Consider the following 71,595-nt stretch of genomic DNA (forward strand, 5'->3'; position numbering starts at 1 on the left):
CTGTTTTTTCTTAAGATTATTATTTTTTTTTTTTATTTCCACAGGACAGATAAGACATGAAAGGGGAGAGAGAAGGGGAATGACATGCGGCAAAGGCTTGTAGGTCAGAGTCGAACCCGTGGCCGCTGCGTCAAGGAGTAAACCTCTATATATGTGTGCCTGCTCTACCAACTGAGCTAACCCGGCCACGACCTTGGGCTTTCTTTGTGTTGGTGTTCTAAACTCCGGTGGATTTCTGAGGACTGTGGTTAACTGCTCCTCAGATCTCTGCAGGGTAAATCCAGACAGCTAGCTAGACTATCTGTCCAATCTGAGTTTTCTGTTGCACGACTAAAACAACTTTTGAACGTACACATATTCCACCAAAACAAGTTCCTTCCTGAGGCTATTTTGCAGAGGCGTCGTTGCTCCGTTCAGGAAGTGTGATTGGTTTCAAGAAATGCCAATAAACCAGAGCATGTTTTTCTCCCATCTTGGAATGCTGTGTGGACTAGCCAGACCCTCATCCGCAGCGCTGTGGAGGAAGGTCTGGCAAAGCGAGACTATGCTAGCTGAAGCTCATCTTCTTCACTCTTTCCTCTGTGTTTACTCCGATGTTTACATTTGAAAACCGGCTAGCTAGCCCATGCTAGGAGACTAGCAAGATGATTTTTCCGATCCTGATGAGGGACTCATAGCCACATGCCATCACTTTCCAACGTCAACCACATAAAGCACAACTAATATTTGTGAAATAGACAATGCAGCATACATTTTGTGGAGCATGACGGAGAGGTGACTGGAGAGGTCCATCTAGAACAACTAATGAGGGAGGGGCAAGTGTAAGGCTACATTTACATTGCTACGAGAGTTCCAGCCAAAAGTGATCAACGTGTTTTTAGCTCCAGTAGAATAATGAGACGTCATGACCGATAAGACCCAATCAGGCGGCGAAACATTGGCGTCAGTGTCGGTGTTGCCAAAGGTCTCTGTTTGCGGCCGTTGAGACTGCAACCCAACCCCGGAGATTCCAAACCAAAACTGGGTCAGAAGTGTTTTTAAATGTCTCTGGTTTAGGGGCTCTGCAGCGCCAGAGCAGTGTGAATGCGAGGTGTAAACGTAGCAAAACCAAACGTAGCAATGTAAATGTAGCCTAATTCAGATTTATCTTTCCGGCTGAATCCTGTTTGTTGTCCATTTAATCTGTAACCTGTCTGGACGCTCTCTTAAAAGGTGCTCTAAGTGATGTTGGGTGACGGCACTTCTTGTTGACGTTCGAAGTATATTCAAACAAAACGAGGCCAGCTCACCCCTTCCTCCTCCTCATCCCATCCCCTCTCCCTCCCTTCCGTGCTTCCGCGCGCTAACCCCCCAACCCCCACCCCCAAATCCTTCTTGTCGGTTATTGGCTGGAATGCTGGAACACTGTTTGTTATGTTTGGTGGTGCAGGTTGGCACACTTTGTTTTTGTTGGCATTTGTGGAGCCTGGGCTGTCTACAGAGACCGTGTTTTTTTTACAGTGTGTTCAGGGGACAGGCAGCTAGCGGATAGTGAGGACATGTTTGCTGTATGTGACAAAAAATGTAGCCTAAAAAACGCGCGACATCGCTTAGAGCACCTTTAAAAGTCAGTAAAATCCACACTGTGTGATGCCAACAGGTTGACAATGACTGAAGGATGCAGAGAAGATCTGGTGTTTGTACGTTTTGGGCCATGATGAAGAACATTGAAGGCAGAGTTTGGTTTCTAGTAGGACAACAAACTGTCTGTTGTCTTCTTGTTGAGGCCAAAATGCAAATGGTGCGTTTGATCTGCATGTAGACGAACGCCTCATGTCCATCTGAAGCCTCTGTGGAAGACGAATGGTGTTTACCAGTCTGAAATCACACAGGACGCCGTCTAATTACCTTTTTTTTCTTAAAGGTTGTATTTATTAGTATCCATCATCGCTGTTGTTATATCAATTAATGCTGTTGACGGGCTGAGGAATTGTCACCCCCCCCTCCCCCCCTCTCCTCCTCACCCCCCACCCCCCTCCATCCTTCACAGGCAGAAGAACCTCCTCTCCTCTCTTTGGCATTAAAGGCCTGTCATCCCAGCATGCCGCGGGGCCCCCGGCCCCAGCCCAGCGGTGTCAATTAAATTTGATTGACTGAGTAAAAGAAGCACACAAATAAGCCAAAACAACAGACACAAAAATCTATACATGCCCCCACCCCCCCCCCCCCCCCTCCCCACCCCACCGCCCCGGCTGTCAAATCAAGCGCTTGTCTCGTCCATTTTCGTGGCGTGTGCCGCGGACGTCCGCCGCCAAACAACCGCCTCTGTGTGTGTGTGTGTGAGCATCAGCGCTGGCCAAACGCACCTCTCGTCTCTCGTGCCCCGCCCGCCTCGCAAGCCCCCTTAAACAACACCCCCCCTCACCAAACACCACCTCCATCCACACACAGAGAACCAATTAGTGGCTCTGGAGTCTTGTCCACGCTGCAGAGCAGAGGCCCCTGGGTATCGACTCAAACTGTTGTCCAATAAATGAGGTCTAATTTATCAGTTTAACTTCACCCCCCCCCTCCACCCCCCTGAAAGAAAGGGAGGAAATAGGAAGAGAGAGGGTAGAAAGAAAAAAAAAAAAAATAGCTCGTTTTTTGTTACATGAACTGGCGAGGAGCGTTGCCGATAAATCCCGCTCTCTTCACATTTCTTGCCTCGTTTCTCTCTGTGTCGTTTTGCTAATTGTGAGCCGGTGAGTTCATGTTTCATATTCGCGGCGATGATTGAGGGACGCTATTAGAGCAAACCCCATTAGTCTCCGTGGGGAAGCAGCCGATCCTGCGTGGGAACCATCAAAGGCCAATTTGCTACACAAACACCATAAATCCTGCCCCGTTAAGTGACTGTTTTTGATGCCGTTGAAGCGCGCGGAAATAAATATACGCTCCTTTATGTATCGTCCATTAAATTACCAGAGAGCACAATTCACACACGACATCGATCTCGATCAACTGTGGTCAAAAGTGGGGTCCAGGGACCTGCAGAGGGCCTCTGATAGTGTCGGAGGAGGTCTCAGTGAGTTTACCCAACTAGTAAAGGTGTTGGATATGCAAACAAGTCTTTAACAGCAACTCATCAAGCTGAACTGAGGTTAAAGCGTAACTCTCGCCAAAATGCAACCTAGGGTCTTTTTGTGAATGTACCCGAGTCAAACTTTCGTTTAAAAGCATATTTAGGACGGAATAGTCACTTTTAAGATTTACCGTATTTTTGTTTTTCGGTCAAATGGCCTTTTGAATGGGAGTGCTAGGGGCACTTTTATGCTAGCCTCAAACTAGCTATTTTTAAAACACTAAGAAGGCTCAACACAACATGAAACTTTGCTGGAAGTATCACCAGGGGCTCTACACATGAACTTGAGCATTGAGAACAGTGTTTGTGTACACCGAGTTTAAAAAAAAAAAAAAAAAAAAGGTTTTAACAACTCACTGTAGCTGTTGTTTTTCCAGTCGCTGTCCATCTCGCAAGTCAAAAATAGTCGAGGGAGGAGAGTAAAAATGGAAAGCTCCTAAAGCTTAGTTCCATATAAATGCACGGATAATTTATTGTTTTGTCGTCAGTAAAAAACAATATTGACCTTGTAGTTGAAAAAGGAGCCTCATATAAGAATGACATTTCCTCCTATGGAGTCCGTTCATTCGCATTCGGAGATCGCCTATTTTTGACTGAGAAAATGGCGGACAGCGTAAACAACAACTGCTAACGTGAGTTGCTCAAAACCTATCTTTTTAGTAAACTCTGGGTACACAAACAATGTTCTCAATGCTGGAGTTCATGTGTAGAGCCCCTGGTGATACTTGGAGCAAAGTTTCATTTTGCGTCGAGCCTTCTTAGTGTTTTAAAAATAGCTATTTTGAGGCTAGCATAAAAGTACCCCTAGCACTCCCATTCAAAAGGCCATTTGACCGAAAACAATAATACGTTAAATCTTAAAAGTGGCGTTTCTGTCCTAAATATGCTTTTAAACTAAAGTCTGACTCAGGTACATTCACAAAAAGACCCTAGGGTGCATTTTGGCGAGAGTTATGCTTTAAAGTTGCTGAATGTTTAACAGGTGTCATGGTCAGGTGTTCTCAGCTGAGCTCCAAAGCTAATTAGCTTTTAGCTTCGGAGCTGGCCAACGTGGTGACTGAACGCACTGCTGTCAATTCAAATGTAGTCTCGCATTGCCAGACCTTCGTCCACAGCGCCGCGAAGGAGGGTCTGGCAAGTACACACAGCATTCCGGGATGGGAGAAAAACGTGCTCTGGTTTATTGGCATTTCTTTAAACCGATCACAATCGTCAAGGGTGGGGCTAAGCGCCGGACGGAGCCACGGTGCCGCTGCAAAATAGCCTCGGGAAAGAACTTGTTTTGGTGGAACGTGTACGTTCAAAAGTTGTTTTAGTCATGCAACAGAAAACTCAGATTGGACAGATAGTCTAGCTAGCTGTCTGGATTTACCCTGCAGAGATCTGAGGAGCAGTTAACCATAGTCCTCAGAAATCCACCGGAGTTTAAAATTCCAACACAAAGAAAGCGGAAGGTGACGGGACATCCGGCCGAAAAGAAGGACATCCAGCGGAATTAAGGTGGCAACGGAGCAATCTTGGAAGCGGAAAGTCATGGATATAGACTAGCTAAGATGTAATACACAGGAAGTTACATTTTGGTTACAAGACTACTGAAAGACATACGTGATGTGATAATTCTGTAGCAGGTGGGTGTTTTGCTGAGCGAGTAATCTTTTAAACACTGAGTTTTGGACTTAACTGAACAAAACGGCAGACTGAACTTCAGACAGTCGGGAGCAGCAACATAACATCACCACTCCTCCTTCACACATAGTTCCTGATAAAATTACTGGGATAACATTTCAGGCACCGCTAGCGGTTTTCACTATACACACATGCACTACATTAAGGAACATTTTCGTTTTGCACCTTCGCACACAATGGGCAATGCTGAAATAGCAACACTTATGGATACCAACCGCCAAAAGAAGATGGGGCAAGGCCGGACGTACGCGGACGGGACGGAAGACGTCTCTGCCGAAAAGCCTTTGCGTAAATGCTAAATTCTAAAAGTTGATTGGAGTGGATTCAAATACGTCATCAGTGGAGTCTTGTGATTGGTTCGCTCACTCAAAGTGAAAGCTTCTTTCCTCAGGCGGACGTAACCTTTGCGTGCTCGTCCCTGCCGCGTTACTGCTTTTATTCACAACACAGCCGTACGTACGATCATGAGGTGAGAAATTGGCGGAATAGATTCCCCTAAATATCGATCCCTGCTCCCATTCACACAGGGACCCATGCAGGGATATACTGCATGTTGTGTAAAGGGGCTTAACGTAAAAGTTCACCGTAGTGACTATAAATCTTTGAACTGAACGAAACAATTCGAATCAGCAGCGCGATTCATAACACCTGCATCAGGCAGATCTGCTGTGTTTTGACTCAAAATACTACTACTAAGTAAAAGTACTGTCTGATACTACAGATACATTTTCAAGTCTTTGCTAGTTGTAAACTGAAGACCAATGGCTTCTTGGAGTAAGGAAAAATGCATTGAAAGCATGGTACGTTTTTGAAATTGGTCAAAAATGTAAAGTATAAAATGATTTTAGGTACACAGGTTAAAGTGAATATTGTGTAATGAACATGTGGTAGACAGGAGAGTAGGAGAATGAAGTCATGCAAAAGAAGTTTTCCACTGAAAATGAGTTAAAACATGCAAAAACACCTGTAAGGTGCTTTAATGTCAAATAACAAAAGAAAGCCACTATGTACAAAAAAGGTCTGTGGGTGTTCAAGAAAAGTCAATGTGATTAAAAATCTTGATTGCAATATTTATGAAATATTGCCCCGATCATGAAGCTCTTTTTCAACAATCTTCAGTTTAAAAAACAGTTTATTTGAGTTTGTCTTCAATAACAGAAGAACAGACGTCTGTCTCTGCACACGCTGGTTAGTAAAAAAAAAAACATTAACCCTACATTAAATTCAGATCAGACAGTTTCCTCCAACATTCACGGATATTGCGTCTCATTTTATTTGTTTTGTTTGCATTGAGAGTAAACATCTGAGTCGATGCAGCCACACCGTCCATCCGAAGAGGTTATTAAAAAGACAACAAACAGAAAGAGTTCAGTCCACGTCAACGACGCAGAGCTCTTTTCCTTCGTCCTGAAGGAACGATGAAGACACTTCAAATAAAATAAACTGCATTTACAAAACAATCTCATCAACACAATCACACAATGACGTTTTCATGAAACAAGACGGCCCTTTTGCAAAGTAGTGCATGTGTACTGGACGCAAAGAGATGCAATTTCTAATCTCCTCCTCTTTAACAAAAGACTGGATGCAGGTAAATCCTCCCAACATCCACTGCCTCAAAAACATCCACCATCAAGAATCACAATGGCCAGAGTGTGTAAAACAAAACAAAAAATAAGTCTTTGTAAACCAGATGAGTAAACGGCACAGCAGAATCTCACTGATCCAAATGACAGATGTGTACAACATTCAGGAATGTGACAGAACAACTCTACAGACTGATGTCCAACAATAATCCGATTGGATTAGAAATATTCTGCTGCATCAGAACAGTATTTGTATCAAAGTAAACGTGCATCAAAAACATGACGGGTGTGATCCCCTTTGTGCCAAAGCTACAAAGTAGAGAGCCGAGGCTGAAATCGCTGTTTCTGTCAGGAGTGTTTTTTAGACACCACCGACACACAATTAAAGCAAAACAGCAAGTAGAAGGATGATTTTTGGCTTCATAAAAACGAAACAAAGACATGAAACCGATGATATGAATAAATCATCTTATCAAATTTCCCAAAAAATTCAGAGTTTTCTTTTAAAGGCGCTGACACACCAACCCGATTATCGGCCGTCGGACAGTCTGGCGAGGTCGGTGACTCCAGTCTGTTTGGTGTGTTCCGTGCCGTCAGTCGTTGGCTTTAATTTGGGCCAATTTCACTTGTTGAATCGGCCAGTGGGCAGTCGGACTCAATGACCAATCTGATTGGTGGAGTGCTAGCCGGAAATGACAAGCAGGATGAGCGTGACAAAAGCCTTTCAAAATCTGACGGAAATCTTTCAAACTGACCTTTGTCGATCAAAAAAAACCAGACAGATTCAGCAACTGTACGGCCTATTTCTCGCTTAAAATGTTTACAGAAACACGTTTCTATTCCGAACGAGCCGCCATTATGGTCGTGACGCGTTCGTCATTTCCGGTTTTCATTTTTTGGGCGACAATACAGATTAGCGCCGCCTGCTGTATTACATCTGTATTACGCCTCGCGCATGCGCAGAACGTACGCTCAAGTCGGCGTCGCTTCGGTGTGTTTTGAGGCACTTTTTGGACCGACGGGAGCCGAATGATCAGTCCGACTGCCTTTTCTGCCGACGGTCGGCCGTCAGGTTGGTGAGTCAGAGCCTTAAGAATGGCAATAGCAGTCGGCCAACACTAGGGACCAAAGAGATGTGCGGCCAGATGTTTTTATGTTAGATGTGGATATTTCCTAGTGATTTCATCCAGCTGGTATCTCCACTTCTAACATGATTCCAAGGGATTTTGTTGAACCCCTTGACCTTCCCTCTAGCGCCACCCTCAGGAAGAAAAAAAAAAAAACACATTACATTTGTATCTGCAATACTGTGAAGTTTTACAATGTCCTTAACTGTGCGGTGAAATTAACACTGCAGCCTCTTGGGGCTGCTAGTGAGGCTTCAGTGTCTGAATTCACCATCCAAAGTCCAGAAAAGTTCTCTGTCAAGTACTCTTCAAACTTATCACTTGATTTAAACTGATCCACATCCATGTGGAAGCTAAAATGATATTAAATGATATAAGAAATGTGATCATAGAATAAGAATTTCCTGTCACTCCGTGCACTTATTTGACTTTATCTTACGTGTGGCTAATTGGATCAGTGATTCTGAATAACAAGCTGTAAACATGTACCACCGAGCCACAAAGAGTAGTAAGACAGCCTAATCAAGTCTATTTCCCCTCATTAGTGACACCAACCATGGTTCTGACACATTGAACTTGAATTACACTCACCTAAAGGATAATTAGGAACAGCTGTTAAATTTCTTCTTAATGCAATTAACAATCTCCTGAACTCTCCTGAACTCCAAACTGAATGTCAGAATGGGAAAGAAAGGTGATCTAAGCAACTTTGAGCGTTGCATGGTTGTTGGTGCCAGACGGGCTGGTCTGAGCATTTCACAATCTGCTCAGTTACTGGGATTTTCCCGCACAACCATTTCTAGGGTTTACAAAGAATGGTCTGAAAAAGGAAAAACATCCAGTATGTGGCGGTCCTGTGGGCGAAAATGCCTTGTTGATGCTAGCGGTCAGAGGAGAATGGGTGGTGTAATGGTGTGGGGGGTGTTTTCTTGGCACACTTTAGGCCACTTACCACCAATTGGGCATCGTTTAAATGCCACAGCCTACCTGAGCATTGTTTCTGACCATGTCCATCCCTTTATGACCACCGTGTACCCATCCTCTGATGGCTACTTCCAGCAGGATAATGCACCATGTCACAAAGCTCGAATCATTTCAAATTGGTATCCTGAACATGACAATGAGTTCACTGTACTAAAATGGCCCCCACAGTCACCACATCTGGGATGTGGTGGAATGGGAGCTCCGTGCCCTGATGTGCATCCCACAAATCTACAACATTTCTAAAGAATGCTTCCAGCACCTTGTTGAATCAATGCCGCGAAGAATTAAGGCAGTTCTGAAGGAGAAAGGGGGTCAAACACGGTATTAGTAGGGTGTTCCTAATAATCCTTTAGGCGAGTGTAAATGCTTGAACCTACGGAGAGTTCCTCTGTAAACAGGTCATGAGGCAAAGCAAACAACTATAAAAACATTCTGCTGTATGTTTTTGTTAGATTTCAATGCATAACCTTATTCCCACTACCAAATGTTGCCACATTGAAATGTAACCACTGGATAAGAGCATCAGATATCAGCCTCAGTCATCGAATTTCAAGTTTTGAGACAGTTAGTCAGAAGTTTAAAATCTCTGGAGTTTAAAACTTCTTTCTCTTAAAGTTCATACGGTGGGCCGGTTTGTCAGCCGCTGTAGAAGGTGCATTCTTAAACCTCCCCGTCTCAAACACATCACACAACTAAAGTCTACTTCATGCCAAAAATACTGCATAGATAACCATGGAAATAAAAATTAAAAAAATGTGTGGAATATTATGTAAAAAGAAAAAAATAATAATTAAATACTACTATATATACAGTGGTTTTTAAAACTATTTGTTGTGCTGGTGCACGTTAACCACGTGCATGATTATAACCACTATTTTTTTTTTTTAAATTTCAAATCATTTAACTGTGTGCATAAACATAAATACTTCATCTTTAGTGTTTAGTTCAGTAACAGAGTGGCAGAGAACCAGAACCCGTGCTTCATTTAGAAGACACGTTTTCGTTTAACAGACCAGTGAACTCTGTGTAATCTGACATTAAACTAAATGTGACAAAACAAAAAGAAAAAATACGAAAAGTAGCATTATGGACATGTGAGGTTTCTGCAGGATGCTGATTAATACGCAAATGCACTTCCTTCAGTTGGTCAATATAAACAATTGCTTCAATATCAGTAAACACATTAAACACACAGGTTCTTCTCATTCACTCTGAAGGGATTCCTGTCTCTGGATAACGCCCTCAAATACACGTGAACATGATCTTTTAACAGAGTTTCTGTTTTTGTCTTTCAGTCCTTCATCTGTAGAAAAACCACCAAAAGTCAAACGTCTGAGGAAACAACGGTTAAATATTAAACTGGTCACTGGAGCGTTAAAGATCAAACTTGAATTTGGGAATGGTAGTTTGACAAAATAATGTGAACTCACAGTCTGTTCACTGTCTTTTTTTTTTTGGAGCCGACACACTCTCAAACTCCATCCACTGATAAAAAAAAAAAAGAAGCCATGAGATACTGTTTAAAGCTCCAGAAAAAAAGCTGCTAAATGGACATTGAGTAAAGATTATTTTGTGAAAAAATAATAGACTTTGACTGGAACTTTTATTTTACGGACTAATTCAGTACGTAACCATATTGTGGTAGTAATGTGAACTAGGGATTATGGGAAAAAAGAGAACAGATGTTAACTTTTCTCACCCAGAGTCAGACAGACTTTTTATTGTCCCTGTCTGAAAGTAATTTTTACCATTTTACTATGAACCGACACATGAAGACTCCTGTATTTAAGAGGGCAAACTGGCAGGATGACAGGTATGTTAACAAGTCCAGATCCGCTTGTAAGCAGCTGGTATGCCCTAAAATAAAGCAAAGTCAGCTTTTCCCCCACTGTGGTTTGGACCAAACAATCTGTAGCTGAAGATACAACTTTAGTCTTATCTTGAGTGACAAAATCGCACTTTTGATTTGGTCACTTGAAGTCCAATTTTATATTAACTATGAAGTGTCTGGTGTTTTTCGTATGCTGTTGTAATTTACTGTCATTTAAAAAATCCGCGTTAACCCTTTGAACCCTTGGCAAGTTTGCTTGCGTGTGGCATAGTTACTTGAGATGTCATAAATTATTTTTTCAGGATACATTAACCCACTTGGAAATGCCATTATTCATGTTATCCTAGAACATGTATTCATCATAGTGTATATATTATATGATGTTTCGGGATTATTATGTTTAGAGTTTTGGAACTGCAGTTCCCAAAACTATACTTTGGGTAATGTAAATAGGGTGTATGATGTTGCCATGGAGTCAGTGACTTAGCTGTGGAATACATCTTAACACTGTTTTTAGCCTGGATTTGTTTACATTGAGTGGATTTTTATGGACGTTTATTTTCGATGGATGTCGGCGATATCTCTGCTACCATTGGAATATAAATTTCTGATGTTGGCTGCCTCTTGCCGTTTGCTTTGTCGGTCTGTTTGTTATGTGCTCTCTGCCTTCAGTAGGCATTCGTTGGTTAAACGTTACTGGTTTTGCTCTTGCCCTTAGCCCCTCCTCCTCCTCCTGAGCTGCTTTTACTCTCAGACTTCCTGCCAGGTGAGTTCTGACAGGTGGAGCCTGACTGACCACCACTGTTGTTGTTGTGGTTTGTGTTGCCGCTCAGCGTTTCCATGATGGAGCGGAACGCCCCGAACGGCCGCTTGCTTTCAGAGCTTCCCGTTGGAGTCCTCTCCTTCCCATGATGCCCTTTGGTCTGCTCCGCCTCCTGATTGGAGCTCTTGTGGACCTGCTCGTCGAAGGTGACCCTCAGTTTGAGATTTTGGGATGTCTTCCTGCGAGACGAGGGCGACTTCAGGGCGCTCTTGGGGCTGGTGGCCACTTTCTGGCCGTTGGCGGCGTCTTGGAGGTCGCCGGAAGCGTCTGGTGTTTTACCGTCTGCCGCCTCAGGGTCGCTGGAGGTGGGGGAGGGGTTAATACCGACGCTGTCCGCCGACTTTGACCCGCTGAGAGAAAACGCCAGCTTTCGCTCAGCTATGCATGAGGAGGAAGAGGAGGAAGGGAGGTGCTTCCTCATCACCAGGTTAAGGTGGTTTGACGCTGGCTCCTCCTCTGCGATTGGCAAATGGGACGGCCTATCAGGTCGCAGTGTGTTTGAGGCAGAGGCTCCTTGACTTTTACCCTCCTCTGGCGGATAACCGTCCGAATCGGATTCACTCAGAGAGCGCTGCATGATCTGTTTGAGTCTCGCTAGTTTGAGCTCTCTCCTCTCCACCAGCCCGGTCCTGCGGGCCCCAGGGGCCCCGGGGCCGCCCGCCGGGGGCAGCCTCTCCCTGGGACACAGCGTGTCCGAAATGTCCTTCCCCAGCAGCTGCCGCAGCACCGGGTCTGGACCCACCCCTCCCTGACGAACCAACCAACCGTCACCTGGAGTCCCCTCCGCTGTCAACATCATCTCCGGCCACGCCTCCACTGAGGGCTGATGGGAGCTGGAGTCCAGAGAGGGAGAAGAAATTATTCTTTACTTTTACATTCTATAGGTGTGTATGTTGTTGATGCCTTTAAATCATTACTACAACTACTACTACTAAAAACCAACACCCTCATTACTGCTACTTCTACTACCATTACTACATACCACTATTTCTAATAGCAGTACTTGCTTTTTTTCTAAGAGTTACTTTTACCACGACTGGTTTTCATTAAAAAAAACTAACTGACTAACTGCTACACCTGCTGCTGCTACCACTTCTATAACTACTACAACTGATATTGCTAGATTATAACATCTGCTACTATCACCAATACAGTGAAAACACATGGGTTCTGGTTAATTAAGTAACTAATTTCAGCTCTGAAATAGCATTATCTGCAGTTAAAAGTTTTATATCGAATCAAATAATTAAATTCCATCTCATCTGAAAACTGCTGTACTGTAAATGCTGTGATCACTTGCTTTCACTGCTGCCGCCGCCAGCACTGCTCATATCTGTGGCTCGGAGTTCAAGTTCTTCTCAGTGGAGGTTACCATCATCACTCCCCCATCTATGCTGTGCTGACTCGTTTATTCTTGTGGGGAGTGACAACTATTACCATTTTCCAGACTCACTCCCTCCACTCTCACACCATGACTTCATGTCTTGTTCTGTGGTTTTGTAGCCACCACAATAGATGAGAAGAAACTTAAAATAGCTACATTCCCAAGAGTATAAAAGAATACAACTCCAGATTCATGGGGGACATAGTTGTGGGTGTAAGATGCAATGATAGAGACACTGTTTCTGTGTGAGCATCTGTGTGTGTGTGTGTGTGTGTGTGTGTGTGTGTGTGTGTGTGTGTGTGTGTGTGTGTTACCTGGGTGATCTGGAAGGTGTCCCCTCTGTGGGGTCCATCAGTCTCTGCAGTTGTTTCTGTAGAGTAATCCTCTCTGCTGCCTGTCTGCATGACAAACAACACAAACACACACAACAGGATTAACTCTGACACCGACACACACCCACCAGTAATAATAATAATACATTTATTTATATAGCACTTTTCAAAACAAAGTTACAAAGTGCTTTATAAGACAAAATAAAATGGAAGACAAACAATAATAAAACAAGTTAAAACCTGTTTCAAAAGTCATACAACATTGAGCGAAATGAGCTACACAATAAAAGTTAAGAGAATGCCTTTGTATACAAATAGGTTTTAAGAAGTGACATAACTTCATAAATTTAGGCCACAAACGCTGTGAAAGCACACTTATAAAAATGTGTTTTTAAGAGGGATTTAAAAGAGGATAAGGAGCTCCTGAGTCTAATCTCCTCAGAGATGTTGTTCTAGAGAGGGAGGGCCTAGATTGTTAAATGATTACACTGTAACAAATTACTGTAAATTCTACATTCACCCTTTACAGTGTAGTAGAGCCTTTGCTGGGGAACCTCAGGCGTGCTGAATATTCCTTAAACATATACAGTAGGTTCAAATATATTTGGCTATCTATTGGTGCGCATTATGTCCATAAGGTTTGTAATTTGGTCATAAAGTCTCTTGCCGTTCCTTGAATTTGTCTGACGATTTTCAAGAATGTTCAAGAATGTAGTCGTCTCTCCAGTTAAACGTTTTTGTTGACGTCTTTGTAGCATCTTCTTCACCCTCGCTGTTTGTTTACTTCCGGTAGTGCCAGACACATGATAGAAAACGCCATCAACACGCCAACTCGCTCGCTATGAATTCTAGGTTTCATTTTTTTTTTTATGGACAAGTTTTTTTTAAATTATTTTCAGGCTATACAATATATGCAGTAGGGGGTCCCTACTCTGTTTCTCTTTCAGCTTAGGGGTCCCTGACCTAAAAAACTTAAAAGACCCCTGGTCTAAACGACAGTAAATGTAAGCATGTGTGACAGTCTCTAGATTTCTACTTAAGGCTCTGGCAGCAACTGAGCACTCTGAAGCCCATTTCACACATCTAGAATGGTCAATAGAATAGCAATAACTGAGAAACTATGAACAATTCGATACAGCAACTGTAACTGAAAACAACGGTACAAACCCTGTAACTTACTCATTGAGCTGTTTGGTGAGTTTCACAACCTGGGAGGCCAACGACATGCAGGTTTCCACGACGACCAGGTACCGAGCGCAGGTGGTGTGTCCCTGCCGCTCGGCACTCTGGGAAGGCCGCTCCCCCTGCTGGTTCTGGACCGTCACGTTGGAGCCGTACTCCACCAGAGTCTGGACACAGACACAGAGACTTAAACCGTTACTGCTTTGAGCTCTGGCTCCTGGAAACATCTCACACATGTTGACGCCAGTTGTAGCTCTTTTCATTAATACTCCCATTTATACTGCCTTTAGCTTTCCCCACACTCTGCTGAGAAAAAACAGCTATTTTATCAAAAACAGATCATTAACTATCAGTATTTTGATAGTCGGCCCGGCTAGCCAACAGGAAGCAGACAAGACTGATAACATCCGCCTCTCCTTAAGCAGGGTGAATAAAAAACACTCAGCTTCCACTGCAGAAACATGCGCCTCACATGTGGGGTTTAATGTTGACATTTTCATTGTTTAAATATTGTAATAATAAAATCTAGAGATGCACCGATTGACTGGCCGCTGACCGGAATTGGCCGATTTTCACGTCATCGGCCATGACCGGCGACCTGCCGGTCAGTCTGACATATGCCCATTTTATGCTGGTCAAATTCTCTAATATTAATACTTCTAATACTCGGGCGCCGCATCATTTACATCGCGCAACATCAGCACCACAAGTGCATATGCAGGGTTTCCACTATATGCATGTAGCAGCGGCACACAATCAGCCGTTTATGAAAAGTCGTAATTATAAACGGCTCGAACAGTCAGCAGCTCCCTCTCTCCCCTCTGAGGCTGAAAAACTGGAACATGAAAACCGCACTCACGCGGGTCCCGTGAAATATGACAACTACAGTTTATTGGAAAATAGCGTTGGGCACACGGACTTTGATGAATTTACTGTTTATCACACAAGAAGCTAACATTAACAAACGCTGTGGTCCCTCTGCCTCTGCCGCCCCGCTGGCCGCTGTAGGAGACGCTGTAAAAAAAAAAAGAAAAAAAAGGGAGACGCTGTATTCCTCTGACACGCTGTATTACCGTTACTGTTTAAAACACTTTCCAGGTCAGTGGACGTGCATACCGCTCAAAACCAACATTAAAACCGTAGTTATCTTCCCTCAGCGTTTAGTTTTGTTGCTAAATTGTGTGTAAAATGAGCGGTGACGTTAAATCATCTGTTTCAGGTAACGGCACTCTAGGGTACCGTCTATTTGCTGGATTGTTCTGAGGTTACCGTCGGTGGCTAACGTTAGCAGATAAGCCCGTTGACAGCAACGGTATTGTTCATATTTATGCACAATGACACATAAAGCAAACTTGCTAAAAAAGGAACTACACGCTGTTTTCAGGTAACGTTACTGTTGACGTTCAAACAGGCCTGTGTGTGTGTTTTGAGAAATATCTTTATACTGCATTAAGTCTATATTTATTTTAGTATATATATATATATATATATATATATATTTTTATATTATTGTATTGCCATTACCTGTTTTCCCTGTTTTCATACATACAAAAGTTTAGTTTGCTAAATTTATCACATTTGTTTAGTTGGATATTGGATGTGAAAAGAAGGAAATGGTTCTTCCATAACATTGCACTTTAGATGTGTGTGAATTTCCCACACCAGGAGTAATTTATATTGTTCTATTTTATAATGATCTATTAGCTAATCAAAACATTTTCTACGTTATATGCAAAATGTAAAATTTTCTATTAAAGAAAAGATAGAAAATAAATATTTGTGTGCGCTGTAAAGTGGTTAGAAAAAATGAACTTGGAATCGGCTAAAATCGGTATCAGCTGGTCAAACTCAATGAAAAATCGGAAATTGGCCTAGAAAGTTGTAATCGGTGCATCTCTAATAAAATCTAGTGTTGCTTTGAATCACATTCTGCATTACTGAGCTGTAGGTTAAGAAAGTTAAGTGATGGAGTGGATGTTTAAAGGTCCAATGTGTAGGAATTTCTCCCATCTAGCGTTGAGATCATATATCGCAATCAACTCTCTCGCGCCACGCAGTTCAAAGTACGTATTACAGCTGCGGTAGCCTTCACGCTTCAAAAAGACGGTCTCTTGTTTTTTTTCAATATCCTTTTTCTTTTTCTGGGCGAAGACGAAGACTCCTGTTCCTGAAATTTGGATTTTGAATACGTGTGGTCCTCCATGTTTCCTTCTTCAAACTTGCCGGGCCCATTAGCAGCATTAGCAGCACCTGTGAGTTTATCATGTGACAGCGAAAACGTGAAAGGCGGAGCAGTATGTCCTGTATGTCCCTTACCGGCTAACGTATTTCAAGATGGCGCATGAATATGGAGCGTCTACCCCCAGTTCATGTGAATACAAATGTAAAATGTCAAGCCAAAAGGAATACTTGGAATTGATGGTGGTGGTAAATATTCATGAAAAAGGACAAGTTTATGAACGGGCAACACAGATTTTTGATAATGAACAACTAAACACGTTACACACTGGACCTTTAAATAATCAAATAAAACCACAAGACCAACCGCAGCTGTCTGAGAGAAAACAGAGGAAACAGTGATAGTTACGTTGGTAGTAACTGTTACTTTCCAGCAGTACACACCTGTATACAGGTGAGGTGTCCGTACTGAGCTGCAACGTGGACGGCAGTGTTTCCGTTCTGGTCGATTTCGTCCAGAGAGATCGCCTGTTCCTGCATGAACTGAAGCAACCACAACAAGACCTTCTCCTGGAGAGGCAGACGGAGAGAGAGAGGAGAGAAAAAGAGAGAGACTTTTTACCCTTAAGTCAACCAAACACACCTTCAATCTTCCCCAGTAATCACACACACACACACACACACACACACACACACGCATATATACATACCCATCCCAACATAAAAATGGGACTTTTCCCTTTAACACTTCTGGCCTAATTTGTATCTTTTCTTCTTCTAATAGTCAGTATTGGCATTTTCCCCCATCTTGGGGGTTGTGCTTTGTCTTCACTTAAATCAAAAGGTTTACCCTCTGTACGCTGGCCTTTAAAGACATCTCAGGGTGCTTTCACACCTGTTCACTTTATGTGGTCCGGCCAAACATGACAGGTTACCGACGTGATTGGATAGTTTTAGTGATGTCATTCTGCGTCAGCGCTAACCTGACAAGCCGGATGGTTTGTTACACAGCACCATCTGGGAAGCCTTCATTGGAAACTGTTTGGAAAGGTATGTATTCATGTGAATGGGTTTCTTTGTGTTACCTGTCCATAGCGGGCAGCGTAGTGGATCAGACTGGGATGTTCTCTGGTGCAGCTCAGCTCTGCGATGGCCTCTGTCTCACTCACCATCCACCTCACGCACTCTAGATGACCGTTCTGCCACACACACACACACACACACACACACACACACACACACACACACACACACACACACACACACACACACACACACACACACACACACACACACACACACACACACACACACACACACACGTTTCCGTTAGGACCAGGTGGTTTTAAATCCGTCAACCCATTAATCTGAGGGAATAAAATAGAGGCTTGTTGATAAGAGCCAATCAGGACTCAGCTGCCCGGCTTGTCTCTAGATAACACACTTCCTTTCTGGCAGCCAATCAAGAGCCTGGTTTCCACAGCAGGGCGAACAAAACAGGACCTTCGCAGTAGTTATAGTGTTCATTCCAGGGACTCATTTTATAACATCCTGCAGTGGGCCGACAGAGCCAATGTTAAACTTTTTTTTATCCAAAACCTCCATCTTAACACTGACGGACCTGTTGAACTCATTGACCAGCTGCCAACAGCCAATCAAATTATAGCGTAGATGTTTTCTTTGTTGGTTTTTGTATATTTCCACCTGCATGTGCAAAATTGAGGAGGTTTTAGGAGGCATTTAAGCAGGTTTTCTGCATTTTAAGCTGTAAAATGAGCAAATGTATTTACATCAGGATTATAATAAGGTAGAGATGAAGCTGCACAACATCTATTCACATTTTTTTTAAAGATATCAAATGAAAAAAAATCTCTTAGATTTTTTGAACCACTTTAAGCTTGCTAGTTCTCTACACCTTACACACACACTGGCCACTTTGTTAGGTACATTAAATTGAAAGGTGTTTATAATTTTGAACCCCCCCACCCCATGGACAAAATATTAAGGGTCGTCCAAACCAAGAACGATAACAATGTGAGCATCTACACTGATGAACACTAGTAGAAACAGACCGGGAAAGGGGGGAAGATAGAGGGCATGACAAGCCCTGGTCGGATTCAAACCTGAAGGGGGCGCATGCTCTACTAGGTGAGCTAGAGATCGACTCAGAAACGCAGATTTTTTAACGTGAAATTGATTTGCTCATGTTTCAATCAGCAGGTCTGTTTGTTTTGGAGAGGAGGAGACCTCTGCGGATTATTTGGGCCCCGGTAAAAACCTCCCGAACGATGAACAGTGAAGGGATGCTGTCTGCAATGACGGTATTGCTCTGTCTTTTCTTATTGATCTGATTGAGAGACCCTTAGCTGCAGCAAATTACACATTATACGTTGAAGAAAGAGTATAAAGTAGAGCAGCCTGAATAATGAGCTTTTTTCCGGAATCCTGTATTTAGGATTTTTAAGGAAACTTGGTCTGCTTGATTTTTCTCATTTGTACTCATGCCATTTAAAACAAAAACACCAAGTATTCACTAATCAACATCTTTTAAGTTCACATTAACAGTTTTCTTCACACACTGACCTTAACTCCCAGACCAGCGGGAGTGAGCTGCTGGTTGTTGCGTTCGTTGAGGCTGTCCTCCCCCATCAGAGAGGTGAGATGCTGCAGACAGTCAGCGTGGCCCTGACAGGCCGAGATGTGCAGCAGGTTGTTCCCGTCCTCGTCTCTGATCAGCTCCAGGTTGTCTGCTGCCAGGTGAGGCTGCAGGAGGGGGGGGGAAGGAGAAAGAAAGGGTGGGGGAGGGATAGGAGAAGGAAAAGAAAAGGGTAAGGAGAAAAAAGATGAGATACAACATCAGATGTGATTTGCAAATGTAACAGGTTCAAGTCAAATGTAAGACTTTTTAAAGACCATTGTGAATGAAACTTAAGACCTACGTATATCACAACATCGGAAAAAAAGTCAGATGTCAGAGTCCAGAAACGTCTGAAATAATTCCCAGATATCCTCATTGCCATTATCAGACTGTGTCTAGGTTGGCTGCGATATAAGTTGCATTTTGGTCTCATTTGTAGTCGTAGTACAGCAAATTATATCTGGACTAGCAACAGAAGAACTACAACACCACAGAATAAAAAAAATAAATTCAATGAGCATTAGAGGTAGCGCTACATTGATGTGGGAAAATTAAGACCGGTTTGAAATTATTTAAGTCCTAGAACACAATACTTCAGCAAATTTAAAGTGCTCATATTATGCTCATTTTCAGGTTCATAGTTGTATTTAGAGGTTGTATCAGAATAGGTTTACATGGTTTCATTTTCAAAAAACACCATATTTTTGTTGTACTGCACATTGCTGCAGCTCCTCTTTTCACCCTGTGTGTTGAGCTCTCTGTTTTAGCTACAGAGTGAGACATCTCACTTCTGTTCCATCTTTGTTGGGAGTCACACATGTGCAGTAGCTGGGTAAGGACTACTAGCCAGTCAGAAGCAGAGTATGAGGGAGTGCCACGCTAGCAGCTAGGTGAGCATTATAACATGTGTTACAAAGTGACCACGTTTGTCTCTGAAGTAAAGGCTGGACTACAATAGAGCTGTTTGGAGCAGTTTGTGAACTGTGTTTTCTGTTGGAGATGGTAAGTCCCTTTGGGGTGGACTTTGGGCTTTTTCACTTTGTAAACCTATAACATGCACAAAAAAGATATATTACACAATAAAGGAAAGGGAAAAAGCCAAAACAGCATATTATGAGCACTTTAAGACTTTTTAAGGCATAAAATGTAGACTTTTTAAGACCCGGCGGAAACCCTGCGTTAGATTCTCTTCCACTAATCAGAAGCATGATGCCTCCCACTCACCAGCAAAGACATCTGTCCCTCTCTGACGATGTTGATGATGTTCTGGTTCTTCTTGGTCTCCTCGTCCACCTCCGCTCCTGCTCCTCCACCTCCTCCGAACCCCCTCGGCCCACTGCTGCCTCCACCCCCTCCTCCTCCTCCTCCTGGACCAGGAGCCCTGGGCTTGGAGACGTCCTGCCTGCCCACGCTGCACCCGGGAAGGGGGAACATCATCCCCGGGCCCCCCCCTGGTGGCTCCACGCCCGGCCTCTGGCTCTGAGAGTCTGGGTAGACCCGCGCAGACAGCAACTTGTCTGGAAGTCATTATTCAAAGAAAGGTATATCATGACAGTGTTTTTATCCAACAAAAAAAGGGTAAGACAGGCAAGAAGAAAGGTTCGCACCTGCATCAGAGAACGAAGAGACGGAGGAGGAGCAGCTGAGGAGTCCGGAGGAGAGCAGCTCTGACTGGTAGCCTCCTCCAGCCGGGGAGCGGTGGAGGTGGTGGAGGTCTGGATCCATCGACTTGGACTTCCTCAGGTCTGACCACTTCAGCGGAGACAGAACACAATACTGTAGGAAACACATAAATACCAACATTACAGTTTATTAAATAATTTAGAGGTGCAACGATAGATTAATCGATCGATTAATCGATTAGTTGTCAACTATTAAATTAATCGCCAACTATTTTGGTAATCGATTAATTGTTTGAGTCATTTTTTTATAAAAAAAAAAAAAAGATTTCTCTGATTCCAGCTTGTTAAATGTGAATATCTTCTAGTTTCTTCTCTCCTTTGTGACAGTAAACTGAATATCTTTGAGTTATGGACCAAACAAGACATTTGAGGACGTCATCTTAGGCTTTTGGGAAACACTGATCCACATTTTTCACCATGTTTTGACATTTTTATAGATCAAACAACTAATCGATTAATCGAGAAAATAATCGACAGATTAATCGACTATGAAAATAATCGTTAGTTGCAGCCCTACAATAATTCATTAAAAAAGCTGATATTTCATGCCGTTAAACACATTACTTGTTGAAACAGAAGCCTTAATGGAATACTGTGAATTAATTATTAGATAAAGGTTAAAGCAGTACTGTGGATTTTCCTTGTAAACAAACAAAAGTTCCATCAGCTCCGTCAGCTCTAACAAACGTGTCCGGTGCATTAAAACATACAACATTTGCAAAGCTGATTTTTTAAAGTATTTTAAATCCAGTAGGGCTGAAACGATTCCATCGAGTAACTCGAATAATCTGATTACTAAAAAAACCTCGTTTTTAAGCTTCGTTTAATCAACGCTACCAACGTTGTATCGCTCACGGTGTTGCCGCACGGATGATTATTAGCGTCGCACACCGGGCTGACGCTGCTGGCGACACATGCCATGAAGACTGACGACGCAGATAACAAAATGAAGAAAGAGAGCGTAACTAGTGAGGGGCTAAGAGAAGAAACAGGCTCTTAGAAAGTGGCCAAAGTTTGGAATCAGTTCAAACGTAATTAAAACGAAAACTCTGTACAGTGTAGAGGTGTGAATCTTCACTGATCTCCCGATTCGTTTACGATTATCATGTCAGCGATTCAATTTGATTCGATATCTCGATGCGTCAAATACATTGTTCTATTAAATCCATATAGGTTATAGCTTTATAAGCTTTTCAAGCTTCAAAAACAAAACATTCTGCAGTGCTCTAATACTAAATAAACTGGATACATAAAACTACAGCACTTCCTGAATGTGCAAAACATAACAGAATATGTAAACAGAAAGGTTGTCAGGCCTACATTAAATTGTAAACAGAAATAATCGATTATGGCCCGGTCGATTATCGATGCAGCATCGTCCATGTCCACGATTCGATGCATCGATCATTTGATTCATTTCAACACCTCTAGTACAGCGTGTCTACTGCAAAATCAAACTAGCTTAACGCAATAATAGCACGACGTCGATGCTTCAGCATCTCAACAGAAAACATTGAGTTTAACTTAATCATCCATTCCACGAAGCGGACCCGACAACAGTAAATCACAGAGTCGTACGGATGATGAAACTACACCAAACACAACAACTACCAAAAACAAAAGACAAGAAAATACGTAGTGGTGACCACGATTTGATTGCCGACTTGTTGACTATCCCTTCGGAAAAACAGCCGACCATTTTCTCTCACTCTCTCTCTTCACGGAGAAACAGCTGATAAACGATCTACTAGCATAAGTGTAACAGAGCTCTGTGACATTGTAATCAAATATATAAATGAAAATAGGTTGAGTATAACTCATATATACTTATAGGCACAAAACAACAAAAGTATTTCTTATCCGATTAATCGATGGAAAATAATCGATCGCTGCAGCCCTAAAATCCAGCTTTGTTTACAACTATGTTTACCATTAACATTTTGCACTGAAAAGAAAAGAAAATGGCTGCATGAATATACTATAAATATACTTCACAGTTTCCAATACATTTTAGCACCAGTGCATACACACAGGACAATGCATTTTGACATCCCAATGTTTTATAGCCGTTTTGCTGGCTCTTGGCAGCCATTACTTATAAACAGAAAACAATGCATTTAAAAACGTATTTTTTTTACAAGTTTAAGGTTCAGGGTAGCCATCAGTCATCTGATGCTTTATAGAAGTTGGGAGATGTAATAGGGAAACATCATCTACAAAATGTCAGAATGCAGAATTCGGACAGAATGGTTAAGGTCACTCCTGACCTCAAATCAATTAGGATTCTGTGACATGAAGTGAAGAGAGCCATTCATGAACAGTTTTGTTCGAGGAAACCCTCTAAGATTCCTCCTGGCCGATGTGGAGATGTGATCAACACATTGGTCGAGGTCACTGTAAAATAAGGTTTAACTAGTTACTAAAACCAAGGCTTCACTTCATTTTTCCAACCTGACTTTGAATGTTCAAGCTACAAATACACCAAAACATACAATTGTTTTTATATTACTATTTCAGACACATTATTGTGACGTTGAAGAATATCAGACCACATTTTATGATTAAATAACGCAAAAATGCAGTGCTGTGGACTGTAGATGGAGTCGCAAATAAAAACTATTAAAGAAATTGCTTAGAAGTACCTGAGTCTGTGAGCTGCTGCTGCCCAGGCTCAGAGGCTCGTTGTGGGCTAAAGAGGAGCTCTTCAGCCCCCCTCCCCGGGTCCTCTCCAGGGTCCCTCCGCCCAGGTTGCTCCCCGTCACCGAGCGCTTGTCGTGGGGGACCCGAGGCAGCGTGGACATCTGCTGACTGGACTTGATATAAGGCACGTCCAGGATCTCGTCCATGTCCAGATCATAGTGCTCCAGCTCCCCGAACAGAGCCTGGGGGTTGATCCCTCCAACGACACCAACGCTGCCGCCCAGGCCCTTCGCCTTCCCTCCCGGCCCGTCAGAGGAGGTGGAGGCAGGAGTCGGTTTGTCAGAGCTGGGGTCATCCTTACTGGCCTCCCCCGTCTCCCCCAGGCCCAGGCCCTGGACTTTACCCTCTGAGTCAGAGTCGGTGGTCTCTGGTTGGTGTTTGAGAGGGGAGACCCTCTTCACGGGCCGGAACTTACTGTGGACCTCAGCGAGCCCTGTGGGTTTGATTCCCCCGCCGGTGTGGGAGGAAACGCTGCGACTCCAGTTGATGGCTGGAGCTGCAGGACGAGGAGAGGAGAGTTTTAAAAAAATATGGTAGTTTAGTTTCACAGAGATTTCATTAGATAGAAGTTTAAAGGAATACCATTTTTGTCAAACAGCGATCCATAGAGTCGCTGTGGAGTATTTAACGTTACTATGTATGCAGAGCCGTCTCTGCACTCATGGCCTGATCCCACCCCCAAATAATTATCTTTTCTGAAGAGTCCATGTTTTTTTAATCCTCCGTGTCCTCCTTGTCTACTAGCAACTGCGTGGAGGAGGGGTGGGGGAGGGGTACGATCACGAAAGGCTCGTATCATGTGGACGCGCCGACAGCTTTGTTGTCATTACTTAGAATTCCTCATGGGGGAGACAGAAACTACGCACTATAGCTTTAAATGTGTAAAAACAAACACCCAAAACATCAAAATGTGTTTTGTTGGGGTCTGGAATTACTTTTAAAACTATTTCACGAACAGTACACTCAGTAGATATGAGTCTGCTATACAGTTTTAGTAAAAAAAAAAAAAAAAATACTAACTAAGATATGCTTCTATAATAATTAGTTACCTGGTCTCTCCTCGGCCGGGCCATCACTCCTCCTGGACAACTCTGGGATGCTCTTCAGAGACGTCACAGAATACTGCAGGGTCAAAAAGAAAGTCAGAAAAATTGTGGACAGCAGTTCAGCAGCTGTGCAAAGCAGTTACATTTAGATATTAGTTATTTGCGGTGTCAGTTTAAGTGCAGACAGATTGTAACATGAAGCATTTAGGCAGCTGTAGGTTACAGCGGTGGAATTAATCACTGACAGGCGAATTCACGAAAGGATTGCACGGCTTTTGCCGCCACTAAACCTGCACAAATAAAGACAATACATTGTGTAATTCTCAAAGAACCCGCAAAAAGTGAAATGTAGCCTTAACTGCGCTTCCAAGTAAACAGTGTCTGGGTGCTCCTGTGCTATTTACCTTGAACATCATGAAGTATTTCCTAATATTTAGTCCTTGTTGATTTAAACGGGGTGGAAAATATATGAATTTCCATTTCCAACTGAAACGGAACATTAGAACCTCCAGGGTTTATTGCAGCTCCCCCCAAAAATTGTAGGCGTTAACCACTTCTTTTTCTGTGTCTGAAATTGTTGAGAAACATATAGTTACAGGTAGGGATACACACATGTATTGAGTCCCCCTGAACGGTTATTTTTTACCTCTTTTGGGAAGTGGGTTGTCTTTCATATTTCTTGAGGAAGAACCTACCTCTTCTAAATATTAGGGGGAACAAATCCCCTGCATCTCCACCCCCCTGAAATCCACACCTACGGATTATCAGGTAGATAGGTGTAGTTAGCAGCTGTTAGCTTGTTTAGGCGACATCACACTGACCGCTGAATCATCAGAGAAGTCGATCTCATCCAGGTCCAGGTATTCAGGAGCCTCCATGTTCACACCTCATCATCAGCCTCACCACCAGCTGCAGACAGCGACACACACATCATACTAGAACACTGGCACATACATTACAGAGTAGAGTTGCAAGGAGTAACCGATTAATCGATTAGTTGTCAAACTATTAAATTAATCGTCAACTATTTCGATGAATCGGTTTGAGTAATTTTTTCTAATAAAACATTTTTTTTAATTCTCTGATCCCAGCTTCGTAAATGTGATTATTTTGTAGTTTCTTCACTCCTCTGTGACAGTAAACTGAATTTCATTTGAGGACATCATCCTGGGCTTTGGAAAACACTGATCGACTTTTTTTTTTTTTTTTTACCACTTTCTGACATTTTATAGACCAGACAACTAATCGATTAATCAAGACAATAATCGACACATTAATCGACTATGAAAATAATTGTTAGTTGCAGCCCTATTATAGAGACACTTTTCAAACTGTGGGAACAATTTACATGAAAAAAATGACTCATGTAAGAAAGGGAGCTTTTTTTTTTTAATTCTTCAGTTTTTCTAAGTTATTTGAAGATTCAGACCTTGGAAAGAATCCGTCACATACTCTGGTAAAGCTATAAGAGTCTTTGTTCTTCTGTGTAGCAGCATTATTTCCATAAATATGAAGAAGAAAAACACGAAATGTTGCGGTGATATGATCAGCAGGAATAAAACACAGGAAGTAGCTGCAGGAAACTGAGAACAGTCCTGTTGAAAACGTGTTAAAGTTTCTTTTCCTAACTCAGATGACAAACTGCTGCTCAGTGAATAAAAAGGAAACTGTAGAAAGAAAAAAAAAAAAGAATCGGACTTCTATTCTAAAGGAGGATTTACCAACTACTGTAACAAAAGGCTGAATGAAAAACATCAGTGCTCAGTACTACTGGAGGTTTTAAACGTACAACTGCACAAACTGCCTGAGCTGTTGTGATCAAAGGCAACAAACGGCGGGATAATCAGGACTGATCAGGGAGCGGCGTGACTCGCAGAGCCCAAACAAAGATTTAAAGACGCAGTACGCAACCTGAACCAACACCAGAGCAAGAACAGCCTGCTAGATTTGTCAAATAACACCGAGCACGGACAACTGAGACTTAGTGAGCTTCTGTTCGTAATAAAACTAAATATAACTTAACGGTCACAAAAAATAGTCCCATTAATCAACAATAATTTATGATAATCGCATACTTGTTGAAGTCGTTCAATCAGGCAGCAATGCAAAACATCTGTGCTCCTTTTCTTTGCCTGACATAATAACTGAATTTTGGACTATTAGTCAAACAAAACTGAAGACGTCACGTTTGGTTCTGGGAAATTGTGCTGGGTTTTTTTTTATGCCTCCGCGCCAGGAATAGCTGTGGCCGGAAGAATTGTGTTTTCGGGTTGTGCGTCACATTCTTGTGTACACAATAGTTCAAAAACGCCTCGAGGTAATTTCTTCAAATTTGGCACAAACGTCCCCTTGGACTCAACACACGTTTTGGGCCATTACTCAAGAATTCATACGCTAATTATGACAACATTCCACACACATCTTTAATAGGATAAAATTATGAAGCGATGACATTTTATACCCAAAGGTCAACTTCGCTGGGACATCATACTCTTCTGCAAAAATGCTGTTCTGGCCATTATTCAACGCCACAACTCAGGATTGGTGGCACTAATCTTAAAACTGTGGTGATTGTATAGAGAGATCTGTGCTGCCGGGTTGAAGATGAGTGTGAAGTATCCACGTCTTGCCAAAAGATACACTCGTTACCTTTACTACATAAGAGTCTGGACCGAACCCCAGGAAGTGCCCCGGGCTATGAAGCAAATTGAACATAGCGGCCAAAGACTGGAATTGCAACTCCCGGCCAGTCCCGTGATGCCTTCTGGCCCAAAAATACTTTTCCCCATAGACTTACATAGCAAAAGAAACGTCTGTAAATTAGTGGTTAATTTTCTGTGAACGTCACAACCCCCGGCAAATGACTCGTTTCACTATCAGAATTTGATCCGTTCGGTCCGATGACATTTTGAAAGTCTGTGAATTGATTGTCGGTTCTAGTTCGGAGGATGTGTCCCGAATCGACAAGAGTTTAGAATGCCTACTTTACAGGTGAGAGACAGCCGGCCAAAAATGAGGAACATCCGGCAGAACCTCCTGTGGCACCGGAACTATCCTGTAAATGAAATGCCGTCGATATACTAGCGGAGCGCTAAACCGGAATTGGCCGGCCAAAGGTCTCTAGTGCCTCTGCTCCATGGGCCGAATAATGCGGAAGCAGTGCTGATCACCTGGCTCATTTTTGGCTCCATGTCGGCTTCATGCGCCACTTAGCAACTCTCATAAGAATGAACGGGGCTCCGCCTCGAACGCTAAATCCAGGTCTTATTATACATTCATGCTCTGGAAAGACTTGGATGTAACTTGGATGTGACTGGTGGGCAGAGGCATACAACCGCGAGGCCGTAATCCTAGTATTCACTATTTTCTGAAAACATAATCCACGGATTAATCGATGGCAGCTTTGAGAGGATTACAAGAACTGGCTTTAAGTGCAGCCCCAGCTGACTACAGTCCAGTCAGGCCTCTCACGTCACCAGGTGGTGTACCGACAATAAGATCCAGATGTGTTCAGGGTTTTAGTTACTATGGCCCTGTTCTATGGAAATGACCTGAAATCTATCCCTACAGTAATCAATGACAAAATAACATCTATACTTCTGCAATTCTGCACTCAGCCATTTTTTTGACTGCGTTGTACGATGTTTCTGTTATTTTCACCACTCCCCGTACATTAAATACATTCTAAAGAGCCTTCTTTATGTTTTGAAATAAGAAAATGTCCATTCACAGTCACAGGATGTTCAGAAAGCAGCAAACTGTGGACAACTGTGGAGCTTTCATGTAAGAGTGGAGTTGTTTTCAGACTGTGTGGGAGCGACCGCAGAACTAAACTGGTCAGAATAAGACCTCTGATTGCAGCTTTGAGAAACAGTCGAGCCGAACATCCTTGATAACAACAGTGTAGGTCTGAAAGCAGACATCAAAAATAAGAATGTATAAAAAAATAAAAAAGAAGAGGTTGTCAGCTTTCCTGTGTTAATGTGAACAGCTGACGAGTCTGAATCCTTCCAGGCAGCGAGACACGAAAACAGTCGGAGAGATGAAACGTTGTTTTGGAGCAAAGTCAAGAAACAGGGATGGGCGTTTTCAGGAGGAGTCTGAAAGGGATTTGGTTACTCTTTCTACAAAGTAAAATGAAATTGAGTTTCTTTACATTTCTCGCAAAGGTCAGATGAAACTGAGAGCTGAGTGAATCCAGCTTCCAACAACTCCTGGTCTGAAACATCTCGTCTCTTCTACAAGTACAACTGTGAAAAGGAATTATTGCAGCACTTAACGTTAGAGCTACTTTCATGATCAACAACCAAACCCAACTGGATTAGGGTTGGGTACCGAAACCCGGGTCTAATATGGCACAGGTGCCAAAATGACCGGTATCTACCGGAACCAAACAGCAACACGGAATTCTGGGCCTCATTTCGGTGCCGCTTAAATGGCTGCGCTGTTCTCTGGCGCTCAGAAACGGACGTTAGAGACAGAAACATCGCTGCATGTCAAGCTAGTTAACACTTACGTTACACTTGGCAGCTAACATTAGCCTACCGTTAGCTATTTTTTTTTTTTTTTTTTTAAGTTCAGGCAACAACGCTATCGAAAAAAACCCAAACGATACCCAACCCTACTTTGGATGCCGTGACAGTATGCAGCAGCTCTATAGGGACGTTGCCTGGTCTGAGATCTGTCCTGACTCCACTGTCTGGATGGACTGATGACTAGCTTGTTGGCTAACAAGATAAAACATGTAATCATACAAGTCCTAGACGCACAGAAATAAAACTGATATTGATCTTCTTATCTGATCCAGGGTCAATTCTAAAGACACACCTGTACTCCCAAATGTACTTTCCTTTAAAAGGGACACTTCATCCAAACAACAACACATTTCTTCACTTGCCTCTCGTGGTGTCTCTCCATCGAGTACTTTTGGTTTTATCTGTCCAGGTTTTACGATATCTATCTCTGAGATTTGTGTCTCCCCCTAATGTCAGTGGAGGTCAATAGAATTTGCTTTACAACAATAAAACATGACACTCAGAATTAATTATTAAATCTCTCTGTCAACCGTTCCCAACAGGACCATTTCTTAAGTAGGAAGGATTTTTTTTTGAAAATCATTTTACAGTGAAGACTGTGGATTATAAAGAGTAACAGGGAAACGTTATATGGTTTCTGCTGTTGAACTGTTTGTAGTTTTTCAAAGCTGTGAGCAACAAACACGTTCCATTCACCTCCATTGCACCGAAGAGAAGATCTAAAAACCTGGACCAATAACACCAAAACTATCTGCATGATTACACAGAAGTCCCTCTACCAGTTCCCTCATCACATCCTGATTAACAACATTACTTAAAGTGCTTTAGGTTCTTTTTAATTAACATATCTTAGTCAATATAGTACTTGACATGCAACAATTTTAAAACAAAAGTCTAAATGAGCTGGACTTAAACCAAGAAGACAAACATAAAGCCACCCAGAATGTTATCAGAAAAGACACTAACAATATGATTGTGGTGCCTTACAAATGAGTTATCTGCTTTTATAAATATGATGTTTTCTCGGACTGCATTAAAGTAAATTGTGCTTCAAACTGAAGAAACAGTGGAATCGGTAACAAGGCAGGTACCAATACAGCAAATGTTTTTAGACGTACAGTATGAGCACAGTTACAGAAAATAACCACTTAACTCATGCAGTGCAAAAGGAGTCTAAATAAACAAAGAAAAACCTCTCTGAATAGAACTTTCTCTAAGTCTTAAACATCCATCGTCACTGTCTCTCTAATTCAGATGACATGGAGCCCTGATTACAGGCATTAAGACCTGCAGACTGGACGGTGGCCAGTTTAAATCGCATTAGTGTTGCTCTCATAGTGCTGAGAGTTCACTCGCTTGTTAAAGCTCTGACACACCAACCCGACGGCCGACCGTTGGTAGAAAAGGCAGTCGGACTGATCAGTCTCCCCGAGTTGGTCAAAAAAGTGCCTCGGAACACACCGAAGTGACGCAGACTGGAGCGTACATTCTGTTGTGGAGACGTAATACGTCTCCATAACAGCAGGCGGCGCTAATCTGTATTGTCGCCCAAAAATGAAAACCGGCAGCTGATTGGACGAACGAAATTTCAAAATCATCATAGTCACGACCATAATGGCGCCACGTTCGGAATATGATCTCATATTTTCCGAAAATAGTTCACCGAAACGTGCTTCTGAAAACATTTTATGCGAGAAATAGGCCGTGCAGTTGCTGAATCTGTCTTCATTTCAGATCGACAAAGGTCAGTTCAAAAGATTTTTGTCAGATTTTGAGAGGCGTTGTCACGCTCATCACGCTCGTCATTTCCGGGTTAGCACTCCACCAATCAGATTGGTCATTGAGTCCGACTGCCCGCCTTCCAATTCAACATGTCAAATCGGCCAAAATGAAGGCCGACGGCTCCTCCGACAGACGACGGCACGGAACACACCGAACAGACTCGAGTCACCGACCTCGCCAGACTGTCCGACGGACGATAATCGGGTTGGTGTGTCAGGGCCTTTACACTGTCATTACATTTGAATCCACATTTTCTAGTAAAACTGCCATTAAGGACTGATAGTAAACTCAAGATGTAACATTTGTTTTGCACCAACATAAGAAGACCTTATTAGACATTCAGATCATGTTATTTGTAATAACTTTACACCAAGTTTTAAAGGGCTGGGGGATAATTCTAAATAATAATTTATTGACTGTAAGGGGTTTTGTAATACAACGCTTTCCTGCAGTGTTTTAAAGCAGAGTTCACGTCAGACAAAGACCTCAACTTCATAAAAATTACACTTCTTACAAACATTACATACGTTTTATTAGGCTGTTTTTGTGTAAGAGTCCACCTCAACCAAACCATTTCCTCCGGATATGATCGTAGTGTTTTTATCATTTTATTAAATTGTGTCGTCAAAATGAATATTTCAAAGCAAAATGTGTTTAAAAACTAACAAAGCGAGCTGTTGAAGGTTTTGGTTGTTGCACCTTTGTAGTTTTAAAGCGGGACACAATTCACTGCATTTGACATTCGATTACTTTATATTTGATCAGGTATATTCAGTGGAGGAGAAAGTATCTGATCCTTTAGCTACACAAGTAAAAGTACTATTGCCATGCTTGTTAAATACTCTGTTACAATGGTACAAGTACAAGTCCTGCATTGAAAATGTTACTTTAGCGAAAGTATTATCGACGTAAAAGTATTTCAAAGTAAAAGAACTCCATGCAGAAAAACAACGGCCCCGTGACTTTGATTTAAACGATTATCAAAATAGTTTCCAATTCATTTTCTGTCAACTGTCTAATTGATAAATGAACTAATCTTTTCAGCTGTACTCGTATAAACAGTTAAACAACAAAACATCATATTCTATAAACTCTTTATATGTTTTGTGTGCAAAAAAAATCTTCATCTGTAAAGTAAATAAACCTGTCAGATAAATTTAGAGGAGTTGAAGTATAAAGGAACATAAAAAGAAAAGACTTGAGTAAAGTACCTCGACTTTGTTATATAGTACAGTACTTTAGTTGATGTACTTAGTTACATTCCACCAATGGGTAGGGCTATATTTACCATATCATAATATAAATCAATGTCAGAAAACAATGTTTGTATTGAAATTATGATTATTGATTCCAACTAGATCACCTAGCTCTGTGTTTGTATTAACAAAAGCTTTAAAATGACAAACAAATTGCAATTTATGTTTTTATTACCAGGGTGTGGGGAACATTACATTTTGTGAAATAAAATAACGTGTGTGATTATTGCTTCATTTCCCAGTAATTCAAAAGATGATATGTTAGTTACTAGATAAGAATGAGCATCAGGCATACTTAAAGTGGCTAATAAAGCAAATAAAACGTGTTTTGCAAAAGAAAACAATGAAAGTGTAGTGAGTTTAGGCGGTTTGTCCTCTCTTTAGCCTTAACAGCTCGTTTAATCCTTTGATACCTGCTCATGAAGCAGCAGGAGGCTAATTACCTTAAGCTAGCTGGCTAATCAGCATCCAAAGAAGCTAATGTGGAAGCTAGCTGCCTAGCCGGGCAGGCACTTGGAAAAATAGGTCAGAACAGACAGCGCAGGTAAAAACGAGCCCGCCATTGATAAATAGCTGTGTTCTCCCAAATGAGGGACAGTTTTATGATACGGTACCTTATGGAAGTCAGGCAGCCGAGGAGAAAGCGCTAGCTTGAAGGGGTGATACAGCTAGCCGAGCCGCTAGCAGGACTGATCCTTGGATCCAGCTGTTTTTTTTCCTTCTGTCGCCTCGCTGTCTTGAAAAGCACAAAGACTTTGACATATGGGAAACACAGAGGGGAGGAAATGTGAAGAGGGCTCACTCTGAGCACGTTTCTGAGTCCCATATTAGTCAGAAAGAAGAGGCATAACTACACTTTTACTGTCGTCTGTCCGTGCAAATAGGCTTTATGTATATGGATTTCTGTTTTGCAGTATGTGTGTATGGAAGATATTTTACTTTAAGTAGGCTAGTAGTAGGCAAGGCAAGGCAAGGCAGCTTTATTTGTATAGCACATTTCAGGGCACAACAGGGCAATTCAAAGTGCTTTACATGAAAACGGATTAAAAAATTAAAAACAGATTTACATGAAAACAGATTAAAAAATTAAAAACAGATAATATTATATAATAGTAATAGCCTACCACAGTGTAAAAATAGTCTGTTACAAGTAGGCTACAGTAAAAGTCCTGAATTTAAACTATATTTGTTTATTGTCCTGTGCGAACCACGTATAAGAGAGAGGCTTATAAGAGGCTTTTTGAAGGCTTTATTTAGCTTAGGAAGTAGGAGAATGTTCGCAACACATTTAGTTTATCAAAATCATTCAAAATCAACACATCTGGAAATACATGTTTTTTCAGTGGACATGAAGGGGATAAAAAAAACTGTAATCTGAGAAGTAACTCTGTCAGACAAATGTAGTGTTTATGTTATGTTATGTAGCCTATGTTCATGTTAAAGTAGGCTACACTATTAATAGTTTTTTAAAGTAGGGTATCTTAATGAGCCTATTTTGTTAATATAAGCTACAACATTTATCGATATTTATTGCAGTTCTGTTCCATGGAAAGTGAAGCAGCAGTGTCAGTACGGCAGATTTTCCTTTTTTGTTTCCTGCTGATTCATCGTTTCAATAGACGATCTTTGCAGAGAACAGCCGCTCAGACAGAGGAAGTGGAGCCGTTACAGCGGTCCGTTATCCTTAGAATAAAACACTACAATAAAACTTCGCTTCTGATGAGGATTTATTTTCTCATTAACACATGCATGTATTCTGAAATGAAGGGAATTCTAATCATAATGTTTTATTTTTTATGAATTATTATGTATGTCTTTTTTTTAACCACTTCTATTATACATATTAACATCTGGCCAGGACAATCAAAATAATGAGAATTATATAAACATAAACCACCTTGATTGTAATTCATATTCTTCAAATGTTGAATATATTAAAATCAAACTTATTTGCTTTTATAACTTCTTCTAGAGCCTTTTGGAGATCTCTAAGTTTATTTAATTGTAGAAAACTGTTATTTTAACTCTAAATATAGTTGCTATGTGTATGATTCTTTATTTATTTGACTGTATTCATATCTTAACATTAGTTTGAGTGTCAGGAGGCTCCATTCATCCTCCAAAATCAGACATTTGACGTCATGCATGTAGTTACATAAGTTAGAAAGGGGAAAACACAGGAGCTGCACCACAGACCAGTCTATAAACGTCTTCCGTGTTTCCATAATAACAGCCTCTGGACCTCTGTTGTGGGCCAGTGGAGTCTAACATTCATCAGCTCAGTGTATACGCTTTAGTGTCATCTAGTGGCGCACTCTGAAACTGTTAAACAGACTCAATGGAAGGAGAACTGGCTGTTTTATAATAAGTTAAAGCTGTTCTTTAGTTTTAAAAATTGCTCTGCTTTAGTAAAAACATTCTCTGACTGTTCTGAAATATATAGTTAATTTAAACCAGGAATATTTTATCCTAGGGTTTGGCGATCGGGCCAAAATCTTCTATCCCATGGTAAAGTTTGTACACTCGTGTGTCAATTAAATACTTGAATAATGAATGAATAAAAAGTACTGAGTATTTTCTCATTTTATTCAGAACTTTAATGCAAAATGAACATAACACGTATATATACAATATATAGTTTTTTTTGTTAATGCTTTAAAGTTTTAACTTACAACACTAATTCAATCTCATCCGGCACATGTACAGTTTGATGCATGAGAGTCCTGTACATTATCTTGGACACATCACAATATCAAAAAACAATTGGTGAAAGAGATATTAGTGAATCTCTAGTTTGCTGATCTTTATCTTCTGCTCCTGAGAAAAATGATAATAAAATTCAGCGATATTTTCTTGTGGTTGAAATGAAAAATGAAACTGTCATACACTGGCTGTCAATAGCTGCACAGTGTGAATGTTGTAACTGGATTATTGCTTCTTCTTTGAGTTTCCTGCTGTTTTTTCTAAAATTCCATCTCCTCCTCCTGTTGGTCTTCCTGACTTATATGTACTTAATCTTGTAGTGAACTCCAATCCATTCCTTTAGGTTCATCTCTTACTTCTTGCTCCTGTTCCATGTCCTCTGCCTGTTGGTCTTCCTGACACATTGCTTGATCCTGTTGATAACTCAGATCATCCATTTCTTCATCTATTATGTCTTGTTTCATGTTAGCTTTGTCTTCAGACTTTCTCTCATCGTCATATTGCTCTCGTAGCTTTTTGGACCTCTTCTGTGTCTGCTCACTGTCTTCTTCCTGACGCCTTTTCTTACCGACTGTCTGTTGCTGAGCCACATTGGGCTCTGCCTCTCGTTTATGTCTCCTGGCTTTTATTTGAGGTCTTCTGTTATTCTCTATCAGCTCCTGTTGCTGTACTCCCTGACAACCACCTCCTCTCACTGTGAGGAATTTGAAGACTGCTATCTTCTCTGGGATTCCTTCCTTTACGTCCAGATGTTGCTCTGCCTGCAGCTGTCCTTCTCGCCGGATCTCCTTGGACATCTTTTGAGTTTCATCGATGTCCGCTCCTTCGTCACTTTCCAACCCTCCTTTCCCTCTTTCTTTCCACTCTCCCTTTACCACCTTGCTGGATTCCTCTGGCTGCTCTTTGGTTTCTTCCTGATTTCTCTCAGATGTTTCTTCCTTATTTCTCGGCTGTTGGTTTTCTGTCTGGAGCTGATTGTCCTCTCGGAGCGCTTGATTTTGTCTCCCTGCTGTTTCTTGATGTGTTTTGAGTTCTGGATTCTCTGTAACTTCACTAGTACTGACTGATGGAATCTTATTCTCACTCTGATCTCTCTTTATCTCTCTCTCCTTTGATTTCTCATTCATTTGCACATTTTGACTTTCTGGCCATCCTGTCATTGCAGTAATATTACTCTGCTCTCCCTCCTGATCTTTACCTTTCTTATCTTTATGTTCTGCCTCTTGTTTTCTGGTATCTAAAACTTGCTGGTTGACATCACTTTTCTGTGTTTTGGTCTCTATCTTCTCCTTATCCCTCTTTAAATCGTCCTGCTCCTCTGACTGCAGCTTCCTATCTTTCTCCATCTTCTCTTCCTCTGTCTTCTCCAAACTCTCACTGATTTGCTCTGTTTGGTTTTCTGCCTTTTTTTGTGTTGCTGACATAATGTAACTCTGGTTTTCCTCCTGATCTTTTCCTTTCTTATCCTCATGTCCTGCCTTACTCATGTCCTGCTTTCTGTCTTGTAAAACATGTTGGTTGTCCTTTTCTGTCTGTGGTTCCATCTTGTCTTTCTCTCTCTCTTTTCTTTTCTGCTCCTTTGGTTGAATCTGCTTCTGTCTTTCTACCTCCTGTTGCCTTTGTTCTCTCTGATTCTCCTGGATGTTCTTCCCGTTCGCTTTCTTTTCTCTCTTTTTCTTAATGTTTGGCTCTTTATTGCGCACACCAGTCATTGGCTCTTGCCGTGTCTCTTCTTCTTTCTCTTCCTCCTGATCAGCGTGGACATTTTGCGGCTGCTCTTTTGGTCCTTCTGCCACCAGCACCAGTGAATGTCCTGAATCTTCTTTTACTGGTTTCATCATCTGCTCTCCTTCACCCTCGTCCCCATCACGTTTTACTTCTCTTCCTGTCATGTCCTGTTTTTGGTGTTTTTCTACTTCTGTTGGAATCAGAGGTACGTTTTCATTCTTTATAGATGTAACGTCCCTCTCTCCTTCTGCCCTGTCCATATCTGGTTTGGTCTTGAGCTGGTTTTGTTGTGTTTCATCTTTATGTTCACTTTGAGATGCGTCCTCGTCCTCTGCTCTGATCACATTATTCTCTTCCTCTCTTCCTGCCATCAGCGGAGCACTTTCTCCTTCTGGCTCCATCAGGACATGGAATCCTGTGTTATCACGTTTAGATGTGACCTTCTTCTCTTCCTCGGTGTGTTCAGCTCCGTCCTCGAGGCTCCTCTTCTTGTTTTCTGTGTGAATAGAGAAGCAGGAGAAACTGATGACGTTTGTATTGAGTTTTTCTGTGTTAGTATTTCCTTATATAAGATTAAGATATACTTTATTGATCCTAAGGGGAAATACATTTTTTCAGTCTGTTGTTAGTGTAGTGTTTATTTATTTATTGTATTTATTATTATATAACGCCATCAAACTGAATAATTAAGTACAAATTATAAATGTACTTACTTAACTTGGATATTTCCATTTTATACTTCTACTACATCTCAGAGGTAAATATTGTACTTGTACTCCACTACATTTGTCTGACATACCGTATCAGCAGAAATATTAATCCAGAAACATCAGATATGATAGGAAAACACTGGCAGGGAACACTTTACTGCACAATGAGTACTCTACTACTCTTTAAGTATATTTTGCTGATATAATTCATAATTTAACTTAAGTAAGGTTTTAAATGCAGGACTTTTACTTGTAGTGAAGTATTTTCACAGTGGGGAAAGTACTTTTACTAAAGTAAAGGATCTGAATATTTCTTCCACCACGGATTATACATTCAAATAATGTAAATTAAATTGAAACTCAAATAAGTCAAAACTGCATCATCAAAAGGCTGCAACAGCAGAACATTTAGAAATGAGTGAAATCAGTTTGTTACTTACGGGATTTCTTTTGTCTCCATTTCCACAGAACAAAGAGAACCGCAGATATTAACAACAGAAGAGCACAGCCGATAACTGAGCCAGTAATAACACCTGGACTACCAGCAGTACTGGGAGTACTGGCAGTACTGGGGACCATGAAGAAGTCATCTGAAATGGTAAAACACAGAACATATAAGAGTAGAAAAACAACACGCACACTACTTTTCTCTTTTGTGTTGCAGGGAATTAGATTTCTAATTGCAATTAATTTCCATAATTGTATTTTCGTTTAGATCCTAATTATTCTCATTTATCTATCAAAGTATTTTTTCCAATTCAGAAAGTTTTGGTAGCTTTGGCAGTTTTTCATTTTTTGAAACAGAACATGTTCAAATCTGAACCAAATTGTCTCTCTAAGTGATCACATCCTGAACATATAAACTATATTAAACTATATTAACCTGGAACATGGACGTGCGTCTCTCTGGTCTGGTTGATGTTCTGCTGCTTGACTCTACAGGTGAAGTTGTTGATGTGGCTCTTCTCCACAGTCACTCTGCTGCTGACAGTGTAGAGTCCATCAGGACCTCTGAGAGTCTCTGTGGGTCCGGCAGAGAGGAGGTTCCCCTCACCGTCCAGCCACAGCACCTCAGGCTCTGGATACCAGCCTTCAGACTCACACTGGAGAACCACTGCGCTGAGCATTTTACTTCTCTGGATTACAGGTGGGGAGACGGCGCCTAAAGATGAGAGGCTTTAGATGAGACATGCTAATGTTAGCGGGCCTGGCTAACTATCTTCCTACCTACAGTACTGTAGTAAAAAATTCATTTGCCAGCTGCAGCCGATTCAGAACGCTGCTGCTCGAGTCCTCACTAAGACCGGGGGCTCGTTAGAGCTGTCACCATTAAAAATGTTGCTGTACAATTAACCCTCCTGTTGTCCTCGGGTCAAATTTGACCCATTTTCAAAAAAGGTTTGAATTTGGGTGTTTTATTAAATTTTATAGCATTTGAAGAAAAACATTGATAAAAGAACGTTGAAACAAATGATAACATTTTTGGAAAAAGTTGGAAAAAAAGAAGAAAAGAAAACGTCAAAAAAGTGCAGAAATAAATGGCAAAAGTGACAAAATATTTGGACAAAAAAGTGACAAAAGTGTGGAAAAAAAGACGGCAAAACAACAAGGGTTAACTGTCTCAGGATTAATTGCGATTAACAATATAATTGTCTCTTTGTTTTTCAAACCAATTAAAGTTTTAAATGAATTCTAGGATTAATCTTTTGGTTATAAATCACTGTTATGAGACCCAAATAATGTAATAACACAGCTACACAGCCTATAAAGTTAACCTCTTTATTATCATAAAAATTTTTTGTAACTGTACCCCCTTGTAACACCCCCCTTGTCATTTTTGTTGCTATGACCGTGTATAGGGTCAAGTGCCAACAACAAGCATCACTTTAGCTGAACAGTCTGACCAATTACTTTAGCAAGCCCTTTAGCACCTTAGCTAATGTTAGCAATTAATTGCAGTTAAACAAAGTAACGGCGATTATGTAAAATAATTGACAATTTGACAATTATGTAATAATTATTACAGCCCTGGGGCACGTTCAATCTCAGAACCTCGGAACGTTGTGTAACGGCGTGCAACGGCTTTGAGTTATGTCTTCTCCTGTTTGGTGGGTGCGTCTCTTGTTTATTGGCTGTGTCACAGGTGATACCCAATCAAAAGAGACGTGTCTGTAAACTCGTGGTAATAAAAAGGCAGACCGCTTGCGCACACAGCAGGGTGTTCAACGCACACCCGTTTCAGTTTAAAAAAACGTTTTACTATGTTTTGTCGGGGCTGAACGTGGCCCAAGAAAGTGGATCACATCACATCACTCCAGTTCTGAGGTCTTTACACTGGCTTCCTGTCTCTCAAAGAATGGATTTCAAAACACTACTGTTGGTTTATAAGGCACTGAATGGTTTATTTCTGACCTGCTGCTACATTACGAAGCATCATTTTCCTGCCTATGCACCACCTGTCTATACTTGAATATCGCATTGCACTTTTCTGCTCTTTTTTAGCACTTCTGGTTGGGTGCAAACTGCATTTCGCTGTCTTTGTACTTGTACACTGCATAATGACAATAAAGTTGAATCTAATCTAATCTAATCCAGACCTCTTGGGTCGTCTATGGTCAGGTCTGCTTTCTGGCCCCAGAGTCAGACTCTCAGTTCTTTTAAATCAAGGCTGCAGACTTTTTTAATGCTGCCTTTCTTTGCATCACTGTTCATTTCTTACACTGCACTGTACTTTTTATGCTCCATACATGTTGATGCTACGCTTCCAGTTTATTTTACCGATGACTGCTGATTTCTTCTCTTCTTATTCAACTGTTGCTCAGAGGGATCTTTGTTTCTTTCTGCCCTTTCAGTTGTCAGCCTTGTTGAACCATTGTACAGTGTTTGGTTCTCAATGTTACAAATCTAAATAACATCTATTTGTAAAGAGGGCTTTCTACAACCTAAAAGCATCAAAGATCACTTACCTACAACAAGCTGAACGGTAGAGGCTCTGGCTAGTACCGGAATGAAGCATCTGTATGTTCCCTCATCAGATATTTTCACTTTGGAGAGTTTCAGGGACATGTTTCCGTGGTTCAGTTCCTCAGTGAACAGAGATGTTCGGCCTCTGTAGGACAGATGTTTTTTACTCTCCAGTTCCACGCCGTCACGCCACACCAGAACAAACCTGGGGTCCAGGTCAGGCCTCGCCCACTCCATGGTGATGTCGAAGGCATTCATGGCAGGTAGCAGGTGACACGGCAGAATGATGTCCTCACCAATGAATGCCACTATGGGCTGAGATGGAGCAATCACCTCAGACCGACCTGAAAACAAACAGGTTTCTGATTGTCATTTCTGCAGCATAAAGACAACTGTGCATGCATTTAGATGACAGTCTTCAGCACAACATGTATCCACTAACTTTACGTACGTATGTAATGATTAAATGATTATGTGAGCATCTGTATGTATTGGACAGGTTTTTGGCTTGTGTTGAGTGTTGTCCGATGTATTGTTTATTTTTTGAGTATGAATGTTATGTACATAAGTTTATGTTTTGTTGTACCTTTGATGTATGATTTTGTTGTTCTTTAGATGTATTGTGAGTATGAATGTTATGGATGGATGTATTCCAGCTTATCTAATATGCTTATGAATATTAATAATAATAATAATATAATTAATACATTAGTATTATTATTATTATTATTATTATTATTAATAATAATAATAATAATAATAATAAGAGACCCCAGGAAGAGTAGCTTCTGTTTAAGACAGACAGAAGCTAATGGGGATCTCAATAAACAAACAAACAAACAAACAAACAGGTTAACATAAAATAGACTGTTAGTGATGTGTGTAGTTCACCTCTACATGAGTGTAGCAGGGTAAGGAAGACAACGGTGTGAAAAACCAGGACAGTGAAGGCACCACAATGGGACAGTCTGTCCTTCTCATGAAGCATCCTGGAGCTCTAAAAAAAAAAATACAAATGAAGCTGTATGAAAAGTAATTAAAACAAAGAAGAAAATAAATAAAGTTCATGAGACTTGTACAAGTATAAAGTTGCATGAAATGGAAATTCAAAAGTAAAATACCAGAACCTTTAATGTGTACTTCAGTGCAGTACTTGAGTGAATGTAATGTGGTCTGTGGGACCCCAATTAATACGTATAGTCAATTTAAACGAGTTGAAATTAGGGCTGCACAATTAATCGCAATTGTATCAAAATCACAATATGGACCAGTGCAATATCCAAATCGCAGGGGGGGGGGGGCGCAATATTTGTTAAAGGCAAAATATGTGTCAAACCATTCTGAATGAAGTAGTGTGGTGCTGCAGAGACGTCCCGGCCTACACATCTTATCCTACAGACTAAAGAAAAACATCTTTGTGGGGCGAGCTCTAGCTCACCCAGTAGAGCGTGCGCCCCATGTAGGCTGAGTTCTTTACAGCGGCCCAGGTTTGAATCCGACCTGAGGCCCTTTGCTGTGCGTCATCCCCCATCTCTCTCCCACCTTTCCTGTCTATCCACCGTCACTATTGAATAAAGGTAAAAGCCCCCAAAAAATGATTTAAAAAAAAAAAACTTTGTTTGGTACAGATCCTGCAGAAATCACACTATAATCATTTTCATTTTAACATTTTTCAATGAGAATGAGACAAAAATGATCATTCCCTCCAATTTCGTGAATGAAATCGCAATGGCAGTATCAGTCAAACATAATCGCAATTAGATATTTTATTCATATCGTGCAGCATGTCTACCGTTATACAAGTTCAGCAAAGCGTCTGAAATACAAAAAAAAAAATGAATGTGCAGGTACAGAACAAGACACAGAGGGGAGTTTGTCACTTTTCAAACTTCGGATTTATGATTTTAATATTCCTAAACATCGTCAGTGTGTGCAGCAGAGCCGCGCAGTGGCTGCTGGTCGTTAAAACATTTCATTTTCATAAAAGGCGCATGAATGGAACTTATTATGGAGCGTGAATCCGAGCGTGAACATTGGGTGAGCTGATTTATAACAATACAACGATCATATAAAACATAAAGCGAGCATTCTCTCTTTCACTGCACGATTTGATTTGAGTGTAGTTTCACTTTCATTTGTGACAAAAGGAGCGATAATGTGAATAAAAAGAGACTATTTATGTTACACTCAAAGTAACCTACATGCTCTAAAGGGGTATCCGGTTGCAATATAGAATTATTACATTCATTATACGTTCTGTATAATTTCCTACACACTGTAATTTGGATAAAAGTGGGTAGGCCTACGCCACTCCCTGGGGGGGAAACATACTGTATGTGGTTAGAAGAGACCACACGGTGGACGGCTAACCCTTTTTTTCTTCAAATCAAAAAAACAATATTTCATAAATGAGATAAAGTCCAAACCAAAACACATGAACACATCATACACATTTATTAAAACGTTTGCATACCTTTTGTGTGTTTCTGGAAATCTCCCCTAGGAGCTACACGGCCAAAGTCCCAAAAAAAAAAAGAAGGGTTGACGCTTCCGGTCACCTGGAATAAAAGGTGTGTTCTCGTTCCAACAGCCTAGTGCTTAGTGCACAACGTTACCAATATCCACATGAACACTATGCATGTCTTTAATACAATCATTTTGGAATTTGAATTTTAAAAAAAAATCATAAGAATAGATCACATCGAAGTTACAAATAGAATCTGAATCCAAATATTTTAAAACAGTGCAATTTGCATTTGTATGGCCATACCTGTTCAGTAAAATGCTTGAAGTACAAACACTACACTGACTACACCTGTTAGCTCGTTGGCTAACACGTAAACTGCAACATTTATATTGGTGCAAAAGTCTGAAAGGAGACGAACTTGAGAAAGCAAAACATTTTCTTGTAGTACACAAAGTATCTTAAATACTACCTCATGTATGAATTTCTGTAACATGTCCGAACATGCTTCGCAAATTTTCTCTGGGTAAATAGAGGTGAAATGAATAATAAATAAAGGCTGAATTAAAACCAAACCAGTTGGACGGACTATTCAGCTTACACCTTTACTTGGCATAAAAACTGAACTATTATTAAAACCTGTTCTTTTCTGTTCTAATGGAAGTGTATAATCAGCTAGCTACACTGACTATACTCTGCTAAAAGTAAAAAGTCCTGCATTAAAAACTTAAGAAAAAGTATGAAAGTGTTATTAGCAAAACGAGTTAGAGTATTAAAAGAAAAATATTCATTGTGCAGTAAAATCGTTATTTTCATTTTTCATATATTTAATATATGGTTATATATTTTAATTATTTTTTATACATTCATTTATTTTCTCTTTATTTTTTCCCTATTGCTTTTGCAAAATGTAGTATTAACCATATAGATGGCAAACAGCGTGGGAGAATATGGGTTTGAAACCAACCGGTTCTATAGTCAGATACATATCTGTGTATCTTTGTGACATTGAAATTAGTACAAAAGGTGACATTTTAAAATATTACATTTAACAAAAGAAACAGACCAGCTTGAAATGCTCTAGAGTTTTAATTTAAAGCACATCAATGATTAGTTTGTGTTTAAAAAGATTTTTATATCAAGTATGCTCTTATTAAAGGCCAAAGAGGAAGTCCAACTCCTGTTTATGCAACTTGTTGCTTCATCCCTTTAGCAGTGTTCCATCGAAACAGGATTAAAGACAGTCACACATACAGCAGGTGTGTGTGTGTATGTGTGTGTGTGTGTGTGTGTGTGTGTGTGTGTGTGTGTGTGTGTGTGTGTGTGTGTGTGTGTGTGTTAGCTACAACGTGTCTCTGTGTGTCAGCTCAGGAGGTTACTACATGTTGGTGGCACAGACTGATGGAAGTGAGTCGGCACAATTTCTATCATCCCAGCCAGTTTCCTCTGAACACAACAAACACAGGAGTCATTCAGAGCTTCAATATCTCAACAGAAGGAATATCAGTGACACTAAAGGCTGATACTTCACATACAGAGGAGGAAGCTACACGTGGACTGGTGACAGTTTTGAAATAACATTTACACAAGGGGAGGAATGGTTCACAGAATTCAGGGTTTGCTTTATATCACGGTTGAAGTTTCAGTACTGATGGAAGTGAGTTGGCACAACTTCTCCGGGAACCATCACCTTATCGTGTTGGAGAGGTTTGTGTGTCCCTATGAACCTGAGGGCTGTGTTGTCTGGAGCTTTGTGCTCCTGGTAGGGTCTCCCAAGGCAAAGTGGTCTCAGGTGAGGGGCCAGACAAAGAATGGTTCAAAAATCCTATGAAGAATCGAGGAAGGGATGAAGTGACCCTGCCCGGAGGAAGCCCGGGGCCCCCGTCTAGAGCCAGGCCTGGATGGAGGGCTCGTCAGCGAGCGTCTGGTGGCCGGGTTTGCCACGGAGCCCGGCCGGGCACAACCCGAAAAAGCTACGTGGCGGACATCTCTCCATCCCATGGGCCCACCACCTGTGGGAGGAACCGCTGGGGTCAGGTGCGCTACCACATGGGTGGCAGTGAAGGTCAGGGGCCTCGACGGACCAGACCCGGGCAGCAGAGGCTGGCTCTGGGGACGTGGAATGTCACCTCTCTGTGGGGGAAGGAGCCGGAATTTGTGCGGGAGGTGGAGCGCTACCGGTTAGATCTGGTGGGGCTTACCTCTACGCACAGTCTCGGTTCTGGAACCATACTCCTGGATAGGGGTTGGACTCTTTTCTTTTCCGGAGTTGCCCAGGGTGTGAGGCACCGGGCGGGTGTGGGGATACTCATAAGCCCCCGGCTGAGCGCCGCTACGTTGGAGTTTAACCCGGTGGACGAGAGGGTCGCCTCCATACGCCTGCGGGTTGTGGGGGGGAAAACTCTGACTGTTGTTTGTGCATATGCACCAAACAAGAGTTCGGAGTATTTGGCCTTCTTGGAGACCTTGAGTGGAGACCTGCATGGGGCTCCAGTCGGGGACTCCATAGTTCTGCTGGGGGACTTCAACGCGCACGTGGGCAATGATGGAGACACATGGAGAGGCATGATTGGGAGGAACGGCCTCCCTGATCTAAACCAGAGTGGTTGTTTGTTGTTGGACTTCTGTGCTAGTCATGGATTGTCTATAACGAACACCATGTTCGAACATAGGGATGCTCATAAGTGTACTTGGTACCAGAGCACCCTAGGCCAAAGGTCAATGATCGATTTTATAAACGTTTCATCTGATCTGAGGCCGTATGTTTTGGACACTCGGGTGAAGAGAGGGGCGGAGCTGTCAACCGATCACCATCTGGTGGTGAGTTGGGTCAGGGGGTGGGGGAAGACTCTGGACAGACCTGGTAAGCCCAAACGGGTAGTGCGGGTAAATTGGGAACGTCTGGAGGAGGCCCCTGTCCGACAGACTTTCAACTCACACCTCCGGCGGAGCTTTTCGTGCATCCCTGTGGAGGCTCGGGGCATTGAACCCGAGTGGACAATGTTCAAAGTTTCCAAGGGCTGCAGCCTCTGCCGTGAAAAAGGCAAAGCAGCGTGTGTGGGAGAAATTCGGAGAAGACATGGAGAAGGACTTTCGGTCGGCACCAAGGTGCTTCTGGAAAACCGTTCGCCACCTCAGGAGGGGGAAGCGGGGAACCATCCAAGCTGTGTACAGTAAGGATGGGTAACAGACATGCTGTTGACCTCAACTGAGGAGGTAATAGGGCGGTGGAAGGAGCACTTTGAGGAACTCTTAAATCCGACTAATACGCCCTCTATGGTAGAGGCAGAGCTGGAGGATGATGGGGGATTGGCATCAATTTCCCTGGTGGAGGTTGCTGAGGTAGTTAAACAATTCCACAGTGGCAAAGCCCCAGGAATTGATGAGATCCGTCCAGAAATGCTTAAAGCTCTGGGTGTGGAGGGGTTGTCTTGGTTGACACGCCTCTTCAACATTGCGTGGAAGTCTGGGACGGTGCCTAAGGAGTGGAAGACCGGGGTGGTGGTTCCCCTTTTTAAAAAGGGGGACCAGAGGGTGTGTGCCAATTACAGGGGTATCACACTTCTCAGCCTCCCCGGTAAAGTCTACTCTAAGGTGCTGGAAAGGAGGGTTCGGTCGATAGTCGAATCTCAGGTTGAAGAGGAACAATGCGGATTCCGTCCTGGTCGTGGAACAACGGACCAGATCTTTACTCTCGCAAGGATCCTGGAGGGAGCCTGGGAGTATGCCCAACCAGTCTACATGTGTTTTGTAGATCTGGAGAAGGCGTATGACCGGGTGCCCCGGGAGGTACTTTGGGAGGTGCTGCAGGAGTACGGGGTGAGGGTTTCCCTTCTCAGGGCCGTCCAATCTCTGTACGACCAAAGCGAGAGCTGTGTCCGGGTTCTCGGCAGTAAGTCGGACTCATTTCAGGTGAGAGTTGGCCACCGCCAGGGCTGCGCTTTGTCACCAATCCTGTTTGTAGTATTTATGGACAGGATATCGAGGCGTAGTCGGGGTGGAGAGGGGTTGCAGTTCGTTGGGCTGGGGATCTCATCGCTGCTTTTTGCAGATGATGTGGTCCTGATGGCATCATCGGCCTGTGACCTTCAGCACTCACTGGATCGGTTCGCAGCCGAGTGTGAAGCGGCTGGGATGAGGATCAGCACCTCTAAATCGGAGGCCATGGTTCTCAGCAGGAAACCGATGGAGTGCCTTCTCCAGGTAGGGAATGAGTCCTTACCCCAAGTGAAGGAGTTCAAGTACCTTGGGGTCTTGTTCGCGAGTGAGGGGACAATGGAGTGGGAGATTGGTCGGAGAATCGGCACAGCAGGTGTGGTATTACATTCAATTTATCACACCGTTGTGACGAAAAGAGAGCTGAGCCAGAAGGCAAAGCTCTCAATCTACCGGTCAGTTTTTGTTCCTACCCTCACCTATGGTCTTGAAGGCTGGGTCATGACCGAAAAAACAAGATCCAGGGTACAAGCGGCCGAAATGGGTTTCCTCAGGAGGGTAGCTGGCGTCTCCCTTAGAGATAGGGTGAGAAGCTCAGTTATCCGTGAGGAGCTCGGAGTAGAGCCACTGCTCCTTCGTGTCGAAAGGAGCCAGTTGAGGTGGTTCGGGCATCTGGTAAGGATGCCCCCTGGGCGCCTCCCTAGGGAGGTGTTCCAGGCACATCCAGCTGGGAGGAGGCCTCGGGGGAGACCCAGGACTAGGTGGAGGGATTATATCTCTAACCTGGCCTGGGAATGCCTCGGGATCCCCCAGTCGGAGCTGGTTAATGTGGCCCGGGAAAGGGAAGTTTGGGGTCCCCTGCTGGAGCTGCTACCCCCGCGACGCGACCCCGGATAAGCGGATGAAGATGGATGGAAGATGGATGGAAGTTTCATTTCGGTAGGTATTGGTACGTTGCCAATTTCAACACACTTCAGTTATTTATTTGGCAAAAACAACAGTTTGCTTAATACAATTCTGGCTAAGAACATAAATAATTAATTGTCAAATCTTCATGAAAATAATTAGTGCAAAAAAAAAAGCTTCAATAAAAAATTTACTTTTTTCGTTTACACTTCACGTGAAGAGGAATTACCGTATAGTACAGGAGAAGCGCGCAGGCAGTTTCATCTCACATTAGCTGTTTAAGTGTAATTACTAATGTTAACTAGCATTTTAGTTAGCAATAATTAGCGTCCATGTTATCTCCTTACATATACCTACGCTCTCCGTCTCTGCAACATTCGGAATGATTGAGATTTCTCTTGGCATAGCTACCAGAAGACTTCCAACTTTCAGACAGGTTGCTCAAGGCACATTTACGTTATCTCTCTCAGTTGGAGGCTGCGCAGTAACGCTCAGCCATCACCGGAAGAGTGCTTCTAATGGCCTTCACTGGTCTCCGTCCAGAGCAACGGGATCTGTTGGTCCATTCTTATATACTGTCTATGGTTTGACCACTAGACCAGAACACAGGACCTTCTTCCTGTATTTACTTTCTTGCTCCCGCCCCCAGACATATCCGACCAATAAGAGGGCTGGACGTTCTTGCCTGATTTGTAATCACGCGTTTTGGTACGCTTGGATTTTGCCAGCTGTGAAACCAAAACCAAACCAAACCGACCGAGGGCAAATCGCTCCAAGTTTACTAACTCACCAACTGATTCGGACCAAAGCAAACAAACTACAGGTGTGAAAACGCCCTTAGAGTAAGATCATTTCACTAAATACAAAACATCCCAATTACCTCAGCTTCAGCTCAAGCCATTTCTCTCAGAACATAGAGGAAACAGCGACCATCTTTCTTTCTCCAATAGACCTTTTTCATGGCAGACATGTTGACATGTCATAGTAGGAAAAGCACAGGTATATTCAAAACCATTAATGATGGCTGCATTCCACTTAGGAGAGGCCCTGGTATTGTGCATGCTGACTCACTGAAATAGCTTACTGGGACACTTGATGGAATTGAACCATCGTTAAGGTTATCAACTTCAGCTGTGCTTTTCCTACTATGACAAGTCAAAAATGTCTGCTGTGAAAAAGGTCCATAAGCAGGACAAGAGAAGGCAGGATGGGCTGGGACACCACCTGCCTTGCTGGAAGTGTCTATGAAGAGAGGAGTAGAAGGGGAGGACTCTGAATAGTCTCTAAGGCTTCGTTCCTCTCTTGCACTGTAATTGCATGTTAAGGTCTATGTACTTTATATATTTGTGCAAATACACTACACAGAATTGAAGACAGCTGATTCCAATGAGTTATTAATTTGTTTGTCAGCCCTGTATCTATGTATCTATGCCTGCACTGTTTTTTATAAAAGATAAATATGGTGTAAAATGCGAGAGCTTTTAGACGTGATGTAAATAAAACTCTAAAGGGCACACTGAAAAAAAGGATACATTTAAAAAACTATTAAATTATAATATAATAAAATAAATCATAAATAGTAAATCTCTTAATCTTTACATTTTGTTTATATATAATAATATATGTAATTGATTCGTTATTCCTTCATTTTCCCTATTGCTTTTGCTTAATTTCTAGATCATTCATAAACATAATGGCAAACAGCGTGGGAGAGAGCACACCCTTGTTCTACACTAAATGGGATTGGAAACCAACCTGTTCTATTGTCAGATGCCTATCTGTGAAGTTGTTTTCTGTTTTGTGACATTGACATATAGTACAAAATCTGCTGTTAGGTGAAATTTAACACGATTAGATTAAAATAAAAAGAGACTGAGACCAGCTTGTTTCAATGCTCCAGAGTTTTAATTCAAAGTGCATCAAAGATTAGTTTGTGCTAAAAGTCTTCTCTTATTAAAGGCCAAAGATGAAGTCAGGAAGTTTGCTTACAGCCAAACAGAGAATTAAAGTTTGCACATGAGACTGATGACACAGAGAAATCCACACTGTCACACGCCCAGAAGATGTTTGTGTGTGTGGTAGGCACAATTTATCTCTGTGTCAGCTCAGGAGATTCTTATGGGTTTTTGGCACAGACAGATGCAAGTTGGTCGGAACACTGGATATCATCCCAGCAGTTGTGCTCTGTGAACACAAGAAACACAGGAGTCATTACGAGCTTTAATATGTCAACAGAAGGAGTATCAGTGACAGCACAGGCCAAAATCTCTTCACAAAAAAAAGGAGGAAGCTTCACGTGAATTGGAGACAGTTACAAAAAAATATTTACATGTTGCGAAACGGAGCAATTTGTGGTGTTTATCACCCATTCATTATGCATCACTTCAGAGTTCAACTCCAACATTGTTATTTATGACTTTTGTCATTTAACGCATACAGACGTCCTGGTAATTAATTTGTTGTGATTTACCTCCGTAATTCATCCGGAGACAACCCTGGTTGCCACCTTGATTGTTGGGTTCCCCTGCACACCAGAATGTAAAGGAGAAAGGTCTGCCATCACTCCAGAACCAAAGAGTTTTCTGTAGAAAAGATAATAGAGAAGAAGTTAAAACGTGACAACCTAACCCTAATCAGACCTTTTGTATGATATATTACCTTCTGGCAGTTAGTGCCTCCAACCCAGGCCATTGGATTACCCTGAGTCTGTTGTGTGATCATCCTCTGAATGAACTGATACTCCTCGACACTGTGCACCGATGCAAGGTTTCCTTTCAAGGACTGGCAGTTTTTCTACAGGGGAGACAGACAGACAGACAGACAGACAGACAGAGAGATGTGAAGCTGCATTTTAATTTGGTCTCCTCCACCCACAGGAGGATGGAGGTTTGGCTCAAATATTGAGCTGGTTGCAGCAAATATTTGTAGATGAGGTAATTGTAGTTTTTCAGGGTTTAATGTCACTGTTGTACTGTGATCTCTGCTACATTGGCAGCTTAAATTAGGATGTTTTGTCTTTGGTTGCATTTGTTTGATTTTCATCAACACTGTGCACTTCTGTAGCACCACGAGCAGTTGAAAATTTCAATTGAACTGCAAACTATCTCAACAGCTACTATATTTTTGGCACTAAATGTGGTTCAGACTAATTGACGGATATGGGTTTTTCATTGGTTGATGCAGATCCCAATATTTAGAGAGCAGGACGGCCTATGTCCGATACATAATGCCGATGTCATGTTGTTGCTTTTTTTGCATCTGACAATATACAACAAATTAATAAGAATAAGAATAACAAATGAGACAACAATGCTGAATGCAAATGAACATTTATTTAACACAGTTATTGTCTACATTGTCTGTTTAGTGGGTGTTTACTCGTGGGCTATAACTTTCAGCAGTTTTGAAAACATTTTCAAAATATTTCATTGTTGTGTCCACTAAAAGTCTTCACAGTTACACTTGCTTACTGTCCCACAACCATCCCAAATGACAAATCTGATAAATGATTTACATGTCCGGATTAAGAGTGTGGGCTGGGGACACCCATACAACAGTTTTTGTAGCCCTGTAAGCTAGTTCAGCTGGTTAAAGGATTTCTACACTCAGTACGTTTACATGCACATATATTCCACTATTATTCCGTATAGGACAATATTCGGAATTTGATTCATGTCATGTAAACAGCTTATTCCGTTTGGATATTCCTAATAAGGCCTTTTTCTGAATATAGCATTTTCCGATTAAGGCATGTGGGATATGCCGGTATTATTCTGGTTTTAGAGGCATTCTTTGAACATAAATACAGTGCATTCGGAATATGCGGGTTTTTACCGCAGTTTACATCCTCTTGCCTATTTACGGCTTACAGTCAGCTCTGTGCGTTGCTATGGTTGCTGTACACAAACCAACCAGCCACCAGTTTGCAAGGCTGCAGACCATTGACTGTAAAAAAATAAATAGCTGCAGACCCGGTAGAGATGCATGCCCAAAAGATAAGAAGGAGAAACATAAACTTTATCAAAGACTGTCAACTGTTTTTTCAAGAAGGTGGTTGAAGGAATAAAAGAGCGACGCTGTGTTTGCACGGTCGAACAAGTCCACCACCGCTGGAAAACATATTTTGCATGGCTGCATGTAAACGGGAATATTAGTGGAATATACTCTTTTATTAACCGTGTAAACAGCTTAGTCGGAATGTTTTCTTCTAAGGAAAAAGGTCAAAAAACGGAATATAATGTGCATGTAAACGTAGTTGTGATGTCTGCCCGTACAATGGTGAAATTAACAGAAGGGAGAGCGCTAACTTTGTTCTACAGCAACCACACTGACAAGGCTCATTTTTCTTGTGAGCACAGGCATCAGCCAATCTCAAAATGGGATGAATATGCCGACAGACAGATCGGTTTAGTAAGCGTGTAAAAGTTTCTATACCCAACTTTTGAATACAAAGGATTGACTTGTACTTTTTATTTGACTTTGTGTTTTTAAGTTAGTAGTACCTAATGTGATTAAGGCAATCACTTGCAACAAATACTTGAGTTTTATGACGTCAGTGCCGAGTTATGGATAATTAAAACGATTGACAAGAAACTAATAAATATTGAGTTTGTTGAACGTGACATACTGAGTTTTTATACTTAAAACTATTCAGTTATGTTCATTTAGAATTTTCAAGTTACATATACTGATAATATTTGATATTGATTTGATAAAAAATGGGGGATGATGGCGCACGGACCCTTTTTTCCACCGTCAAGCTAGCTAAAGTGGATTTGGACACGCCCTAAACGCACCTGCGCCAGGCGCTTCACGCCGTGCGCTCAGATCGTTAAAATAGGGCCCATTGTCTTGTTTGTCAATTAGTTGGTAAGATATCTCAAATACTACTTAATCTATTTTAAAGAAAATTGGGTGGAAAGGTTATTCAATAACAGCATAATATACTTTCTGATTACCTCAGCGTCAGCCCAATCCAGTGTTCTAGGAACGTAGAGGAAACAGCGATCATTGTGCTTATTCCAAGAAGCAGGACAAGAAGGGCCATCTGCGTAGCTGAAAGTGTCATTTGTTTTGCTGGAAGTGACATCTGCGTCTATGAAGACAGAGAATCATAAACAGCTGATTTATTAATTGAGTTATTAATTCTATTTGTTTTGTCAGCGCTTAATCTACACGTTTCTATGCCTGCCCTGTTCGTTATGAAGGTAAATGGTGTAAAACGTGAGAGCTTATAGACTTGTAGAATACGATTTGAGTACTTGTGGAGCTAAAATCTGAACTTGTATTTTGAAAATTTAGAAATTTTCAATCAGAAAATATTCACACACCTATTTAAATGTGAATTCCCAAAAAATATTCACAAAAGGGTAGATTGATATTGACACAAATACAATTTCAGCTGCAACATTTACTCTCCGTTGTTCATTTTCCAGTACGACCACAAGTCAGTGATTACAACCCCACCAATCAGTCACTATAATGTGACTTTTGCAACACTTCTTGCGATAAATGTGGTGCAAAACAAATTTCTAGCTGTGGACGTAGATCTATGGTGGACATAATATTAGGCTGTGGAGCTCTGAGCAAACAGAGCGGGGGAAGCAGCGCTGCTGGGGAGCAGGGAAGATTATTGATCACTAAATGTTCCTTTAGATTCATTGCATTTACAAAACAAACAAACAAAGGTCAGGTAGATTACTGTTGTATTTATTTCATTTGACAGGAGCTGTATATGTCTGCATCAGCCAATTATATTGGAGTAGCTTTAAATTAGAGGTTGTTTTTTTTCTGAGATGCGTCAAGAAGTTTTCTTTCAACCGCTTTTCTGTCCTCTTTTAAGTCCCCCCTCCGTGTCTAAAGTCTGGTTATTGGATGTTTCTTTAGAGCTAGATGCAAGCCAGTTACTGTATATATTGATCAAATCTAGTTATAATTTATTCTAAGGATAAGAGTGCAGGAATCCCGACTGATTGGTTTTGCATAGAAAAAATAAAGTTCCTCACTTGGAGATATTTAAAAGAGAGGTCATTAGAATCCTATCTACCAACTGTACTTATTTCTTTCTTTGCCCATATTTAGAATCCTGCATCCATCTTGCCTGGTTTAAACAAAACATTGCGCCGCACTGGGCTGAATTGTGACAGAGAGTCCAATATGTTCATATTTTATTTAAAATTAATTATATTAAGAACTATAGGGTAAGCAGTATGTGCTCTTAAGTACTTTCTGAAACACTGCCTTCAGCACCTTGGTGTCGGCTCCAAGGAAGCAGGCGGTAAGCTCTAGGTCCTGCAGCCACAGCATGGCAAAGTCCCGCATTCAGCTGATGCATGTGAATATTTATTAGGGGTGGTACGGTTCACAAAACCCACGGTTCGGTTCGTATCACGGTTTTAGGGTCACGGTTTTCGGTTCTGTACGGTTCTTGTTATTTTTTCTTTTAATCTTTAACACTCCAGAAATATACTTATGCATATGATATATAGCTAAAATTAGCATATTGAATGCATGTTACACAATACATGCACACAGTGGCAGTTCTATCTATTGTTTTATTTCCGCTGTCATCATAGGTAACATGAAATCCAAAATGTTCCCACCCACCAGACTATATACGACGCTGGCACATCCTCCAACTCCGGGCAGCCTTCCTCATCTCTCCCACTTACCATTTCTGCATGTGACGTGACCTGCAGCACTCCACACTCCACCTGAGGAGCGGTCGGCTCGGCGCCTCTCAAAATCTGACGAAAATCTTTTAAACTGACCTTTGTCGATCAAAAAAGCAGACAGATTCAGCAACTGTATGGCCTATTTCTGGATTTAAATGTTTTCAGAAACACTATTCGGTGAACTATTTTCGTAAAATAAGAGATCGTATTCAGAACGAGACGCCATTAGAATCTGTTTTGAAATTCGGGAGCAGCAAGAACAACGTGGCGCGTTACACATTAACAGTGTACTGACGAACCGTGCGACGCACACACGATCCGAACCGAGACAAGCGAACCGAGCGGTTCGGATGTTTTTTCATGAACCGTACCACCCCTAATATTTGTTTAAAAATATTTAAACATAGCCATAAGTTCAGAAACAGAACTTCAGGTTTTCGTTCTAACTTACCAGGGCTCAACTCAAGTCTACAAGCTCTCGCATTTTGCATTGTATTTACTCAACTTCTCTTATTCAGATAAAGTTAAAGGGGAACTATGCATTTTTTTTTAAGCTTAATTCACCTTAACTGAACATCTTTGGAGTCATTGGAATGGTTATATGACTTTTTTGGAGTTGAATGGTGGTCGTCTCGCTTCCCCCTAGCGCCTGTGAGCTGAAAAACCACCCTTGCAACTTTGGTCACCGGTCTCAGCGTCAGGAAGTATGGCGTGATATCAGGTCTCGCGATGCAATGAATTGCTTCACGGCGCTGCACACATACGCCCATTCAGGAACCGGCTAACAAGGTAGTGAGTTTTTCACACATCGTCATGGCTAAGCTGGCAAAAAAGAAACAGAAAGCTAGGAAAGCATTGTCGGAGGAACAGAGAAAGAGGAAACGGCAGACTGAAGGAGCGAGGAGTCAGACACAAGTAAACATAGGAGCTGCCAAATATCTATTCTGAAGCTGTAGGGGGAGCTCTATAGAGAAACCTGCCAGCAAAAAGCGAAGAAATGGCCAAAACTGCATATTGCCCCTTTAAACACTGATACTCACCACCAGCTGTAGCCAGAGCCATCATGGCACAAACGAGTAGAGACACAGTCAGCATCTTGGTGGCGGAGATAATGCAGATGATTCTTCTTTCTCAGATTCAGCCTGTGGTCTTCCTGTGTGGAGGTACTGAACAAGAGGAAAAACTAGCTTTTATATACACGTCTGTTAGAAAATGATGATACTCTTCTCTTTTCTGTTAATATTAAACTGTTTGCATGGTAGAAAGCCAAAATACTGCTGGCATTCTCACGAGATTATATTGACCTTGTGAAAAGCACATAATGCTCCTGAGGTCAGAGCATGCGGATGAGATGCCCTGCCTGACCAGAGATAAGAGACAACATCGCCTTTTGTATTATGACTTCATCTTAAACATAAAAAAGCTGCTGTTGATTAGTCATTCTTTTCTGTACTTTGCTGTGAGTGCTGTAAAATTGACTCCTACTTGCAAGTAAAAAACCAACTTTGAGAAGAACTTCAGCATTCCTGTCTATTCTTTGAAAAATAATTATCCTTACCTTAATGAATGTCATCACATCTGTTTGGCTGTTGTTCAACAACAGCCAAACAATGTTAAAGTTCTTTTTTTTTAAATGTTTAAAGGGGTGATAGAATGCAAAACCGAGTTTACCTTGTCATAGTTGAATAACGACAGTTCGGTGGGTATAATAGGCATACATAGAACCTCAAAGTCCCATTGAAACGGGCGAATCTCAACAAAGCTAGTAGTTAGCGTCAACTCAGGTGGCTGTACCTTATTTGGCTCTAGTCTGTACCTTTGTCACGCCCCAAAATTGACATACAAACCAGTGGTCTGAGACCAGCTGGTGTTCTGAATGTTGGTTGCGCAGATCTTAGACACTTTATACATTGTTCGTCTGCTATTTCATTACTAAATTCACTTCTGAGACTTTTTTATGCGAGAAATCAACTATGTAGAGCTTAAATATGGGCCGTTTTACAAAAATGTATGGCTAATTGCAAATTTGGTTCGACTGTGTCGGAGTTCAGATGCTCCACAGTCTGACGTGACAGCCGGCGGGTGCCTGCCGGCTTGCCACCCGGCCTTTCCACCTTCACAGACCCCGCTGTGAGCTGGCTGGAGCTCTATCAGGAGACTCGCGGACGAGAGGCGTTTATTTCTCAGATCGTTTATTTAAATAACTCAACACACATATCCATTATAAGATTAACTGGAACCTGTGGTTTTTCGAAGTTATAATGCTCCACAAGAGATTGTGGGCGTAACAAGCTCGCTGACTCGTTGTCTCCCCTTCTGATCAGTGCTGCTGTATATAGGGGAAAGCAGAGAGGGGAGGGGCTGCTCCTCAGTCACAAAACAGACGAAAGAAGTGACTGTTTTGGCGGACACAAGAGAGAAATACCTTTGCGTGCTCGCCGGACAATACAGGCATCTTTTCTACAGAAAGTCGGCAGATTTGTCGCTAGTCGCTTTTTTGATAAAATGTCGCTAAGGGTGTCTGAAAAGTCGCTAAATCTAGCGACAAAGTTGCTAAATTGGCAACACTGCTCTGTAGCTTGGCTCAGCTCATTGTAAAGAGGGGTGGGGCTGTGTGTGTGTGTGTGTGTGTGTGTGTGTGTGTGTATGTGTGTGTCGCTCGTTGTAAACCAACCAATCAGCTCATCTAAATATTCATGCGCATACCATATAAGGGAGAAAACCTTCAATCCAGGGCCATTTTTCAGGGTTTCATTAGGGCGCATAGAACATCACCCGGGCCGTTTTCAGCCCAACCAATGTTACATACACTATTTGGAGACCTTAAGCAACAGTGTGAATTACCTTATATAATCATTCTATCACCCCTTTAACACTTTAGTGAATCATGGATTGTCACCTGCCAGTACACTTCCCTAACAGCCTGGGTTAATCCAATATATGTTACCTCAATCAAATTGTATGCTAAAGAGTCATTTCAATTTAAAGAGTTTTTTCAACCTGGCAACCTATTTTCCAATGCTTTTGAGTCTGACTCATGGGAACAATAATCTGTGAAATCGGTCCAGTATTAAGCAAGACTGCTGCAGTCAGAAGCGGCGAAACAAGCTATACGTGTACAATGTTACGTTAATAGTTAATTGTTTACCTTCAATTTACATCCACAAAAACTGCTTGTTTTTTGCCACTGACTCCGATTATTATTCTATATGAATTCTTATTCATATAGTGTTTGACAACATTGTGGAAAGGATCCCTACAGAGGTCGACCTTTTTGTTACATAGTAGGATCCTTTTTCTTTAACATGAAACATCCCCAAAATTGCTATCGCCAAACCTACCAGACTCTCAGAATTTTATCTTCAGCTAACACACTTCATTCAAAGCCATCCTGGTTTGTCTTTCCACTGCTTTAACAATCACCAATTTGGTTTGGTTAAAATTAGGCTTGCATTGCCAGACGTTGTCTGGCTAGTCCACACAGCATTCTGGGATGGAAGAGAAATGTGCTCTGGTTCATTGGCATTTCTTTAAACCAATCACAAGCATCTTGGGTGGTGCTAAGCACCGTACGGAGCATTGGTGCCTCTCCAAAATTGTTTTGGTGGAACGTGTACATTAACATTAACGTTGTTTAGTCGTTCAACAGAAAACTCAGATTGGACAGATAGTCTAGCTAGCTGTCTGGATTTACCCTGCAGAGATCTGAGGAGCAGTTAACCACAGTCCTCATGAATCCACCGGAGTTTAGAACGCCAACACAAAGAAAGCGTAAGGTAGCAGATAGGGCTGCTCGATTATGGAAAAAAATATAATTACGATTATTTCGGTCAATATTGAAATCACGATAATTTAACACGATTACTTGTTGACTTCTGGAAAGATGTTGCAATTATTGAACTTAAAAAACAGTGGGAAAAGTTAAATAAATCAACAATAAAAAAAAAATAAAAAAAACACATACAACTGTGAAATTTGTCTTAATACTTTTCCTATTGAAACTAAAGAGAGAAAATAAAGGTTTACTTGCAATACGTAATGAGCTAAAATATAGTTTTTCTCGATTATTCTGTTTTAGTGATCACTGGGAGCCAAAATCATAATCCCGATTACATTTTGAATAATTGCACAGCCCTAGTGGCGGAGATCCGGCCGAAAATTAGGGCCATCCGGCGGGATTTCCGGCAGCAACTGAACAATCCTGGGAAATGAAACGTCTATATAGACTAGGTTGAAATAAAACCCTTAATTCACTCATTTACACGTGAAAATATGCTGGCTCTATACACGCAAAAAGTATTGTTTATTGATTTTATTTAGTGTGGTGAGTTTGGCGGTGGTGATTTTGGAGGGTTAAAAAACACAAATTTTACTCTTTAACAAAAATGTCTATCTCTGTAGGGATCCTTTCCATAATGTTTTTAGACATGAAGCTAAACATGTCCTATAATCCCAGTATTTATTTTAGTTGGCCTCGCCACGTTCTCTCTTTGCCTCCAGTCCATGGTGCAAACCTTGCATCAGCAGCAGTTATGAGTACTTCGTGATTCAGAGGGAGATAATGGGTCGAGGTGACTCATGGATAGTGTGTCGAGGTGACTCATGCACGGACATCAACACTGTGACCAATAGTTACTTAAAAAAAAAGATGGCAACAAAGTGACACGTAATATAATTGAATAGATTTGAATTGCTACTACTTTGATTAAAAATAATTTAAATAAATTAACTAAATTTAAACAATAAAATGAAGTACTTGTTGCTCACAGGCCACAACAAAAGAGGGAGATGCACAGCAACGTAACAATAATAAAGTGACATTTATTAAATAATAATGCAAACAAGAGAACGATGAGGTGTGATTGTGTGTATCAGTGATGATGAGTGAAGGTCAGGTGATCACAGTCATCTTATTATCGTCTCCGCTACACCTGCAAGTTAACAAGACAAACCACAGTACATGTAGGACAGGCCCAGGGCCGTCACATACATAATAAGTACCAGTTAAAATATGTTGGATTTAGTAAGTATCTGAGCAAAAATAATTTAGATTTACTAAATATCTGGTGGTAATTGATTTAGATTCACTAAATATCTGGTGGTAATTGATTTAGATTTACTAAAATGATGTCTAATCCACTCAATAGCATGCCTTCTTAGTACCAGAGTTTACTTAAATTGGCTCAACAGACCACCATGCATAAAGTACAGCTGAGTAAACATTTATTTGAGCAACTTTGTCTGAACTTGTTTATCCGACATTTTTTAAATGCTACACGCCAAAATACAACAATAAAGTACAGAGAGGTGCTACATTTAAACAAAGACAGGACTAATGTGTACAATAGGGATACAATGTATACTGGCAATCTATTTGTCATTCATGTTCATTTAACAGTATTTTATCTGTGTTTTTTTACCTGAAAAATGTGGCTATATCAGACAGTGACAGGGACTTATTCTGCAAGGCTTCCTCCCTTTTCTTATATTCCTGAGGCTGCTTTTGGGGAGAGTTTCTGGAAAACGTGTGTACCCGAGCTCTTTGGGATAGGCAGGTTTCACTCCAGTTGCCAACCCAACAAGCATGGAGCAAGTCCTTTGAAACATACCCAGAGCAGTCACAATCGTCGCCTTCTACCATAACACTGATGTGGGTGGGATCCTCTGACCTATTAGTCTTTATGTTCATCCTTTGTTCAGCAAGGTCATGTGACATACAGCCTTCATACATACAGCATCCTGAAATAGTAAGAACATTTTAGACTTTACAGCCAAAGAGGAAGACCTTTATTGAATCTCCCAAATTGCAAATAGGAAGAAAACTCTTAGCTATCTTGTAAAGCTAAATTATTAAGACTGTAAACTAAATAATAGACATGTAATATAGCTGTTAGTAATGCATTTCTTGGGAGAAAGACACAAGTAAAAACTGATAACTTTTGAGTTCTGCCCGTTGGGGTAATCAGATTGAGAAGGCAAGCATTTAATAACACCTATTTTTGCAGTAGTACTAAAAATGACCTTAATGAAAACAACATACACTTAAACAGAGGACAATGATTACCTGACTCAACAAAACTCAGTAGCTTGCCAAGAATTACTGGGACTATAGTTATGACTGTATTTTGTGATTAGTCCTTCCCATGATATACTAGGTGGGAGAGATAAGAGGAATAGATCACATTTTTTAGATTTGAAAATGTATATCCACTTACTTTTTTAAAAGTTGATCTGTAGATTCCCCGAAGTACACAATATTGCTGCTCGGATTGCTTGCTCAGGAAATCTCAGTGTCGGTGTGTGGCTTCAGCCTTCCTGGTGCTGAACAAGAGAAAATCCAGCGTTTATATATACACTTACATTTAATAGTCCAGGACCGGAGGCCATGCCTGAACGAAATGCAAATAAAAAATGACTTGTTTAAATTGTATGGAAAATATAACAGCAAAACTACAATTCAGGATGGACAGTTATTTAGAGAGGTGGTCGCCTGTCATACCTATACAGCAATTGAATAGCGTGTTGAATTAGAACTGGACACTTGATTCACTCGATTTTTGTGTATGTAAGTGCACGTCAATACTATCTGTTTTCATACCATGTTTGTAAATGTTTGTAAATTTTTTTTAAATGACTCGTTTATTAACTTCGCTGGTATTTATCTAGTGATGGTGTTAACCCAACAACTTCCTGATTCAACCTCACAGTTTGCTCACCTGACGGGTGCTCAATACAAACAGTCAAATTAAATTTCTTTATACTTCGTTAAACATATTTTCGCATAGTCTTTTATTATGTAAAGGTTACTATTGTTTTTTATTAAATATGAATTAACCTCAGTCTCAGTTTTTACAGTGTAGGTCATCTCAGGCCAGATGGGATCCAGTATGTGTCATTGAAAGCAGTGCTATTTTGTCAGCCAAAAACTTAAAAAAAAAAAAAAACTAGAAGGGCACTTGAGTGCAGACCTTTGCCAAGGCATCTCACAACGTTAACGTAGTGTGAATTTTCTCAGTCTGGAACTGATGCTGCTTGGTTCTTTCGGAGAATGACATTCACGCTCTAACTGGGATGTTTTGGGGCCGACTGGCGGGGAATTGCTACAGACAAAATACACACGGCCATACACTGGTAAGAGCAAATTACTTTAACCATGTATGCATCTAATTTAAATAGCTCACGTTACTGTGTTGTGTGAACAGTTAACTTGATTTAATATTACATGTGGCGTTTTCTTTATCGGGGTGCAAATGTTCCACCTAAACAAGTTCCTTTTCGAGAACATTTTACAGAGGCACAGTCGCTGCGTCTGGGGAAACATCTGATTTTTTTATGTAGGCCTGTTTTATTATATAGCCTACTGTATGTACAACCACCAACCTGTGGGAATTGGAGTCACAGTATTTTCAGATAATTGTGATTGTTTTAAAGAAATGTAAAAAAAAAAAACAGAGCTTTATCCCTGAATATATCTGTCTCTATCTACTTTACTCCACAGTGATGTGGCGATAGGTCTGGCAATGCGAGACTACTCCGCTCTGTACAACAGACATCTGGTCAGAAAGGCCACTTTACATCTTGGCCGACCCATCCCACCCCTTACACCAGGAGTTCCACCTTCTGCCCTCTGGGTGGAGCTATAGGGTCCCTCGGTTCAGGAGCTCCAGAGCTTATAGCGCCTTCATTTCGAAGGCAATTGCTGCTATTAACCTTGAACTTTGGTCTTTGGTGTTTTTTGCCCCCAACGTCTCCTTCCAGGCAGCACGGCAATGGTTATGTTTAGGGTTAAGGTTAGGGTTAGCTGCCTGGAAGGCACCGGTGGAGGCAAAAAACACGATCCAGCTTGAACTTTAGTTCAACTTTTTACACTTTGTACATTCAAGAACTTGCAATAGCTATTTTAGCACTTGTAACTGCACGTTGCGAACTTGATGTTTGCTATTACTTGTCGTTTATTGTTTCTTTGTTGTTGTTGTATGTACAGTACATTTCTATATATAATGATTTCCTATGTTTCCTTTTTTTTAATGCTGCACCAGAATTCCCCTTTGGGGAGAAGAAACTATTATTAATTTGAATGATTTTTGTTTGATTTTTACAGCACTGAGACAATATGTTTAATGAAGTATAAAGAAGTTTAATTTGACAGACTTTTATCTGTCAGAACAAGTGACAAATTAAATATCTGGGTCACTACATTACAGATCAGTTATCTGATGATGAGGATATATGCAGGCAGCGTTGCATATTGTATGCCCAAGCTAACATGCTGGTAAGAAAATTCCACATGAGCACGGATAACGTCAAAATGAGTCTGTTTAAACCAAAAAGTGAGTCCATTAATTGTGTCCAAGGTTGAAATGACAGTCTAGTAAATGCACTGTTTTTGGTTCACTTCCTATGTTTGGGTCGGATCGCATTCTCACCTAAAGTGACTCAAACTCTGGTGCACTTTGAAGCGAACCGAGACCCCCGTTTTCAAGCGGACCAGAGTTTGATTGGTTGGTCCACACCAGAGTTTGAATGAGCTTTCACACCATCCCAAACAAACTGGTCTATCCAGTGAAACACCCCAGGGTTTGATTAAAAACGGACCAAATTGCTCAGGTGCGAAAGCAACCAAAGTTTGTGTTACACTTACTGACTCCTGTGTTTTTGGTACTTACAGAAAATGCGTCCGGGTGCTTGGATGACATGCAGTGTGATGCTGAGCTCCCCTCAGTCTGCAGCATTGTCATCATGTGAATCCTGGGCTGAAAAAGAGGCACGATCCATCTGTAAAAACAGTGTTTTTGTGCCATCAGCCTCACAACTTGAAGGATCTGTATCTTACAACTTTATTTCTTTTCTATCGCTGTAATGCTTCTTAAGGTCAATTGACACAAATAGGGGCTGAATTGTCTCTTAGACCCTGTTTACACTTGGTTAAAATGAAGCATCTCCAGCTGACCACTTGTGTTCACATTTCATTTCTGCCTACGTCACATATATACATATATACATATACATATATATATATATGTGTATATATATACACATATATACATATACATACATATATATGTATACATATATATACATATATATACACATATACATACATACATACATATATATACACATATATATATACACACATATATACATATATACACATATACATATATATATATATATATGTGTGTATATATACATATATATATATATATGTGTGTATATATATACATATACATATATATATACATATACATATATATATATATATAGTATGTTGTTGTTTTGATGACGGTGTGCCAACCCTCTATAACTGGCCCATTTTACAATAAATTGGACAAATTGTTGGTGATAGTCCATAGTTTTGCCAGAGATGTGTTGGATTTGGCTGACAGCAATATATATATATATATATATATATATCACATCAGGATTCTGTAGTTTACGCTACATAAGATATGTGGTCAAATGCATCCCAGACCACCTTGGCAAGTGGTTTGAGTGATCGGATCACAATGCATCTTGGTTTAACACTGTCCACTCGTGATCTGATCGCCCAAGACACATTACATAAAACACAGCGTAAGCAGGATCTTGTAGCTTATGTCTTTAATAAGAGCAGACCGATAGCTTTTAGCACAACTTTAGTCTGCTGAGTGAACCGTCCTTTCTTGTCTTTTGCAAATTAAAAAAACTTCAGCATTGAGAATCTCTCATGGTCTGTGCGTCTTATTGTTAAATATTTTGTTTTTGTGGGTATACATTTTCTGAATCTCAAATTTCTATTCCACAAAATATGACAAAACTTCAATTATGGTGCTTTACACTACTCAGCAGGCTCGGACTGGAAATCTGGCAATTCTGGTAAAAAAGTGGACCTGCCGGACCTACACAGTCCCAAAATTGTCAATAGGCTTTCAATACTCTAAGACTGGTGCAGTGACAAAGACTGTAATCACCTCCCCCTAGATCCGTCCAGGTAATGTCAGAGATCAAACACAAATAATCAAATGAAATCAAGACAGAAAGAGCCGAGTTAGAACCACATTTTGTTCCCAGTCCGACCCTGCTTCTCAGATCACCATGCATTTCATTTTAACAGACTAGCAATTGCTCAAGTGGAAATATGGCAAATTATCCTGAATTTGATATGAGGCAACAAAAAACATTGCACACCCGATTTTGAGAGAGTGAACTATCATAAAAAGTGATAAGGCAGCATTTCTTTGTTAGCCAACTGTTAAAAAACACTATTTTGTTTTTTTTTATCTATACAGTTTGTAGCTTGTACAGCTACAGCTTGTAGTTTGTAGTTTTGTAGCTTTAAAGTGAACAAACTTTAAACAAACTGTTTCGGAGACTCAAATTGCTGTGTTTCTTTTAATTTGGAGAGAGGCAGCAGGTGTCATGTAGAAAATATAGTGGGTATGCGCAAAATAATAAACTGTGGTCTCAAATTATAAAATCATGCTTTTAGGCCAAACATTAAACGGTACTGTTACTATTTTAAGGATAAAACAACATTGATCCACAGGCTGAATCTGAAGTATATTGTTTCTGATGGATGCAGGTGTCACTGAGAGTCAACACATTCAGAGTCAACGCTGTTCACATTCAAGCAAGCTTTATTAATGTGATAATGCAGATTGATAACATGAGATGTGAGCTCGCCTATATACAGCTCTGCAGGTATGTGTGGTTGTCAAGAACAAGTACACACACTGTGTACTATGGATATACACTCTATACAGCATTCACCAACAAAAAGACACATTAGTTTGTAAGTCTGAGCAGGATTTACATCAGCAACTTATTTTGTCTCCATCTCGTGGTATTTTTGCTTAAATTCAGTTTGGGAACAAAAAATGTAAAAACAATCTGAAAAACCTGACTTCATTTCGACTAAAATAATCGGGTTCATTTGTTTTACGACAGGTCTAATAATCAGTTTTTGCTTTAACCAGGTTATAATTGAATTAATTACATCATGTGCAACTTTAAGCTTCATTCTTCTGTAGCGTTCCCCGTTTCGTCCGTTTGTGTTCATTTTCAAGCTTTATGAATTCATCTCAGTAGCTGCAAGACACAAAAGAACAACAAAATCAATCACTAATTGATCGCTAAAGATTGGCAGACGATGTTAGATACTAGGTTGAAAATATATTATCAGTTCTCTCTTTTCTGTCATATTAAAAGGAACCACAAGGTTTTCTAAAAAGCTGAATTTTCACAGCTGTTTTCAACGCTGCGACCGTTGACTTCAATGCACCTAACTCTAACCCTAACCCTAATCCTAACCATAACCATAACCACTGCCTAATCGACTTCAAGGCAGCGCTGCGACCGTTGACTTCAATGCACCTAACCGTCACCATAACCACTGCCTAATCCTAGTGCCTTCCAGGCAGCGCTCCCTGGAAGGAGACGTTGGGGGCTTAAAACATGATAAACCTGCCAGTGGAACAGCCAGTAAAAACACAGATTAAGGGCAAAGATATAAAACCAATTGTTTTATATCTATGTGGTTTGTTTCTCAAGCTTTCAGAAAGACCCACATGAACTCAAACCATTTCCACACAACCCTAACACATTTATGTCGTTTAACTTTAAAGGTTTAAGGTAAAAGGTACATTAATTGAATCTTGAACAATCAAAAATTACAACTTTTAACATGTTTCATTGAAATGTGAATTGAAGAACTGATTGATGTTACAGAGGTTAGGTTTGAAATGCATTCATTTGATACATCCATATCTGTACTCACATATCTGAATAATAATGTTAAAAATGTGATTTTAAAATGTATAAGTTACTAATAAAACAAAAATCTTAGTAAGGTGAATCTGAATTGATTGACAGTCCCTCTGTCTGCAAAATTAGTAATACTGCACGGGTCTTCAAAGTTTTTTAGGCCAAGGACCCCGTAAGAGAGACGGAGCATGGATCCCCTACTACATATAATGTATAAAATGTACTGTAGTTGCATTAAACTGGAACTACAATAACGTGTGTACATTCAAAAACATATCTTTACTGATAATATGTTGGATTCATGTTAATGTATATTTTCAGACATATTTAAATTCTTTTTTTTTTTAAACCATTGAACAATAATTTGGCGGCGCCCCCCCTGCAGCAACTCTGAGGACCCCCAAGGGGTCCCGGACCCCCTGTTTAAGATCACTGGAATAACTGAAGAAGAAAGTTTTTCTTACGATGTCATGGTGCATCCGGACACATGAGCGGCGGTGCCGGTGTACTGGACGTCACAACGAACTACGTTGTTGTTGAAGTTGGACTCTGGAACCTGCTGCCGGGGGTTTACCGTCACCTGTCAGGACAACACAACGGTCATCAGTGCATCAGGTCACCTCTCCTTGAGTTTTAAGGATTATTTTTCTTCATTTTATCAACTCATCACACAAAAAGACCACGTGTAAGTCCGTTTCTCAATACTTTTGGACTTTCCTACCCCTATCCTCTCAGTTCTGAGTCTGAGTTCTTAAAAAAAACACTACCTCACAAATATATTATTATTTTTTGTTTTTTTTAAAGCCTCAGTTATTTCCTAAAACAGCTGGTCACTGTATTTTTTTTTTTTTTACTTAAACAGGAGGAAGTAGTGCATTTGTTGGGGACTATTTTCAGCGGCAGATCACTTGTATCGTCAATTTCACAGCATAAGAGATGCTTTTCAGTTTGATAGCCTGTTGTGACCTGTTGCCTTTTGGAAAAGTGTTTGTTCAGTGAGTGCAATACACAATTGTTTTTTTTAAAGATAATTTTTTTGGGGCATTTTTAGGCCTTTATTTCCTCAGGACAGGTGAAGACATGAAAGGGGAGAGAGAGGGGGGAATGACATGCAGCAAAGGGCCGCAGGTCGGAGTCGAACCCTCGGCGCTGCATTGAGGAGTAAACCTCTATATATACGTACACCTGCCAGTGTTGGGGAAGTTACTTTTAAAAAGTAGTGTTTGCTCGTTACTCGTTACTTCTTAAAAAGGTAATCCGTTACTTTACTTAGTTACCCCCTGGAAAGTAACTTTCTACGTTACTCGTTACTTTTACGTTACTTTTAAAAGCAGGTGTTACACGGTGTTAGTGTATACTATGTAATGTCTGTATCGACTTGTACCGGTCGCGCAGCCACGATGGTCCGTGCATTGTCGTAGACACATGAAGCCTCTTTTCTGGGAATCCTTGTGTGTCCGTGCGACCAACACAAGTCCACAGCGGTCCGCTGCGTGTATGTATGAGGCCATCTCCACCGCATCCATCTGTGAGGTTGTCAGCTTTGTGTCTGCCTACTGGCATTTGTAGGACGGCCGATTTAACTGCCAGTCCTCAGCGATGTAGTGGCATGTGTCACGTAGCTCTCCGCTCAGAGCGCCATCCAGCAAAAAGCCACAAAGCTTAAAACGCTCTCAAAAGTTAGCTTTGGCTGCTTCTCGCTTGCCATGATTACTCTGCTACCAGCCTCTGTCACGTCCTGTGTGGAGCTTGTGTGCGCGCAGCTGAGAAGGCAGTGTCGCTGTCAAATCTGTCCCTGGGAAATAATGTTGCGTCGAATTGAAAAAGGAACTACGATTCGTTACCAAATTTTCAGTAGTAGTGCATTACACTATTTTTTACCTGAAAAAGTAGTTACGTTACTGTAACGCGTTACACACAACTCTGGCGCCTGCTCTATTAACTGAGCTATCCCAGCCACGAGTGCAATACACAATAGTTTGAAATGCTCTGTATTTTTATGATGAAAAGAGTTTTGCCAGTGGGCAAAATGCTGCCCAGCAGGAGGATTGTGTCCGTCCTTGACACTTGGCACTACTGTCAAAATAAATGAAAAGAAACGGATCCTGATGCATTTGGTTTTTTCCCGTTTTTACCGTTATCACACTGAACCGAGACACCTAAACTGTGGTGGTGACTTTTGTGTACCGTTACACCCCTATTGAGTTATAAGGAAAATATAGAAAAAAAAGGTAAATTAAAAAATGTATACCCAAATGTATGGAAGTGAATAGGAACACACAACGTATCTCTAGAAACACAAAACCAGTAAAAAAAAAAGAATGTTTTGTTTCGCAGCACACTAATGGACCTTGAGGATGTATCTTCCAGGAGAGACGTCAGTGATGTCGATCCACTGACAGTCAATGTCAGCGTTGTAGGTGTCATAACAACCTGGACTCAAGCCCTGTGCGCACACACACACACACACACACACACACACACACACACACACACACACACACACACACACACAAGCTTAATATCTGAAGTTTCAAATGTGTATTTATCACATATGTATTGATTTTTGAAAACAGTTTGTCTTGTATAACTGTGTCATACTGTTTTTGTTTGATTGTTTGTTTAGATCCCCATTAGTTTCAGCATGAGCTAGAAGCTATTCTTCCTGGGGTCCTGTTTGTTATTGATGATTGATTATTTCATTGATTGATACCTGCGTGTGTGAGGTGCAGGCGAAGCGGCGGTAGTATCCCGGGTCACAGGAAGTGTCCTCTAGACAGAAGCTGGCCTTGTGACCCTCAGCTACCTGGCTCTGAGTGTGGGCGTCCAGCAGCTCGTACAGGCTGAACTCGTCCATGCTGTGGAAGTGACTGAACAACAACAACAACAACACAAGAAAGACAAAAAAGTATTAACCAGGTAATTCAACAAACACACTCATATAAAACTGTTAAAGGTCCTATGACATGCTGCTTTTTGGATGTTTTTATAAAGGCCTTAGTGGTCCCCTAATACTGTATCTGAAGTCTCTTTTATATAGACCTTAGTGGTCCCCTAATACTGTATCTGAAGTCTCTTTTATATAGGCCTTAGTGGTCCCCTAATACTGTATCTGAAGTCTCTTTTATATAGGCCTTAGTGGTCCCCTAATACTGTATCTGAAGTCTCTTTTATATAGACCTTAGTGGTCCCCTAATACTGTATCTGAAGTCTCTTTCCCGAAATTCAGCCTTGGTGCAGATTTACAGCCACTAGAGCCAGGGTGGGGGTGTGGCCTAGACCAACTGCCACTTTGCTTGTTTGCAAGCCATGATGTCTCTCTCTTTCTCAAGGGCGGGTCAAATTCTCTGGGCGGGCAAAGCAGAGAAAGGGGAGGTAACCTTTCATGCCATGGGACCTTTAACGTTTAGCTACCTACTTGTGACAGCTGTGCCACTCCCAGGCATATCGAGGTTTACTGGGCAGGAAGTCAGCGGTTCCCTGGTTCTTCACCCTCTGAGGAAACCTCAACAAAACTCTGGTGTCATAATCGTGGGAGGACATGGAGGAGCTGGAGGAGGAGAGGTTTATGTTTACAAAATCCCTTTACTGAAACCATTGCAGGGAGAAACCATATCACTGTCACATCATCACTGGATGGCTAAAATACAACCAAACCATCACTCCATCCACACACAGAATTGTTTCTCCGATCAAAACTTTACAGTCAGTCAGGCCTTCAGCAGTCCCTCCACAACCAGAAAGCACCAGCTCTATAACAGCGTGACAGCTGGTGTTATCTTACGAGGCGAGGCAGTTCTCCTCAGCAGCACAGCGGAGGTTGTACATGGGCATTCTCTGGACGTAGGTGGCGATCTGGATGTAGTATGGGTCAGGAACCAGATCAGGGAGACCTACGAACAGGAACACGTTCAGATTACATGGAGCTGTCTGGTCTCTGATTGGCTGTTCAGGCACATAAAACAGTCCTTTAGATTTGGAGTTGATTGAAAAGGCATGCTGAGCTGTTTCTGTTAGCCTCTTTCGTTTATATAATACACCAATGGTCTCTCTGCAATGCTGTCTTCTGTTTTTCTTTGGTGGGATAGGAATACAGACTATTGCCCCCTGTTGGTCTGACTCTGGAAAGTGTTTTCCACAGAAATAAAATGATTATCTTTTCCCTAGTCTAGACCTTCCTCCACAGCGCTTCAGAGGAGGGTCTGGCTAGTCCACACAACAATCTGGGACGGGAGAATACCGTGCTCTGGTTTATTAGCATATCTTTAATCCAATCACAGTCGTTTTGGGGCGGAGCTAAGCGCCGGACGGAGACACGGTGCAGCTGGAAAATAGCCTCAGAAAGGAACTTGTTTTGGTGGAACATGTGTACGTTTAAAAGTTGTTTTAGTCGTGCAACAGAAAACTCAGATTGGACAGATAGCCTAGCTAGCTGTCTGGATTTACCCTGCAGAGATCTGAGGAGCAGTTAACCATAGTCCTCAGAAATCCACCGGAGTTTAGAACACCAACACAAAGAAAGCGTAACGTGAGGGACATCCGGCCGAAAAAGAGGTATATCCCGCGGAATTTCCAGCGGCAACAGAGCAATCCCAGAAGTGATTATTATAGACAATGTTTTCCCTGTCTGCTCAGCAGTGTGTTTTTTCAGAAGATGTGAGGAGACAAAAACATATATTCAGTTTGTGACATATTCACCCAAATCCATGCATCTGTACATCATTGTAATGATGTCAGTCAGTGCTCATGAAGATGCCCAAAGCATATGCTGTTCTATATATGCTAAAGACGAAATTCAGTGGAAAAAAACCTTAAAAATTAAGGCCTGACAGCAGATTATTATTAACTAAGAGCATCACAAACTGGCAGTGCATCATTTAATATAAAGGAAATGGGCCAATCTTTAAACCATATGAAGTTTAACCTCAATTTAATACAAAGCCTACAGGTAGGCCTATATGTAAAAACTGGAACATCTGTCTTCCTTTATGATCTTGTGTCGTCTTCCTGTCAACCTTACAAAAAATCACTTTGAAACTGTGAAAAAAATCGCCATTTTTTCACAGTTTTTTTTGCTTTTTCCAACGTTTTAAATTATTAAATTTTTCTTCTTCTTTCTTATTTCTACGTCACATACTTTCTGATATAAAACAAAAATTCAAAACGGGCCAATTTTACCCGAAGTCAACACAAGGGTTAAACCTGTGATTAAGACACTTTCCTGGCCTTGTACAATTTAATGAAGGATACACTATAAACTCAGTTTTGTTGAACAGAAGAGTGAATTCGAATGAAGCTGGAGGCAGCAAAAATAAACACAGCTGGCTAAACTATTTAAAAATAGCGGGTTTGTTCAGGACACCACCCCCGTCTGTCGCTTTGACGTCACCTTTTGGTATCGGCTCAGCTCGCTTGGAACCTCGACTGAGGTGGTACTAAAAAAAAGTACCTGTTAGCAGGTACCAGGGACTTTTTATCATAATGGAAAACCAAAAAAGGCGAGTAGAGTCGAGGCGAGTCGAGCAGGTACCATGTAATGGAAAAGCGCCATTAGTTTCACTCAATTCCTGGATGCCTATTGGATCATCATTATGTTATTTGATCCAATAAACGGACACTCAACAATTGAGCCATGATACTTCGGACACCAAATACATTTAAAAAAAGTCTGTCCTAAGCCATTTAGACTCTAGGAGTCTAGGAAAGTGGACAATTCCCCCAAAACTACTGTATCGCTGAAATATCTAACCAAATCACACTTCTCTTATTTCGATTCCCAATAATACTTGTTCTTTTCTTCCATTCACTGAGTCTCCCCTAAAACAGTTTGGACGCCCCTTGTCACTTTGAGAACCTCTGATATATATAGAACAATAGAGAAAATAACTATAGTATATAGTACTTTTATTA

The 71,595-nt window shown here is 41.2% G+C and overlaps 4 protein-coding genes across 5 annotated transcripts in view; all 4 read right to left on the reverse strand.

The window, feature by feature from the left end:
* Positions 1 to 9,817: 9,817 nt before the first annotated feature.
* On the reverse strand, positions 9,818 to 32,577 carry sncaip (synuclein, alpha interacting protein). Of its 2 annotated transcripts, none has more exons than XM_078251522.1 (12): positions 32,470 to 32,577; positions 25,104 to 25,191; positions 24,286 to 24,358; positions 23,179 to 23,732; positions 20,462 to 20,606; positions 20,079 to 20,371; positions 18,800 to 18,979; positions 17,302 to 17,415; positions 16,661 to 16,786; positions 14,036 to 14,205; positions 12,839 to 12,922; positions 9,818 to 11,973 (listed from the first exon to the last, which is right to left on the reverse strand). In XM_078251522.1, exons 2-12 carry the CDS (start codon positions 25,158 to 25,160, stop codon positions 11,004 to 11,006), a joined length of 2,766 nt encoding a protein of 921 aa, XP_078107648.1. In that variant the 5' UTR covers positions 25,161 to 25,191; positions 32,470 to 32,577; the 3' UTR covers positions 9,818 to 11,003. The 2 variants fall into 2 exon arrangements, with proteins under 2 accessions (XP_078107648.1, XP_078107647.1); XM_078251521.1 differs by having other exon boundaries at positions 20,462 to 20,630.
* Positions 32,578 to 34,433: 1,856 nt separating this feature from the next.
* Positions 34,434 to 42,532, reverse strand: LOC144518685 (uncharacterized). Its single transcript, XM_078251523.1, has 6 exons — positions 42,434 to 42,532; positions 40,852 to 40,957; positions 39,963 to 40,304; positions 37,880 to 38,158; positions 37,437 to 37,586; positions 34,434 to 36,782 (listed from the first exon to the last, which is right to left on the reverse strand). The coding sequence occupies exons 2-6, from the start codon at positions 40,946 to 40,948 to the stop codon at positions 34,867 to 34,869; spliced, it is 2,784 nt and encodes a 927-aa protein (XP_078107649.1). The 5' UTR covers positions 40,949 to 40,957; positions 42,434 to 42,532; the 3' UTR covers positions 34,434 to 34,866.
* A 6,850-nt stretch (positions 42,533 to 49,382) lies between these two features.
* On the reverse strand, positions 49,383 to 55,056 carry LOC144517707 (type-2 ice-structuring protein-like). Its single transcript, XM_078249834.1, has 5 exons — positions 54,981 to 55,056; positions 52,225 to 52,361; positions 49,925 to 50,059; positions 49,737 to 49,848; positions 49,383 to 49,450 (listed from the first exon to the last, which is right to left on the reverse strand). The coding sequence occupies exons 1-5, from the start codon at positions 55,033 to 55,035 to the stop codon at positions 49,383 to 49,385; spliced, it is 507 nt and encodes a 168-aa protein (XP_078105960.1). The 5' UTR covers positions 55,036 to 55,056.
* Positions 55,057 to 64,552: 9,496 nt separating this feature from the next.
* The window catches only part of lox (lysyl oxidase), a 7,709-nt gene continuing 666 nt past the window's right edge, over positions 64,553 to 71,595 (reverse strand). Inside the window, exons 2-7 of the mRNA XM_078249835.1 lie at positions 69,470 to 69,578; positions 69,104 to 69,235; positions 68,399 to 68,555; positions 68,036 to 68,131; positions 66,150 to 66,265; positions 64,553 to 65,010 (exon numbers count right to left, since the gene is read on the reverse strand). Coding sequence (XP_078105961.1) covers positions 65,004 to 65,010; positions 66,150 to 66,265; positions 68,036 to 68,131; positions 68,399 to 68,555; positions 69,104 to 69,235; positions 69,470 to 69,578 — 617 coding nt within the window. The 3' untranslated portion in view covers positions 64,553 to 65,003. The remainder of the gene's footprint in view (positions 65,011 to 66,149; positions 66,266 to 68,035; positions 68,132 to 68,398; positions 68,556 to 69,103; positions 69,236 to 69,469; positions 69,579 to 71,595) is intronic.

Source organism: Sander vitreus, chromosome 5 (assembly GCF_031162955.1).
Source record: "Sander vitreus isolate 19-12246 chromosome 5, sanVit1, whole genome shotgun sequence".
Taxonomy (NCBI): Eukaryota; Metazoa; Chordata; class Actinopteri; order Perciformes; family Percidae; genus Sander; species Sander vitreus.

What these genes read in the sequence shown, in the direction of transcription:
- sncaip (XM_078251521.1), bottom strand. Translation starts at nt 25,160, where the DNA reads ATGGAGGCTCCTGAATACCTGGACCTGGATGAGATCGACTTCTCTGAT. An exon ending in ACTTCTCTGATGATTCAGCG is followed by an intron (nt 24,359 to 25,103) that starts GTCAGTGTGATG and finishes TTGACCCTGCAG; the next exon opens with TATTCTGTGACGTCTCTGAA. An exon ending in AGGGACAGATGTCTTTGCTG is followed by an intron (nt 18,980 to 20,078) that starts GTGAGTGGGAGG and finishes CCCCTCCTGCAG; the next exon opens with CCTCACCTGGCAGCAGACAA.
- LOC144518685 (XM_078251523.1), bottom strand. Translation starts at nt 40,948, where the DNA reads ATGCTTCATGAGAAGGACAGACTGTCCCATTGTGGTGCCTTCACTGTC. An exon ending in TACCGTTCAGCTTGTTGTAG is followed by an intron (nt 38,159 to 39,962) that starts GTAAGTGATCTT and finishes TCTCATCTTTAG; the next exon opens with GCGCCGTCTCCCCACCTGTA. An exon ending in ATGGAGACAAAAGAAATCCC is followed by an intron (nt 36,783 to 37,436) that starts GTAAGTAACAAA and finishes CTATTCACACAG; the next exon opens with AAAACAAGAAGAGGAGCCTC.
- LOC144517707 (XM_078249834.1), bottom strand. Translation starts at nt 55,035, where the DNA reads ATGCTGACTGTGTCTCTACTCGTTTGTGCCATGATGGCTCTGGCTACA. An exon ending in TGGATTGGGCTGACGCTGAG is followed by an intron (nt 50,060 to 52,224) that starts GTAATCAGAAAG and finishes TCTCCCCTGTAG; the next exon opens with AAAAACTGCCAGTCCTTGAA. An exon ending in GAGGCACTAACTGCCAGAAG is followed by an intron (nt 49,849 to 49,924) that starts GTAATATATCAT and finishes TCTTTTCTACAG; the next exon opens with AAAACTCTTTGGTTCTGGAG.